The sequence below is a fragment of the Mercenaria mercenaria genome, chromosome 4, assembly GCF_021730395.1.
Source record: "Mercenaria mercenaria strain notata chromosome 4, MADL_Memer_1, whole genome shotgun sequence".
Classification (NCBI taxonomy): Eukaryota; Metazoa; Mollusca; class Bivalvia; order Venerida; family Veneridae; genus Mercenaria; species Mercenaria mercenaria.
In genome coordinates this window covers 96,262,971-96,328,397 of record NC_069364.1, presented here as the reverse complement: position 1 = coordinate 96,328,397, position 65,427 = coordinate 96,262,971, and the positions used below count along the sequence as shown (strand labels likewise).

At 34.4% G+C, this 65,427-nt stretch overlaps 1 protein-coding gene and 3 long non-coding RNA genes across 5 annotated transcripts; 3 read left to right on the top strand and 1 right to left on the bottom strand.

Moving 5' to 3' along the window:
- Window positions 1-4,714: 4,714 nt before the first annotated feature.
- On the bottom strand, window positions 4,715-9,456 carry LOC123553596 (uncharacterized). The gene is made up of 3 exons (XM_045343285.2): window positions 8,054-9,456; window positions 6,561-6,669; window positions 4,715-4,912 (listed from the first exon to the last, which is right to left on the bottom strand). The coding sequence occupies exons 1-3, from the start codon at window positions 8,142-8,144 to the stop codon at window positions 4,795-4,797; spliced, it is 318 nt and encodes a 105-aa protein (XP_045199220.2). The 5' UTR covers window positions 8,145-9,456; the 3' UTR covers window positions 4,715-4,794.
- A 380-nt stretch (window positions 9,457-9,836) lies between these two features.
- Window positions 9,837-19,504, top strand: LOC123553595 (uncharacterized). Of its 2 annotated transcripts, none has more exons than XR_006686796.2 (5): window positions 9,837-9,955; window positions 16,262-16,315; window positions 17,849-17,954; window positions 18,593-18,650; window positions 19,445-19,504. It is a non-coding gene; the product is annotated as an uncharacterized LOC123553595 (long non-coding RNA). The 2 variants fall into 2 exon arrangements; XR_006686795.2 differs by lacking the exon at window positions 9,837-9,955 and adding an exon at window positions 14,853-14,935.
- A 14,505-nt stretch (window positions 19,505-34,009) lies between these two features.
- On the top strand, window positions 34,010-40,485 carry LOC123553593 (uncharacterized). Its single transcript, XR_006686793.2, has 5 exons — window positions 34,010-34,112; window positions 35,274-35,327; window positions 38,837-38,942; window positions 39,596-39,660; window positions 40,417-40,485. It is a non-coding gene; the product is annotated as an uncharacterized LOC123553593 (long non-coding RNA).
- A 14,657-nt stretch (window positions 40,486-55,142) lies between these two features.
- LOC123553594 (uncharacterized) lies at window positions 55,143-59,623 on the top strand. Its single transcript, XR_006686794.1, has 5 exons — window positions 55,143-55,197; window positions 55,890-55,943; window positions 56,590-56,695; window positions 58,064-58,128; window positions 59,555-59,623. It is a non-coding gene; the product is annotated as an uncharacterized LOC123553594 (long non-coding RNA).
- The last annotated feature ends 5,804 nt before the right edge of the window (window positions 59,624-65,427 follow it).

Below are 65,427 nucleotides of genomic sequence, written 5' to 3'. Positions count from 1 at the left end.
CTTGAAACAAACATACATGTGCTCAATACCGTGGAAGAAAGCACAGCAGCAAGAACAAAAAACAAAAAACATTCAGGACACGATTGTGGTGAAGAACGACCTCACGTTGAAACTACATGGAATGTTTGTTTCGTAAGAAGTGCTAAGTTATGTTAGCTTGGTGTCCTTCAAATCACCACTTCAGCTTTCCCTACGTCTAACAGTTCATCCCACATCTAGGAGTAAATCATTATAGTATTTTTTGAATTGCTCTTGTAAGCCGTGGTACTGCAAACAAGTGCGTGTAATCTGGACAATTTATACTTTATTATTTAAATTTAAAGTGATTTCCTGCCCGAGAACAAACATTTAATTTCGTATTTTTTTGACGTGATTTCTTCAGTTAGTGAATATTTCCTACAAATGTCATTAGCCTTGGTTGAAATAGGATATACCAGTTAATATCTAAAAGGAGCCTTGAAACGTATATAGTATTTGATGCACCGACGAAAAGCAAATTTATTCTCAGGACAGGAGAGTGATTCCAGGCATACGGTACGTTGCACACGCTACCATGTGACATATAGGTAAACCAATACGTAACAAGTGGCTTCAGAAAGCCAAGGAGAGATCAGCTGCTTTGCACAATGTGTGTAACCTGCATTCTTATCACTGTCATCTGCTTCAACACGTGGAAATCATCAGCCACAATGACCTTTCTCAGTCAAGAGAAATTACCAACCTGCATGCATGGATTTTCATGGCCATCGAGAATGATCTTATCTTTACTCAAGAGAATGTCCGCTGGCCCCAGTTTTCCACCCATAAGAACATCATACTCTAACAGAGCGTCGTCTTCTATTTCTGCCACAATAGCATTATATACGACGCCTTTATATATATATGAACTGAATTCCTTTATATTAAGTACTGATATGATGCATTGCTGATATGAATTGACAACTGGAAGTAACTTAACATTATCATACTAATGCAAAAACCTTCATATTTTGTATGTCATGTTATTTTACCTACTGCCGAAAATAACATACAGGCTGCGATGAAAAGAATAAATATATGTAAACAAAAATTAAAAAAAAACCCCTTATCATACTGGGCCCGATTGATTCTGCCTTTGTGGCCAGTATAGATCATGATCAGCCTGCACATCTTTGTTGTTTTAAAAGTCAGAAATGATAGCCACAGTTTCATACTTTTAACCATTATCATGTTTGACACTATTGATTCTACCTTTGCAACCTGTGCAGATCATGATCAGCCTGCACATCCGTGCAATCTGATCATGACCTGTACTGTTCGCCATTTAGACAGTATCTTTTTGGTAAGCACCCCTTTTAACAGTTAATGGTACTGTCCAAATTGAAAGATAGACAATTTCGTTATAGAAATTTAGCCAGGGTTAAGATATGACAGCGTCAGCGTAAAGAAGACATTTTGTTTTTGTTATGATTTTCCTGCCTTTAAACAAAAATTGTGAATTTTAGATATTGATGTGAATATCTGTGAGTTTAGGTCGTTGAATGTATAAAATAAAACACTAGCATTATTGGATTTGTGTAGAAAGTATCAATATATTATTCATGACATGTGAATATACTATTTGTAAATTGGACGATATTGCTAGAAATACTGGAGTGGCATTAGAATTTCTTTTAGTGTTTAGTTGCAAAGACTGTTTGGTACCTGGTGTTCAGCGTCCTGATATAGTTTTTATATGTAAGATGGTATTTCAGAGAACCACTTGTGGGAATGGATTGAATCATCACACACTTGTTCACTGTATTTTTCTTATATGTAATACACATATTCCATACTCGTTTGATTTTTATTTTACAAAGTAACGCCTCTATTTGATTTGACATGTTTTTGTTGCTGTTGTTTTTCTTTTTTCTATCTAAATTGATACCTCAAAAACCACTTGTAGGGATGTATTTGAGCCGTGCCATGGGAAAACCAACATAGTGGGTGTGCGACCAGCATGGATCCAGACCAGTCTGCGCATCCGCGCAGTCTGGTCAGGATCCATGCTGTTCGCTAACAGTTTCTTCAATTCCAATAGGCTTTAAAAGCGAACAGCATGGAGCCTGACCAGACTGCGCGGATGCGCAGGCTGGTCTGGATCCATGCTGGTCGCACACCCACTATGTTGGTTTTCCCATGGCACGGCTCATTTAGTCTTTACATTCTTATACAATATCTGTGTAATAGAATTCCGCTTAAGCCGGTGCTAGGGGTGCATGATGGATGCTGCACTTTCCATTACCTCTCATGATTAGACTGAGTCAAACCGAATCTACTGTTATTTTGCTTGGTTGCATTCTATGCTTCCAAAGGCTGTTTTTACAGATCTAATTATGTACATTATGATGATCTGATATGCCACACACAGGGTCCATAAATCTTCATCTTTTTTTTATAAAGTTATGTCCCTTTAGGTTTGTGTTTGTATGTAAGCTGATATCTCAGAAACTAACTTTGAGAATGCATTGAAACACACTTGGTTCATGTAATGATCTGACATGCAATTATTAAAATTGTGCCCTTTTTTCGAGAACGCTTTTGGATAGTCGTTTGTTATTGTACCACGACGGCTCTTGTTTTTAAAGTTAAACATTTCAAGAAACGATAGGCACAATCATAATCTAAACGGATATGAATTTTTCATTTGAAGTCGTAGTAGGAAGAAAACTCTGTAAAGCATTAATCACGTTATAGCAATATTCAATCAGCTTAGTTAGAAATATCAACTGTAGGGTATTGTTTTTTAAATATCGAAACTTTCTTTTATGATTTTGAATTGAACGTTCGCGCCCCAAACAAACGTAATTTTACAGAAAACAATACGTTTATATGTGAACATGTGGTTATAAGATTTTATTTAAGAAATCCAAAACAGTGATTTCTCGTTGGCTGCGAACTCGCGATATTAGTCTTTTGCATTTGAACTCCAAACAATGATTTTATTCAGAGCAAATCACTTTCTGAGATATATCATTTCGCTTCTAACACGTCATCAAGAATTGTAATCTACATCTGTGCAGACATTCACCAAATGTTTGTCCGTTTTGTGTGCGCTCGGCTATGACGTTCGACGCTATGACGTAATAATTGTTACGTACAAACAGCGCCATGAGTTGCGTTGTAACACACAATTGTCTTCCCTGTTTAATAATGAAATAAATCGGGTCGTGCTTGAATGTGCCATAATATATGTAGCAGAAATTATTTTGCGTATCCGCATACTAACATATTTGCGGAATTTTTGTCACACTCATGTATACAATTCTTTTTTATTGAGCCATGTGAACAGTACGTTGTACAATCGCTTTCAATAGAAATCTATCTATTGTTTGTTATGGGTACACGTGTTTTTTTCATGCGTGACAATCTCATTACAAAATTTCTAGAATTATGTTTTTGTAATTTTAATAATTGAGTTATGCATTAAATTAAATACTTACCGATTTAATTTCGAAAAAAAAAAACTGGTTTAATGTAGACTTGAAGGCTGACTTGCAAATCTGCTGTTAGTAGAATTTTGAACATAGTTGAATGGGATATGTGCGTACGGTAAGGGTTTTTTGACAGTTTCTTGCCAGGAAGTTAATACTGATAGTCTGATAACGTACAAATATGATGGGGTATTTTTATTCTTTAATTTAAAGTGTTTTCGAATAATGAAAAAAAAAAATCAAAACAAAACATATTCTGCATTTTATTGATGTTTTATTACATTTACGAAGTCCGTGTGACAGCTATTTTAACCTCGTAAACGTTTTCTTAGATTCGCAACTGCGTACGACTGTCGCAAATTTCAGAAGTTTTGTGAAACAGCATTTTGATCGTACGAAACGCGTAAGAAGTTCGTACGATAAAAAACTTTTGTAGGAAGTTTTGTGAATAGGCCTCAGGATTGCAAACTCAAATTTAAAACAAAATACTTGGATTTAAGGTGTTACTGTGTGTTTATCGCTACCTGAACACAAGTAAGTGTAAATAAGCAGATTTTAAAGTGTCAAACAGATCCTTACTTGATAAAAATCTCTACAATCACCTAAGGCCATTAGCTCTGCCAGGACAAAAAAAAAATCGACTATACGGTCCTAATCTCGGCCCGTGTCTCGTGGTGCCTCCCTAAATTTAGTTCCAGATACCGACATACCACAAACGCAAATGGTCAGGCATAGATATTGACTTTTCCAAAGGTTTCCATTTTAAAATGACCTGTCACATACCAAAAATTGAGATGACCATTAATATGTGAGTTTTTCCATAAGATAACATGTCAGGCAAAAATACAATTTTATATGGACTTATCCATCCATTTTTTGTACATATTTTCTTTAAACACGCCTACCTCTTTGCTGAATGGGACAGCCCTTTTTGCATATATAGTTTAACTTCTAGATAGTCTGAAAGTGGCAATTCATTTCAAACTAGGAAAATTTTGTTCATAGCTGTTTCATGGCACTGATATTTGCTAGAGAACAAAGGTAGGGTCAGGTCCTATTCACAATTGTGTGGGAAGTGAATGTTGTCCCTACGGAAGCGTCAAAGAGCCTTATTTGTTATTACACATAAACGTCTACTTTGTGATGCTAGTGATTGGTCGTAATCGGTAGTCTAATACTGAAACCTCAAACATATAGTTAAGGCCTTTAGCATTATAATTATATAAAAACAATGTTTTTGGTACAAAACATACATGTACACATGAGTTTCAGATGTTTTATTCCATAATGCACAGAGGTTTTTCAAACTGAATTATTCGATTTTCAGACTCCGTTTCCATTCTCATGGGGCACAAGGTCGAGTTTCGTCCGTGCTGTCAACATATTGCAATTCGCACGTGCTGTCATCATCCACTAGCACACATCCGGCTATATTGGCCACACCAGCTTTCTTACCATATCTACAAAAGTATTTTCAAAACTCTGCACTAAATAATGGTCAGATATACGATTGGAATGATGTAATTTGATTGATTTGACTCCTATCACCGGCCTTCCATATGAAACAGCATTAAATGCCAAATACTTAATTGCTTAAAACTACTAAATGTTCGATGCCGATCATTTGAAAAATGCTGAATAACCAGAAACTTAAATCTTATTGACAAAATCCAAATAACAGAAGGAAATTCAAAACACTGAATTTGTCAAAGACTTTTACTTGTTTTGGGCAGGAATCTATATCACAATATTTCTAACTTTTAAGGTAAAATGGAGATAACCGTCAGTATTTGATACGTCTGATAAAACGTAGTGGCATGTTCTAACGGTCATGTGAATATAGTGTAACGTTTTAGTGCCATGTACTGGCATCCACACGGACCAACACACACAAATCCCGTCGGTGAAAAGCTAGCTCATCACCAAAGGTGATTTATAGCTCTTATACTGTCATCTTACTCCAATGACAATTGACAGGTTTACAAATTTGCATATTAATGGAATTACTTCCCTTTATGCATTCAGTAATCGTTACATTACTTTCCCCTCCGAGAAATCTCGTCCCGAGATTTGGCCTAGGATATGCATGGGTAAGGCAACTCCAGTCCGGCAGTTGACTTCATCCCACCGCTGCCACCATTTGTAACGTTTTAGTGCCACACAAATCCCGTCGGTGAAAAGCTAGCTCATCACCAAAGGTGATTTATCGCTCTTATACTGTCATCTTACTCCAATGACAATTGACAGGTTTACAAATTGCATATTAATGGAATTACTTCCCTTTATGCATTCAGTAATCGTTACAATAGGACCAAACGTTTTTATGTACCTACAGTCTAATAATCATTAGAAGGATGCATCCATCAAATTCCAATACATAAAATAAACACAAATGTGCGTTACATTAAAGTACTATTCACATAAAATGTATCTGTAAACACAATATGAATACCTCACGCCTCTAAAATGCTGGATTTTGTTACAAATGACAGTTAATTATGATTGCAGTTTTACATACTAAGTAGTATATTTAGCCAAGTAGAATATATCCTACATGGTTTCTCTCATTTAAGGTCAATATTGCAATCTTTTGCAATTAGCATTTGGCATTAGGTGTTTGACATATATCTTCTGGCAAGCGGCATTTGGTATGGCGCACCCATAGGTTTTACTATTCTGTGATAAGAATTCTGTGATCCTTTTTATCTTGTTTTCAGATATCTTGAGTAGTTTTTAGTTCTTCATCACAACTTACGATATCGACAACATTTTTGTAAAAACAAAATTTATAAGTCTCTAACCCAATCTTAGCTTTAAAGCAATTTAAAGGGCTCTGCCTAAGGTCATAAACAACTTAACCGGCAAAATAACTATCCAAATATTGAACTCACAAAGAATCAATAATAGTTGTAAACGAAATATCACTGTAGTAGTTTTTTCCAGCACGAGTCTTCAAATTCATATGGATATAAATGATCCATGGAATTCTGTTAATAGCAAGTGATTGCACCTTGGTGTTTACTTCTTTTACTACTATATAGAATTAAGGTCAGCAACTCTTGAAAGCTGATAAATATGGTGTCTCTAACTGAAGATTCACTAACTTACCCGTTGCAACTTATAATACCAGCCGTACATGTACATTCTACACAGTGTGGAGCTGGAGCTTTAAACGTGGCTCCCGGTCCAAATAGCCATCCCTCGTACCAACAATCATCTGAAAATGAAAGAGCAAGTTGTGTTCTTTTCCTTCAAACTATGTTTCATTTCCTATTACCTATTTTGAATTCGTAATGGAACAATTATATTGATAGTTGATCTAATACAATGGCATATGTTTTAATTATCTTTTATGTAAGCCGTGTTCATTTACGTCTAATGCAACATTTAAAGGTTTATCTTTTTTTTTCTTGAACAAGGAGCTCAATATATCGCCTAATAATGCCTCTCCTCAGTATTGCAGTTAGTTTACGTAATTTGTATTGATGTTTTATTTCATAACAGGAACTGCTGTTTGGTTACTTAACGTAAACTACTGTTTGATTTCATAACGTGAACACCTGTTTCACTACATACCGCGAACTACTATTTGATTACATAACGTGAACTACTATTTGATTGCATAACGTGAACTACTATTTGATTGCATAACGTGAACTACTATTTGATTACATAACGTGAACTGCTGTAAAAACAATTAACTTGCGCACTGAAAAAAAGGTGTGAATTGAAAAATCGCGTCAATATAGATTTCTGTTAATAATTTAAAAGCTATTTGCGTCAAGCTTTACCTAAGAAGTATTACTGTGTTACATCAAACGCGAATGAGAACTAGTAAAAAACATTACAATAGGATTAAATCTCTGACACATTCACTTTGGAGATTCTTTAGGTAGTAACTGTTAAGTGTTCTACACATTAATCTGTTACATATAATCGCAATAAAGTCTTGTTTTGATGAAGTATGATATAAAAGTAGTGTTAAAATATATTTGTTTGATACGGATAAAATGCAATTACGGTAACAATAATATGACGGCGGTTAGAGCTCCTATCTTCCATATTTTTCAGTAAAAAGGGATAAAATTTCATATAAGAGGTAAACGACTTCGCAGGTATTTTCTTTTGCCAAACCGTCAAATTCCTCAGAAACCACAAGCTCTGCCAATTCTCTTAACCAGCTGATAGAAATCGCGACCTCTGCCAAACCGTCAAAATCCTCACTTAGCCAAAAGAAAGAAATCAAAACCTCTGCCAACTCGCTTAGCCATGACATAGAAATAACGACCTCTGCCAACTCGCTTAACCAGGAGATATAAGCCGTGACTTCTGCCAAACAGACAAAGTCTTTATTTAACTTGGAGCAAAGAGCTATAAAATTGTATTTTATACGTCTTTGCTTGGAGTTAGAAGTCATAAACTCCAAACCGTTAGAGTGTTAGCTGGGCGATACAAGTTGCCACAACTGCCAAACCGTCAAAGTACAACTCGTTTAGCCAGGAGATGGAAGTCACGTCCCGTCAATTGTTAGCTTCTGAATTAACAGAGACGTAAACAAAAGATAAAAAGTGTAATTAGTGATTAAAATTAAAAGAACTTACTGTCACCTGGAGGATCCATACAGCATGACTCCACATCACAAAACAACAGCAACAGGTGAATGAAGACGACAAACAGTGCTTTGCTGCACATTGTTCAATCTTATGGCGCGTAGGAACTTTGCTATATTATGTCCGTAAAATCTTATATATATCACGCCACAGCTTCTCCAAATGTTAATCGGACTTAAATGATATGTAAAATGCGATTAAATGCTGCCATTAAAAAATGATTATTACAGTAATAGCACTTGACATATTCAGTAACGAATGTCAATTACATACAGAAAAAGCCTAAAGGGCAGGAATTTTTATAAGTGGAAGCCAGTGAGAACAGCGTGAAAGCATTTTCTCCGTTTCACTTGGTAAAGAAGAAAATACAATTTCTTAACAATGATTAAACAATAGCATCATATTGATATATAGTTTCTAACGTACCACTGACTTGCAATTTTGACGTCGAAATTTAAAGCCATTTATCCACCATATTTTACTCATCCTTTTATATAACTGAAACACCATGGTAGTTAAGTAAGACACAGTACAATTTGGGAAAACGAAGAATGCAACGTCATCATTAAAATACACACAAGAGCTGTCCAAACCAAAAAATAACATCGCTTTATGTAAGAACTTCCAAAATATTACATCTTTCGACATGAGATAAAGAACACCGTACACCTTTAGCAGCAGTGTTCCGTATTATACGCATCGTATAGCTTAGTTCTTTACTGAAAATACGACCAGTTGACAAACGTCAACATTTGCTTTAAAGATACTGCTTCTTGGACGTATTTTTGTCTGAACCCTTAAATGTAAGTGACTAGCATAATATACCACCATTGCTTTATTTTTGATTTTGTAGTGATAATAATTGATAATGGTGACCTTTATGAAATGAAAACACCCACACTTTTTATGTAAAACTCTCACACGGTATCAGCAGTATTAAATTTATAATTTGATGTTGATATGCAAAATAAGTTGATAAATGATTTATTAATTTATCAATACGTACATGTTATATACAGAACGTATATCTCTTAAAGTTTCCATTTGTAATATTATTTCTGACTACCACATTCGTTGTATTACGCCATCACTCTACATTTAAAACAAATTGATATTTTAAGATGTTATTATATGATGATGAGATGTATATCCAAGTTAATGGGCCTGGCGAAGGTGATAGGCCGAGGTGAATATCATGTTGGTGAGGTCCATAGACATAGATATTTACCGAAATTATCATACGGTAGGTGTTTTATTTTATGACAACACTCACAGAAATAGAAGTATGGCTTTTTCATGATAAACAATGTCAATATATTATTTTATCGGAACGTAATGAGGCTGCTGATTGCTTTTCAACCATTCATAAACTACGTTTGCTGGTAACCTATTAAAATACTGGTGTAAGTAATTCACCGGTTTCTACCGTTTACGGGATCTTCAGGAGTAAAACTGTACTGTTGACGTTAGTAACGTCGCTTGGTAACGACGTCGTTTCATCGTAATAAGGGACGTTACTCTTTTGAGCTTTTGTCAAGGGACGTCACTATGTATTTATTGTTGCATTATTTTAGGAGTTAGTTAAAAAATTCATGATAATGCCAATTTATAAAATACGAGAAACAGACATATCCAAAAGAAGGAGAAAAGAAACTTTATTAATTCACACTTTTTGTCCGGAACTGAATGCAAAATAATGCATCAATAAATACATAGTGACGTCCCTTAACAAAAACTCAAAAGAGTAACGTCCCTTATTACAATGAAGCGACGCCGTAACCAAGCGACGTTACTAACGTCAACAGTACAGGTTTACTCCTGAAGATCCCGTAAACGGGTGAAACCAGTCGAGTTACATTATTTTATACTAATTAATTGGATTAGAATAATTAAGTATGTAAAAAAAATATAGGCATCTTTATTCATCTTTTTTTCCGCTATATATATATGACTTCACATGCCTTTCCAACAGTATTTAATTATAAAAGTACAAACTAGTTTCGTCTGTCGGCTCATCATTGTACATATAATTAATTTGTGTTATAGAGTTCAAAGGATAGACAAAATATTACTAAATGTTAAATTTTATTGCAAAATGTCAAAACAGAAGTACAACATATTAAATCACTAGTTTTATAATCACAGACGTTTCATTTCAATCTCATAATTGGAAAGACAAACCTTTGGAAAATAAAACAAATATAATCACAAAATACACTGTGTAATTCGATTATATTTACAAATGGTTTTACGAATAGTTACATATGTTATATGACTAGAATTTTGTTGAAATACAGGCTATATCAAACCTATCCTAAGAGCTGTTTATTTTTTCTTATAAGTACGAGTGCTGTTAAGCTGTAGCGTCTTCTTAGAGACGACAGTGATGGATTGAAATGCAGATCTAAGCTGCCTTTGTTTTTCAATTTTATATTTTATGGCTTTATCAAGTGAAAAAAAAGATGAACTTAAATGCTAATGGAAATGTTCCCATATATCATTTTTAGAAACCGTTGCTTTTGTTTTTGGAGACAGTAACCTAACATGTATGCATTTTGAAATCGTGATTTTGCAAATTTCAAGGGTATCTGCACATCATTTGACCAAATAATAGTAATTCATACCCCGAGCTGAATAACATTGAATATATGATCTATAACTTTCAATACACAAAATAAATCTTTACTGTAAAATTAGAATTAAAGGACAAGAGGGCCATGAATGCCCTGTATCGCTCACCTTACCTATTGACCTACAGATCATCAAGATTAACATTCTGACCAAGTTTTATTAAGATATGGTCATAAATGTGGCATTTACAGTGTTAACTAGCGTTACCTTTTATTTGACCTGGTGACCTAGTTTTTAATTCCACATAACCCAGATTCAAAATGGACCTTAAGATCATCAAGATTAATATTCTGATCAAGTTTCATGAAGATACAGTTATAAATGTGGCCTCTACAGTGTTAAGAAGCTTTTCCTTTGATTTGACCTGGTGACCTAGTTTTTGACCTCAGATGACCTGATTTCAACCTTTTCCAAGATTTTATTGAGGGTAACATTTTGACCAAGTTTCATTAAGATTAGGCCAAAATTGTGACCTCTAGAGTGTTAACAGGCTTTTCCTTTGATTTAACCTGGTGACCTAGTTTTTGACTCCAGATAACCCAATATCAAAGTCGTCCAAGATTTTATTAAGGGTAACATTCTGACCAAGTTCCATTAAGATTGGGCCAAAATTGTTACCTCTACAGTGTTAACAAGTTTTTTCCTTTGATCTGACCTGGTGACCTAGTTTTTAACCCCAGATGACCCAATATCAAACTCATCCAAGATTTTATTGAGGATAACATTCTGACCAATTTCATTAAGACTAAACCAAAATTGCGACTTCTAGAGTGTTAACAAGCTTTTCCTTTGATTGACCTGGTGACCTAGTTTTTGACCTCAGATGACCAAATATCAAACTCATCCAAGATTTTATTGAGGGTAACATTCTGACCAAGTTTCATTAAGATTGTGACCTCCAGAGTGTTAACAGTCAAATTGTTGACGACGACATACGACGGACACTGGGCGATTACAAGAGCTCATCTTGAGCACTTCGTGCTCAGGTGAGCTAAAAAGTTCATTATGCATTGTTTCTGCACTAGAATTAAACAAAATATTCATAAATCAATGACTACACGGCCTTATAAATATGTCCTCACAATACCTTTGTGGCAGTCAAGACCAAGTAACAAATAGCGAAAACTAAAAATAAAACATGTAAAATATAGTTATGACAGTAAACAACGTATCCAGTACTTCTGGAGGTCAATATGAAATAACAATACTAATATCAACACAAACTCGTGGTGAAAATGTTACTTTTGAGTACTCAAACAGAATGTTAGACATTTCTGCGATTTCCAAACACATCAGGTTCGATAACATAAAATTATTATTATGTAATCTTGAAAAATTCCTAAAAAAGTGCAATTCTTAAATCCAACTGGCTATAAACTTATCATAGTGTCATTGGTGTGATTTCATATGTCTTGAAAAATTGCTCTGGTATCTTAACTTTTTACCACAAATGGTACATTCATGAAGCTTCTCGCCGCTATGACGACTTATTCCTGGCCTTGTAGCCGCAAATGTCACATGCTTTCATGTCTTCCCTTTTCTCCGTGCGTTCATGTCTCAGAAGATCGCAGTTCAAGGCGAAATCTTTTACACATGTTCCACAAACGTAAGGCTTTGGCCCATTATGATAGTTTGCCTCATGCCTTCTTAATGTAGTTGCATCTTTAAATGGTTTGTTACAGCACTTAAAACGACCCTTACCGTTATGCATTTTAATGTGTACCCTGAGGTTCCTGTCATACGCAAATATCACACACCTTGCATAGTCTGAAAATATAAATTGGGATAATGAAATATTTACATTCTCCTCGATTAGATTAGTACGAGACATTTAGTTTTCAAAGAAACATGAGAAACATACTGTTTTTGAAAGCTACAGTATAACCAGAACTTAATGCATTAAGCTGTGTTAACTTTCAGGTATTCAGTAAAAAAAATTCAACAATACTATTTAGATTATAGATATAGATTATAAAATACTACTGAAAGATATAGATTATAGAAACATGATGTGTGCAGCAGTAAACTGCTTTACTGTGAATAAAATTAACTGTTTCAGTTTTCATTCGAAGGTATGTAAATTGAATATATTCAAGTCGACAATTTAAAACACCAACAGAAAATTTCGCTTTAAAATAGTTTCTTCTTTTAAGTCATTGCTTTATGCTAGATTTTTTTAAGTAAAAACGTGCACAACAGATAAAGATTTGCAAAATTTAGAGCGATAATAGGCAGGGAGTATAGACATTGCTTCCCACCATATGAAAGACATTTTCAGCTTCCCGCCATGTCATAAAATGTTCTCGCAATCTGCCTAATTTTCACCTTATTACAATTAAAGAAAACAAACGGGAGTCAAGAAAAAACTACCGACACGCATCGAGGTGCACCTTATGCTTTCAAAAGCTTTAAAATAAAATGCCATCGCCGCAATTTTGGACGCCATCTTGACGAAAAACAATTTCGCAATTCGATATAGTGTAATGATCAATATCTTATCACACTATAGAGTTTTAGCTAGTCTAACAGCCGTTGTCTTCTTTATTCATTGCTGGGCACTAAATTTTGTTAACGGCGCGAAGGTCTTGACTATTAGGATTTTAAAGTTTTAAAAATATAACGCAAAAATTATATGCAAAGAATTTTTCAAACATACCTGTATACCGGTACCCTGGAGCTGCAAAACAATTTTTAGAACAAATTTGTTGTCGTAAAATAAATTGATATATTGCTGTGCCTTCGGCTAATGCAGCTGCATCAAACACAGTTTGAAAGTTCGTAATGAAAGCAACATCATAGGTGGGATATAAATTGCCGTATCCTGCTATAATTAACAAAAATGAGCCTATGCTACCTTGTAATTAGAACACATGCCTTACAGCATGAAACGTCAAAAAATATAATTATATGTCAACATATGTACCCTGTTTGATCTGTACACATTCAAGGTACTGATGATTTCCTCTTCAAAGACACTTACTGAAAAACAAAGAAGTCAAACAGAAAATGTCACATCTAAAGAACGGAGACATCCATACAGCATTCCACATGGAAGCAGATGTGTAGATATACGAGGTAGCCATCCAGCTGGCTTTCGGAAGACCGGTGGTTCTACTTAGGTGTCCACCCGTGCCTGAAATGATTTGTGAAGTGTCACCAGGGGTCCTCTTCTTCAATGAAAAGCCTATAATTTTGTCGGTGTAACGTTAAATACAACAAAAAAGTTGATTGGTGGGCACCGATGATTTTCTGACAAATCAAACTGAAGGAAAACATGTAAAAAATAGATTATTGTTTTCTCTTAAAATAATATTAAAGGGCAATGAATGCCTGACATAATGTTGAAGTGTATAGTATATGAAGCCACCCTTAGGTCTGTCATAACACTGAAATATGTTTTTAAATCGGACCATATTTGAAAAAGATATGGCAATTTGAAATTTAAAAAAATGGCTGATCATGTCTTTATTACGTTATTTATACACTGCTGAATTCATTCCTTATTTAGCAAATAACCTTTTAAATCATATGTAGATTATTTTTAAATTTTCTTGAGTGCAAGATGTAATACATAGTAAGTATCTCATTATAGTTGGAAAATTAGAGAAATTATTTGACAGAAATTAGTTAATAAATTTCAAATATATAGTTAGAAATTTCATATATCAGCCACTTTGTTAAATGTTGCCATGTAAACGAAATGGTCGCAATTTTCATCAAATATTGAAATGTTTATAACTTTCCTATTTTTAAGCCGATTTTGAAAATTGACTTCATTACGTAATTAAAGAAATCCTAGCAGACGGATTTAACGTAGAACAATGTTGCCTTTCCCTTTAAGCACATATCCTTACTTCTCCAGATTTAATATTGCGCGGAATTCAATAGTATGCCTGTTTGTTTTCTTACTTTATACCCATTACTAATAACGGATAACAGAAATGAAATGATAAGTTTTGTCATCTTTACATATCGGAGAAAGAAATTCAATATCTCTGTTAAACACACAGATAATAGGCAAAAATTGTTACTGGGATCTATGGAATCATTGTTGGTCTCTGTGCGAGAAAAAAGGCTTTGAAGGTTTTGAAACATCTGCGTGAATACTTTTTGCATGTTGCATAAATCAAAATGATTAATTCTATTTTATATGGTTTCTGGCTGTTAGTGTACAACTGGTATAAATACAAACATATCCCGTATATGTTGATAGTTTTCTACCAGAAGCGTCAAACTTGACTGGTAAGCGTTTTAATTTTTTTGTAGTTGTTTAGATTATTGATCTGTTATAGAGATCATTGGTTGGTGCAATAAACGATTCTAATATATAAATCTATAAACTAAGATTTAATACCTCAGTTAATGATATTTTCTTTCTTTCTTTTTTAAGTGTACAACTGGTATAAATACCACATATCCCGTATATGTTGATAGTTTTCTAACAGAAGCGTCAAACCTGTTTAGATTATTGATCTGTTATAGAGATCATTGGTTGGTGCAATAAGCAATTCTAATATGAAAATCTATAAACTAAGATTTAATACCTCAGTTATTGATATTTTCTTTCTTTTATTTTTTGATGTTGTTAATGTCAGTCTATATTTTGAAAATTTGCTGAGCAGCATTCAAATGTTCCATTTTTATTACTTTCTGATTTTAAGGTAGTTCTGCAATTTGTAATCGAAGGTTTTTGCACAATGTGGAATTTTATTAAATCATGATTTTGAAAGCTTCAGAATATGCAGAAATTCAGCAAATGAAAAAGATACGGCCGTGTGCTAGACTGATTTGAAAAATTTATACCTCACGAATTTTTCATTATGGGAGTCTATAGGAAGGTCACAACTTTCATAACATTTTCGTGAATAGAAATTTTACTGTAATGTAGATTTTAATGAAACTTCTCTTAGTTGTAAATAAAATATGGTCTATAATGTGGTGAAATAAAATGTATAGGTCCGTGTGCATATTTTTGAGATATTGACCATGATTTAATAGGAATTATTTTGATTTATTTAACGAGTCGGGTGATTCAATATCGTGTCTTTATTTTAGAGATAATAGTAACAGTGTCATTGTAATAAAGTTACTCACGGGCTGCCATTAATTATTAAAATGATTTTCGTTTCCGTACGTCGAATCCAGGCTTTATCTACCGTTTTCCGGATAAATGACAATATGACATCTCTTCCGGTTTATCAAGTGTGCAGAACTACCTTAAGTATTCATTGACAAAGAAACATGTTTTTGTACAACTAGGTCTTAACAGTCATACATCCACATATTATTATACATTTGTGGTTGAAACCTTTAATCAAAGTGTAACAATAGGTTCATGTTAGTTCGTTTTGAACTGGTTAGTTACCGGCTTCCGTAGTAGAGCTGTTGTGAGTTCAAAGCAGTCATTCCTCACCGCTGTTTGCTCGTCGTGCTAAATTTGTTGTTTGAACGAGCTATCCTAGCTACTGATCAGCAGCTTTCTGTCATTTTATGTCGTTGATAGACTATAAATCATGGAATGCATGGACATATGAAAAATAAAGTTGTACATTTCTTCCGTTTTTGCAGATAAAATGAAAGCTGTATTTCTGGTCTCCTGCATTTTGTTGCTGTCGGTAGCAGGTAATATTTAGTTTAATTGCAGTATCAATTCAAACTGAAACAATGCTAAAATATCACTACCATTCCCTATGTATGTATATATTGCTTTATCGAACCTGGTACTTAATATATTTCTAACTTTTCTTTTGTTCGACTAACGGTGCCTGGAAACCGCATATTTTCCATACACTGCAACCAGGTCAAATATTACTTCCGTATTAGGTTTTCAAAATGACATTTGTGACATGGTGTCGAGACGGTTTGTGGAAACAACAGAGTATAAAAAACAACCCACATGTCGTAAAAGACATGTATCATAAATAATAAAACATAACCGGAATTTGACATGAATGTCATCGAAATAGACATGTATCATAAATAATAAAACTTAAGCGGAACTCGATGTGAAACGTCATGACGCCTTTTCTGTGTAAATACGTTGATTTCCAGCATTTTAATTAAATGAATAGCATAACACACAGAATATGTATAATTACTTATTCATTCATACGAAACTCGTCATTGCTAAGCGAATAGTTTATAGTTTATACACTGTCAGTAAATCCTTCACTCTGTGTAAATAGTACTGAAATGTATACCATGACTTCTTATATAATTCGCAGGTCCATGGTTTGTGTTATCTTACCGGTCTATATTCATATCATGTTGACCTGGCCAATAAGAAGATGAAAATAAAATTGAAAGTTAATTTCTGATGTCACATTACAAAACATTTATTGAATTGCTTGCTGGTCAATATTAGAACTATTGGCCTTCAGGCCCCGTGTTCACAAACCTGAGATCAATTTTTCAATATCAATTTCAGTTGAGATTGATATTTTTCTCACTTGAGTTTGAGTTCAAAATTGGTGTTCATGAAACAATTCAAAATCATTATCAGTTGAGATTAAATATCAAACTCAGCTGAGACTGAAAGTCAATCTCAAGTAGTTTTGTGAACACGGGGCCTGAACCCGGACAATAATTTGGACTATTTCCCGGCAAATCGTTCAGGAAGTGTACAATATGGGCGGACATCATGATATCTATACGCTATGCCTGTTGTTTTAGGTGCACATGTAGTCAGTTTATTTTGAATTAGCAAACCAATGTAGCATTTGCCTGTGAATTCCATGAAACATGCATGCAATTATTTTTTATTATTGCCTACATATTTTTTACAAAACTACACGTTCAGAAATTCGGAATATGAAAACAGGTGGATCTTGATATTTATTCTAACTTGATTTAACTGTTTTGCCGTGTATAAATACATAGGAATAAAGGGACAATGTAACATGTTTTAATTTCGAAATCTTATTACAGTGCTCCATATAACTTGTATGGGCAGTTGCATTCTTTGAATGTTATTCCTGTTTGACTTTTGTTCTTGTCTTTTCATACATAATCTTTACTCACAGTACAGTCAGCTAAATAATATATCTTTGATGGGGAATAATTTTAAGTCAATGGTTTGAGGACACTTGCCGCGAGTAACAATGGTTTTGCATTATATTAATTTCCTATAACAGTTAATTTCATTTACTTTTTTAGCTGTTGTATATGCAGACGAGTGTACTGGTATGTGTACAGCGGATTGGACCCCAGTTTGTGGAGACAATGGCGTGACATATGGAAACAACTGTACCCGTATCTGCAGGTACGTGTGACCCGTCGTAATATTCACTAATGTTTTATTCAAATTGACTTCGAGATGACATATCCATGTGACGTCTTAAACGGATGCACATTTGTTACTTTGTTACTATTTAAGAATTGATTGAGGTAAGATTTTCAAAGTAAATTTTTCTTATTCTTTGATGGATCTTTAAAAGATTTGGCAAAAGGGATATAATGCTGTGCTTTTTCGCACATAACGCATATTTATATATGCACTTTTTATTCTTCTTATTCAAAGAATAAATGGTAGCAAAATTGGATTCGTTTCCGGATACTGTGAAATCATTCATATCCGCGAGAAAATAATTTCCGTGTTTTCGGCAATCCGCAGAATTATAGCCTGACGAAAAAAAAAATAAAGTGCCATCTATTTCATGTCTGATTTCAGAAATATGAAACGAATTCACATTCTTACGTGACAATCAATTTTGCTAAAATGACGAAATTTCATTCTCTTAAAATTAAATTTCACAGAAATATCACTTTGTATTGCCGTCGTGATATGTTATCTTAAAAAAGTAATCGCTTTTATTTTGTTACAATAGATTTATTCTAAAAAGAAATTGAGAGACCTATATTCTACATATTCAATATTGTTTACATGTAACCTACTTTCAGCGGCGCTGGTTTTGCAAAAAATGGCAATTGTTTGTAGATTATGATCAACTTATATTAAGTAAGTATAATCATGTGTAGATACTTATCGATGTATACCAGGTAGACGCCGTTGTGTTTAAACAACTAGTTAAATTGTAACCGTAAATGGTAATTTTACAGCATGAAGTATTTTAAATTTGTATAACGGAGTTCCGTTTTAAGCTGATGCTAAAGGGGTTTAATGAATTGCGATTCCGACTTTTTGGCTCAGTAGAGAGAGAGAGAGAGAGAGAGAGAGAGAGAGAGAGAGAGAGCACTAAACTACGGATTGCGCGATCACGCCTGGTATATGTTCTCCTTGATGATATGATAAAGACATTGTGTCTGTAATTATTTGTCTTCCATCTAAGTATTATGAGGAGAAGTTGGCAGTTACTTGCGGACAACAGTTAAATCTTGGCACAGAATCAAGAAATACTGGTTAGGTAACCTGCCCACCGTTACATAACTGAAACATTATTGTGAAACGGCGCTACATCAGAATCAAACATTGATTAAATGCACATTTCCTTACATTCTAGTGAACACAATTAAACCTTAGTGCGCTTTTCATTCTCTGTTACCACGCGGTACGATCAAACTTCATTCTTCAAGTCCGTTCGATTCAGTTTTTTTCCGTATGCGATGTCGGTTTTTCTCTATCAGGAACGGCAAAACGTTGAGCTCGTATGAGAGAATGCCTAAACGTCATTCAGAAATAAGTGCTGCGTAATACCGACTGATAATACCGACTGCCGCGACGAGTCCACTACCTTGAATACAGTGTTCATATACTTCGTGTCGTCTTAATTGCTGTTTTTCTTTTTCTTTCAGAAGAAAGACTCAAATTGAAGATGTAAACTGTAGTAAAGAAAAGATTAAAAAATAAATGGCTTCGTTCTTACTTAATAACTTGTCCCTATCTCATGTTTGAAAATGTGAACTATTACTACATAGTATTTATGTAAAAGTAAATTTTAACACGATTGTACATATTTTCTAATATTATGCACTAGGTTTAAAGAAGAACACACTTTTAATACATGTATAACTAAACACAGTATAAATGTGTACTACCACTAAAGAACTGGAAGCTGTTTAAACCAGCATTTTATTATGACTGATTCCTTACATATATAGTTAGTTTATATATCTAGTAAAAAATATTAAAATTTGTTGAGATTCGTTTTTACTTTTCAAATAAATAAATATCTAAAGATGAAATACAAAAATGTAGTAATAAAAAGAATAACTGCTAGTCATTGAAACCGTTGATAGAAATGCCAAAATGCCAAAACATAATTCCAAATTCCGCCAAAGTGTTCACAAAGACTTAATATGAATGGACAAAGTGTTTGTACTATCACCAAGAACCATTTGTTTCTATTTCTGTCCGCTATATAGCTTATTTCTTATTTCTTGTCCTATTATACGCAAATGTATAGCGGCCTCTTTGGCTAGGGATAAATAGTATTCACTTATTGATTTAAAAATCTGTAAGAAGTTCCATTGGAAGCATACTGTATAGGCAATATAACAGCAGACTGAGTCTTTTCATGAGTAGTTATTAAATGTGCAACACCCATTAAGCCTCTCTGGCACTAGCTAAAAGCAGAATTCTATTATTAATAACAAAATTGAATGGACTTTAATGTGCGAAGACTGGCCAGGCGGGCGACATCATGGTAACTGGCTTTTTTGGACAAAATGGTTTGATAATTACACCCCTGCTGTACTTCGTCGTGCCATTACTGGCGTTTCTCACCAAGTACATAAGTACACTGTTCTATGGATTTTTATATACATGTCTTTACTTGAGCATATTTTGTCATGTGGGTAACTTCATGTTTGTGAGGGATTCACATGGCGGGTACTCTGTTTTTAGAATTGTAATATAAGAAGAGTGAGAGCTTGCGCCAGAACACTAGTAAAGTCACCAGTGGTGGTTTTGCTACCGACCTACCAAGGTGGTACCATGTTGTGTTTGGGCGAAAAAAATGTGATTTATTTGCAAACAAAGTACTCAAAACTAAAATCTATTCCCATTCTAACAAGCTCGACTTACACCAAGAAGGGATACTAATCTAGAATCATTTTTAGGCGTAAATGGACGCGTTACTTCTCTCGGTGCTAAAAGTAAGCGTGTTCAAAGCGACAAGACAATACACGGTAAAATCCTTCTTTGTTTATAAATATATAAAAAGAAATCTTAAAAGTTTTAGAATTCTTCTTTATGTATGTTTGTGTCTGTTAGTTACTTCTATGCGTTATTGCACTCGATTTTATGCTCCATGAAAGGTAGGCATATAGTTTCCGCTTCGTCTGTCCGTCCCGCATCTCTTGTCCGGGATATTTCTCAACAACCACTGGAACTTGGAATTTAATGAAACTTCATAGGAGGCGTCACTACCAAGAAGATATGCACATATTATCCTTGTGTTTCGGTCGAATGATTCTCTTCATCATTCACTATTGGAACGAGTTTTCAGTGAGAAACAAAATATGTGCCCAGTCAGTAAAATCCACATCATATTCTTTTAATATGTAAAATTTGGGGAGCATCTTTCGGTTTTACCGATATTTCTTGTTGTTAATGTTTACGCGACTGAGTTCTTGAATGCGGCTTTTTATTTTCGAATTATGCCCTTGTTTTCCATTAACCCAAAACAAATTAAATTGTTGGTAAGAATTTCAGAAAGAAAGTACAGATGTTCTCAAAAAGCAGGTATTGAATATCAATTTTATGAAAAGATATTCGGTGTATTAAAACAAAAAGCATGCAGATGATTATTGATTTTGATAACGTTTCGGTTGTTTCCATTTTACAACAGTTACAATCCAAGAAAAGCTGTATGTCTTGAAAGTTACAATCTCTTTGCCAAGGACATAGTACTGCGACACTATATATGATTCAATCTGTAGCTTTCTATGAAAAAACAATCATAAAAAGCATTATTAAAGCAACAGGACCTACTTTCATTTAAATCAATTTGCCTGAAATTAAAAGTAAGTTTTCCGAATATTCCTTTATTTTAAGAACATAAAGACATATTCAGGTTGAAAGTTAGACAAAATACAGGTTCATTTAAGTTAAAAATACATATCTGTGGAAAGAATGAAACCCAGCAGCATATGCATGTCAGACAAAGTCAACATAAACTTCTGTTTTTATTTATTCAGTTATTCTGTTTTTAAAATTGCATAGAAATATATTTTGCTGCCGTCTGAACGTAAGTTTAGAATATGGATGAATTGTTTTCCCTACTGAAACATTTGCGAGATACTGAATTGTCTTGCTTTTAACTTAAGGTGGTCTCTTCCCCTTTCCGCATTAGGTTCGCTGTATATTTGTACGTGCTAACGATCTGAAACAAGATGCAGATGTTATGTTCATGAGTGACTATATCGGTTATTTCTAGGCTAATTTATTCTCCTTTGCGTCTGACCAGTTTCAGTATTGCAAAAAGAATTGTATATAATGACCTTCGTATGAAGATAATCAACTTTTATAAACAAAAGAATCGTAGCGCCTAACGCATGAATAATAATGTTACAGATCTCTTTGCCTAGTCGTTCTATTTTAATTCGTCTTTCAGCAATGACGTCGACAATGTAGGTAAGCAAGATCTTGTGCAATGTCCGTTTCTGATCGCCCAACAAGTTCGGGGCAGCGAAAGAACCTCTAAGTGTATGGTGATCAACTTACCTTAATATAATCACTGTCTGATATAGAAATGGATTTAGTCTGATTTCCTAAACATAAGGTGTTCGCTTAATAACTTTGATCAATATAGATTTGATCACATCATAAGGAATATTATTGAAATGTTTCTGTGAGGGGTGTTGTCCTTCCCATTACCTCCATAAACCGGCTCAGTCAAACTGAGTGTACTATTATTTTGCTTGGTTGCATTCTATGCTTCCGAAGGATCTTCTTATAGATGTTATAGGACTATGCGTGCTGTATTCAAATCGTGGAGATAATTCAAGGTAAGAGTAAAATTTTTAACTAAAAAGGAGAAAAATGCGTTATCTATATTTTCTGTCGTTAGGTTACAAAGTAAAATTTGCTGAATGTAGTCCCTGTATTTTGAAAGTTGCTCCGCATCTTTGAATGTGGTAGATCCAAGGTAGGCGGAACTCTGAATTCTGATTATTTTTTACCACGTCATGATTAAGTGGACTATTTTTTCTGTTGTGAAGTATGAAAGAATTAGCCATTTTAGTGACAATTCTTTGCTTGCCACTAGATACATAAATAATCATTAATAACAATTCAGTGAATTGACTTTAGTCTTGTGATATAGGTAGGAAGCAATGAGATGTATATGAACCAGGTTGGTTGGTGAACGGAAGAGACCAAAGCGAGTCTGCTTTTATTTAACTTTGATGCCTCCTAAGCTTTCAGAGGATTGTCTAACATATTTTGTCAACAACCATTCAAGATATTAACTGCGCCTGTCATAACTGCGAAGTGATTTCGAATCATTTTCCCCTCGCCGATGTGGTTTCGAGCCTCACTTGGGACAAAGAGTTGTTTACGTGAGGAAGCCATGCAGTTGAATTACGGAAGGTCGTCTGCTTTACCCAGGTGTCTGCCTGTGATAAAAAAAATGCCCATAGGGCCGCCAAGGGACTGCCAGCAAGCCCGCTAAGCTCAAAAGGGAGAGCGCAGATCTCCGGATTGTGGGGTCGTGTGTTCCCTGGCGAGGCGTGTGTTATCCGTGACGACTTGATGAAAGACATTGTGTTTGAAATAACTTGTCCTCCACCTCTAATTCTTGTGGAGAAGTTAACAGTTACTAACAGAGGACAGATAAGTATTTGTACAGAATCCAGGAACACTGGTTAGGTTTACTGCCCACCGTTACATAACTGAAATACTGTAAATAAATTTTTGCGCTTAACTCAAACAAAGAAAACAAACCAAGGGACTTCCTCCTAAAGCTGGAAAGTTGCTGTATGATCTATAATTTGTTTCGGTATGACGTTGAACCAAAAGTTGGTGTCTGCTAAAGTCCCAAATGACATTATATGCGTTATTAAATGCAATTTTCAATTAGTTTAGACGTTGTTTACATCCACCTCCCAATTTCGATTCCATACTTTCTGAGCATGTCGCCTGGACCTGTTTCTGTACTTTCGCGCATTTTAAATTAAACGAGTAGAATACGAATGTGAATGTAAGCGGTCGAATGATAAAAAAGCGACTGCACCGGTTACGCGTAGCTATCATATTACTGTTCATAGAAACGTTCTACGTGCATCGCCGTGCATTGCATATTAGAGAAAATATTACAAAACTGTATGACCACAATTATACAAACATCGCTAATTAAAATCATATATTTCACATTGAACAACAGGCGGCTTTTGGAAGCAAAAGTCTACGTTATTTTTGAACAGCCTGCGTACTCCTCCGTCTTGGCCTCCCAAAACATTTAGTTTATTGTGTCTTACCGTCGCTGCGCAAAGACTAAAAATGAAATATGCTTTGTTTGGAAATTGTAAACGCTAATGCTTTGTCTGGTTCTCAAGAGAAACGTTATTTAATCAGTCTGAACAGTATTATATTTTGAAAATTATTAACAGTTTCTGGTACAGTGACTTGCGAAAACCATACTAGGGTTGAAACTCTTACTAACATTATAAAAGTACATACGCAGTAAATTCGTAACGTATGTTCTCAAATCAAGTCTGCTATTATTTTTATTGGTTGGGTTCAATGCTGCCGAAGATTCGTCTTACAGTCAAACCATTTTCACTGTTGGCCTTGTTCTCAGTGCTTCCGAGGGATCTACTTTTCAGATTTTATTTACAGGTTATATTGCACATGTTGTATTTTTACTGATTCTTATTTTATCGAAATTGAATGAAAAATTATTTCTCGTTGATCTCTTTCTGCAAACCGCGATATGCTAGTGAACGAAAAGATAGAACTTGAAGAGAAGTTCACATTGACGTTTTATCTTTCACGATAATAAATGAACAAAACTGAATATGTATTAATACCTTTATTTGTCGAGAAGATGTGCACCAAGAAATGAAGGATACCTATCCAATTCCAATATTTCTCAATCTTTTTCACATCGGAGAAATCAAAATAACATTGTTACCATAAAACATAATATCATTGACATATCAGGTCGATTTGGGTTAACATATGATCAAGAGTTTGATTTAACATCTAAATATATTGGAACCTTAGATATTTTATGACAGTTCTATATCATTTCTGTCAGCTCTAAATGATTATTTTCTGACAAGAATTGCACATAAACAAAGAAAGAGAAAACAAGAAGGACAGTAGTGTACCAGAAAAGCAACATGAAGCACTACGTGTGAATTACTACTATTTGATAACGTAGTTTATATGCATTGCGACTTTATTGTGCGAATTCGTATATAACAAAGACCTCAGGAGCACACAAGCCAGGCCATTAGCTTAGAATTGTGTCCGCTCATATCTTCTAAACCGCTGAAATGAAAAAGTGTATGAACAAATGCGTGTTTGTTTGTGAAACATGTATGTTTTGCGCGTAAATAAATCGACAAGCCCTAAGTCGTGCATGTAACACTATCAATTTATATATTGAGACGTACTTAGTAGAAATGAGTAAATGTGTTTTTATTTCTCTTTATTACGTAAAGGTCTGGAATGTGTGTGTGTAAGTGAGTGTGTATGTGTGTGTGTGCGTCTTTGCTTCGTGCGTACGTGCATGTGTGCTTCTGTGTCTTTGTGTGCGTGTGCGTGTGTGTATGGCGGGTGCAGCTGTCTCTCTCTAACTCTCCACAATGTTATCTAAGTATGTTTTATTTTAATAGACGTTAATAGCAAATGACAACTATAGATTTTCCGATTTGCAAAGCTTGCATTATAACATCTTACGTATATGTAGCGCAATATTGTACATATATCGTTGATTAGGATGGCCTTTAGATTAAATAGTTAGTAACCTTCAGTGGTGGACACTGTATCGCATAGCAATGGTTTTCCTAAATCTTTTGAAATGATACAGTACGTCTAATAATCGAATAATACCGGAATAAATAATCATTTTTTGCCTGTGTAGTCAATTTAGTTTTAAGGTAGAAGGTAAGTTATGAGTTTGTGAAATCGTATTTTATTGTTAATTAGTACTTGAGTTTTCATTCTACGTAACTATCTTGCTAATTTTGGACTCAGAAATAACACCTAAAATTGTTTACAGACATGTCGAGAAAAAGAACCAATCGATCAGTGTAATATAGGTATCATAAGTCCATAATACAAAAGATAATAGGTTAGGGTAGATTTCTCGGAAGGACAGAGCACCAAAAACACAGCCTCAGAGCCACGCATTTGCAAAGTAGGCCCACAACAAAATGAAGATGTAATGGAAAAATTGCTTCAAATATCTAACAAGTACATATTAATTTATGTCAAATATAGATAGAGGGGGAGGAAGTGGTAAAATGGTGGGGTGGGGGAGGAATTTGAAGGGGAAGGATGAACAAGGATGAAAATACAAAGGGAATGCTACGTTCATTAATCACAGTCACACTACAACGTAAACCAAAAAAGCGCAGACACTCATGTACCAAAATCAAACACACAACCACACCCAACTACATAACATAGAAAACAGTAGGACGCCGTGTTAGACTCAAAATCGCACAAACGCACCCATATAAGCAGGACAAAACAAATGTGTACCGCCTTAGGATTCCGTCAGCCAGGATAAAATGGAGCCATGAAAACTAACTCAAAGTAAAGGGGGAGGGATGCAAAAAGTAGCACAAATGCAAAGGGAAAGGAGATGAGGGGGGGGGGGGGCAACAGGGGAAGCAAGGATGAGGAAACAACGCTTACAACAAACAAGATTACATACGCAACAGACAATACAAGACAGACAGAAAACCAGTTGAAAATAGGCACCGCCTTGGAACAGTCAATAACCTATATAAAGGAAAGTGGGGGTTTAAACGCGTTTAAGGCATGCCAACCTCGCACTTACCCTATTTTCAACAAGTTAGACATTACAGTATAAATAAAATCCCCGCTGAGAAAGGCTCTAATATTAGCACAAAAATAACAGATTAATAAAGTAAAACATAAAATTAAGGTAAATCTAAGGTATAATTACACCAATGTACTCAACAACATGTATAAAGTATGAAGTCAGAGCACTAAGAGCCTAACTTTTAAGGGCACGACTAAGAAAACTGCAAGACAAAAATCAACTCCCTCCATCCATTGTATGTAGGATTTAGGAGAAAAGCATCATGGAGTCTTACACTTTATCGCACCATCAAATAGGAAAGCGTAGCGATTAACTGTAGAGGGGTCAATCACTAAACATGCACTGTGCTTCACGATTTTCGCATTATATCCACTTTGAAATCCTAATGTCTTTTTCTTTGGTTTTTTGTTCAAGACCTAATGCCTCTGTTCAACATTGATTTTCAAGCGAGGACAAAGGAAATATGCCTACCAAAACTTTCAGTGATATCAAATTTGTGATTTAACGTTATTAGTCTGTTTGCATTTCAAGTTAATATTCACCCAATTTAAGAAAAGTTAGCTTGCAAAATAGGTAAATGGCAAGTGACGTTTAAGCGAGTGCAAAATATGAAAAGACATAGAATTGGACCGGATCACGCCACATGATGTTGCCATGGGGACTAGCATTTACTTATAAATAGTCCACAGAAAATATTATTTTGACATATCAATTAAGTATTCCTTAATGTAAATTATGTAACAGTTTCTTTGATTTTTGATCATATATGAAGAAATGACAGCCATTTCCGGGTATTATTGAACATTCCTCGTATATGAACGTACGTATATATTGAGGTTTACCTAAGTATGTATGTACGGATAACCCACTTTTCGTTTTTCATCAAACAAAAATGTGTTTCGGTATTCTATGACCACTCCACGCGTTGCCGAGTCAACTATAAACAATAAACCTGTCATTTCGAGCGCTGCGATATGATCCGATTGTGATAATTAGACTTAGAAATGAAAATAAATTTTATGCATTTATGTACATACTTATATTTGAATGCACGTACGTATGTAATTAAATAGACAAATGAATCGATGTCAAACTGGTTAATTTGAATACTATAAAACTATATAACTATATTAACTTTAAAATGACGGTCGTAGAGGCATGCTGAGTTTATAATGGAAATCATCTACAACAGAAATCTATCTATATCTATTTGATGATGGTTTTTTTCTTCTTTGAAGGACAACCAAACACCTTCATCCAGATGTGAATATGTTTGGACTTAGTACTTAAAGTATAATTATAACACATACAACATTGTTTATCATTATGTTAATAAAGACTAAGCTGTTGAAATGATCAATATTAGCATATCTGGATCTATCATTATTTAGTTTTAGTTAATAAAATGGAATACAGATTTGATATTTCCTGAAATAAAAATATTGCTGTTTATATATATTTTTACGCATGAGATCAACTTCATTTGTGCACAACAATCTTCTTTGACGAAATGCAATTTTGCAATTTGGTATAGTATAATGATCAATATTTTATCAAAATATAGAGTTTTAGCTAGTCTAACAGTCGTTGTCTTTTTTTTCTTCTAAATTCGTTATCCTGACTATATTTAGATTAATTTTCAAATTATATACAAGATTTTCAAAAACATGTATACAGTACTCGAAGTCCAAAGCAATTATAGAACAAATTGTCTGAAAACTAGAGTTGAATAAATTGTTTAATTCCGCTGCTTCGGCTGACCAGCTTGCATCAAACACCGTTTGAAAGTTCATGATTAAAATGCAATTTTGCAATTTGGTATAGTATAATGATCAATATTTTATCAAAATATAGAGTTTTAGCTAGTCTAACAGTCGTTGTCTTTTTTTTCTTCTAAATTTCGTTAGGTCCCTGACTATATTTAGGATTTAAAAGTTTTTCAAATTATATACAAAGCATTTTTCAAACAAACATGTATACAGGTACCCTCGAGCTCCAAAGCAATTTATAGAACAAAATTGTCTGAAAAACTAGAACGTTGAATAAATTGTTATAATTCCGTGCCTTCGGCTGACGCAGCTGCATCAAACACCGTTTGAAAGTTCATGATTAAAGAAACTTTATAGGTTGGATATAAATTGCCGTATCCTGCTTCAATCAAAATATTAAATCTAGATTATCTTGTAATTAGAACAAATGCCTTTTAGTATGAAACGTCAAAAATACATATATAATGATATGTCAACATATGTGCTCTGTTTGATCTGTAAACATTCAAGGTACTGATGATTTCCTCTTCAAAAACACCTACTGAAAAACAAAGAAGACAAACAGAAAATGCAACATTTAACGAACGTACATATTTATACAGCATTCTACATGGAAGCAGATGTTTGTCTAGATATAGGAAGTAGCCATCGGAAGATCGGTGGTTCTATTAAGGTGTCCACTCGTGCCTGAAATGATTTGTGGATTGTCACCACGGGTCCTCCACTTCAACGTAAAACTGGAACGTTGCCGTATGACCTATAATTTTGTCGGTAAAACGTTCAACCCATCAAAAAAGTTAATAGGTGGGCAAATGAAGTGCTTTAGTTTAGACCAGATTTTTTACCACCCTCTGTATATCACGTGGAAAATGGTGACCATAAATATCGGGGTAGTGATATGATCAGCTTACATGTTTTAGTGGACATGTGGCAGTTTGGCCGATATGGTGTTTTTATTTACTTCACAACAGCGGGTGTTAAGTGCTGTGTGGCGGCCGTAAAATGTCGCCCCGACTTCATCTCAGCGTTGTTATATTTTCTGGTCCTTCGGGATCATTGATTTAAACTAATTTAGATTTGAAGATTGAATACTGCTTAAGCCGGTGCTAGGGGGCGTGGGCAGTGTTGCATTTACCATTACTGCTCATGAACAGACTCAATCAAACCGAGTCTGCAATTTTCACTGTTTGCCTTGTTCTCGGTGCTTCCAAGGGATCTACTTTCCAGATTTTATTTACTTCACAACAGCGGGTGTTAAGTGCTGTGTGGCGGCCGTAAAAAGTCGCCCCGACTTCATCTCAGTGTTGTTATATTTTCTGGTCCTTCGGGACCATTGATTTCAACTCATTTAGATTTGAAGATTGAATACTGCTTAAGCCGGTGCTAAGGGGCGTGGGCAGTGTTGCATTTTCCATTACTGCTCATGAACAGACTCAATGAAACCGAGTCTGCAATTTTCACTGTTTGCCTTGTTCTCAGTGCTTCCGAGGGATCTACTTTCCAGATTTTATTTACAGATACCACTCAGCAACGCAATAGAACATCATTATTGTGAAGCATTCGATTCGCGTATCGCCAAGCCATAAACACGCCAAGCATGATGTAAATAGACTACATTTATATCAGGGTACTTTGAATTTACTTATGAAGAGTTTCCGACGATTTTCTGACAAATGAAATTATGTTCAAGATAGCTTCTTGTTTTCTCTTAAAATAATGCCACCTTTACCTGACATATTGTTTAAGTGTATATGAAAGCCATCCTCAAAAAAGAAACAAAGACAAATATCAAACAGTGAATGCCACGTACCAAAATCGCAGCCTCCCCAAAACGAAACCTACAGCACGCAGACGTCCACACCACAAACACACACACATACACGTGCACACACACAAAGCCAACACACGAGGACAAAACGAACAAACAAAGGAACACACACACATACACGCGCACACGCACAAAGCCTACACAAGAGGACAATACGAACAAACAAAGGAACACAGTGAGGCACCTCCTTGGAACGGTCAGTGGCAAAAACACCACTGGGGAGCTTAAACCGGTTTATGGTGCGCACCCAACCTCACTCTTACCCCCACCATGTTCCAAAGACACGGGACAGTGTAAATAAAAGTAATCCCCTCCAGGTGAATCTCTTACATACGTAATGGAAACAAAAAGGCATGGCATGTAAAACACAAAAATGCTCGTGTATAAAAATATAAAAAGCAAACCTTTAGAACCAAAAACGTATGTACTCAATGCCTTTTCAGAAGACAGAGCAACAAGAGAAACACCCTTAAGGGCCCGACGAAACAGGCCAGAAGACAGATATCAAAACAGTTCAGTCCTGGTAGGATTTAAAAACTGCTTATCATAGAGTCCTCCCCCTCTTCCGTCAGACACAGTCAAAGAGGGAAGCGTAGTGTCCAACTGTAAACGGGTTGAACACTAAACATGCGGTATGTCTCAAAACAGTTGGGTCGTAACCTCTTTTAATAAAACGTTTTATAATTTTACCAAATACATTTGGAAAATATCCATGACCCAAGATCTTACGAAGTTTGTAAATCACATCCCCATAAAAAACGGGTTTAGAAATACCTTCTCGCAGAAGTGTCTTTAAATTACTATTGAATTTTAAAACTAAATCAGAATTACGATTGTTAAATTTAGCAAAATATTTACGCAATTTGTAATAACGGTAGCCTTGCTGAAGAAGTTTACTTGTAATATATAGATTACGTTCATTGAAATGCTTGACATGACTACACGCTCTGGCAAACCGAATTAATTGAGAAATATATACCCCATAAGATGTAGCCTGAGGTACATCCCCATCCAAATGAGGAAAATTTACAATACTAAAGTTAAAATCATCCCTCTTGTCATAAATTTTGGTATGTATAATATTATCGTAAATAGAGAGATGTAAATCTAAAAGCGAACCATCAGTATCCGAATTGTTAGTTTTAATTAACTGAAGCTCCCTAGGATAAATAGTACCCACCAATTGACCAAAAAAAACGGATTATCCATATTAAGAATATCATCCAGATAGCGTGATGTATTATTAAATGCAGTTATAATATCTGCCTGCGTATCTGTAGAAAGGCTCAACATAAAGTCTCTTTCATAACAATATAAAAATAAATCTGCGACAAGGGGTGCACAATTTGTTCCCGTGGGAATACCAACTACTTGTCTAAAAACTGCATTCCCAAACCTGATGTAAATGTTGTTCAATGAAAAGGAAAGGGCTTTACAAACTTCGTCACAGGTCCACATTGTATAATGTTTAATAATATTGCTAGTAAAAAAAGCTTTATCAAAACTGCAAGCGGGAAATGTAGCACTCTGTCTGGCAAAAGTCTTTTGAATTAGGGCATTTAGTTTGTCATTTATTAAGTTATGTGGTAAAGTGGTATACAAAGTAGAAAAATCGTATGTACTGACTGTAGATACCTTGTAAGTATTAATTTTAAACTTATCCAGGATTTCGCCAGAATTTTTAATCGACCAAAATAAATGTTTACCAGAGTTTTCGTATACTTTATCGCAGTATCTTTCCACGTGGGCTTTCACAGCAGTTAGACATGATGTTAATAGTTTTGAAATATCTGTAGTTGTACAAGAGCTTGAATTAGTGATGAAGCGGGCTTTATATGGTTGTTTATGCAATTTAGGAATCCAGTACATAGTTGGTAGTTTAATTTGTTGATCGTCTATACGAACTTTTAAATTAGAAACTTCAGTGATGTGATCAGTGACCAAATTATTTTCAACAGAAGGACTCAATGTATAAGTTTTAGTGCTATTTAGTTCGTTTTGTAAAACATTAATATAATGTAGGCGTCAAATGATAATAATGTTGTTGGCCGCCTTGTCTGCTGGAACTAAGACATACTTAGAATGAAATTCTTGGATTTCCTTTTCAAAGTAAACTTGGGTTTTGTTGGAAGTAGGTGTTCATTAGTTTGATAAAATTTTATTCGAGAATCAACAATGTTAAAAATATTTCGTTTCGAGGACGTTAAAGCATTGGGATCAGCATTCTCACGACGACACCATTTAACACAAAAGTTTCGATGGATTCCGCAATCTGACCACGACAAGCATCAAAATCAATAGTTGAAGAAATTCTATATTTAGGTCCTTTAAAGAATAAATTACGAATACGTTTGTCTTTAATAATATCAAAATTACCAGTGATGACATGACCGGCATCTGAATAGCAAAATTTTGAGTTTTTAAATTCGCAGTAAGAAGGGGTATTTGTTTGAACATCTAAGTCGGAAACAATTTTATTGTAATTGAATATAAGATTTCTTACAGGTGTTTTATATTTATAACAGATAATAGGAATTTCGGAGTTTCTGAAATATTTAGGCACAGAATCAATGACACTTTTATCACGAAATATACTGGGTACATCGATGAAGTCAATACCTTTATTCATGAAATAAATTTTAAGAAAATGTCTCTCATGGTCAGATTTGGTGTCAATATGTGGACGGAGAACATGTTGTGTGTAACTTTGAATAAGATATGATACAGTGTAAAACGGATCTGTTTGAATAACATACTGGTCCGCTTCCTCGTCTAGCTTTTTAAGAGACTGAACAGATAAAGATGTGAGACGACAAAGCATTGAATGTCTACCAGAGTTTGAAAGAATTAAATCGAGGTCAGCAACAGATAAATTGACTTTAGATTTGCGCTTAACATTACCATTTCGTCTAATTCCATGAGACCTAGATTTACGTTTCATAATATTTAAAATAGAAAAGATATCGATATTAGGGTTTTTAGAGATATTACCTTCCTGATAAATATTATCATTTAAACCCAACGGAAACGGTGACTGTAAATTTTTAATCCATTTGAATTCTGCTACATGTCTGGCTTTAATTTTAAAACTAGATGTGGAATTTATATCATAGCCTTTTATAACACTGGAACAAATTTTAAAATCGGACCATAATTGAAAAAAGATATGGCAGTTTGAAATTTAAGCAAAAATGTCTGATCATGCTGGTAGCCATTTTAGTGTCTTTATGACGTCATCTATACCCTGCTCTGTTCCTTATTTAGCACATCTTTTTTTTAATTATAGATTATTTTTAAATTATCTTGAGTGTAAGATGTAATACAAGTCATTTCAGTCATTATAGTAGGAAAATTAGAGAAAATATTTTACAGAAATAAGTAAATAAAGATATAGTTAAAAATTTATATCCGCCATTTTGTTAAAAGTACCCATGGAAACAAAATGGCCGCAATTTTACCAAATATTGAAATTTTCATAACACTCTTATCTTTAAGCCGATTGTGAAACTTCGTTTACTTTTTTACATAATTTAAGAAATCCTAGCAGATGGATTCAAGAACAATGTTGCGGATAATAGAACGGATAACAGAAGTGAGAAGTTACGTTGTGTCATCTTTACTGAAGGCAATTACGATAGGAAATTTGATATCTCTGTTAAACACACAGACAATAGGCAAAAATTGTTACAGGGATATATGAACCATTTTTGGTGTCTGTGCGAGAATTACGCTTTAAGGTTTGGAAACATCTGCGTGAATACTTTAAGCATGTTGCATCAATCAAAATAATTAATTATGTTTACTATGGTTTCTGGCTAAAACACATAGTGAACAACTGGTATAAATAGAAATCTGTCCGATATATGTTGATAGTTTTCTATTAGAACCGTCAAACCTGCCTGGTAAGTGTTTTAAATATTTTTTTAGTTTTTTATTTTATTAATATGTTGTAGAGGTCATTGGTTTGTTGGACGAGAAATTCTAAATACATAATTCGATAAACTAAGATTTAATATCAAAGTTAATGACTTTTTCTGTGTTTTTTTTTATGTTATAAAGGTCAGTCTAAAATTTGAAAATTTGCTGAGCAGCATTCTAATGTCCCATTTTTAAGTTTTATTACTTTCTGATTTTAAGGTAGTTCTGCACGTTTGAATCGACGTTTTTGTACACTGTAGAATTTGATTAAATTCTGGTTTTCCAATACTTCAGAATATTCTTAGAAAATTCAGCAAATAAAATTTATGGTCGTGTGGTTGATTTTTGCTAGACTGATTTGAAAAATTTGGACCTCACGTAGTTTTTTTTAATGGGAGTCTATGGGAAGATCACAACTTCCATAACATATTCGCGGACAGAACTTTTTCTACAATGTAGATTTTAATGAAATTTATCACAGTCGTAAATAAAGATATGGTCTATAATGTAATGAAATAAAATGTATAGGTTATTTATGCTTATTTTTGAGATATTTGATTAATGTAAACCGCATATTTCAAGCTAATTGTAAGAAAATATTTGGATTTATTTAACGTGTTTTTACTTTAGAAAAATAGTAACACTGTCATTGTAATAAATTTACTCTCGGGTTGCCATTAATTCATAAAATGATTTTTCGTTTCCGTACGCCGAATCCAGGCATTATTCAACGTTTTCCGATAAATGAAGTTATTCCATCACTTACGGTTTAGTAAACGTGCAGAACTACCTGAAGTATTCAGTGACAACGGAAAATGTTTTTTTTTATATAATTAAGTCTTAACACTCATACATCTACATATGGTTATACATTTATGGTTAATACTTTTTAATCAGAGTGTAACAATATGTTTATTTTAGTTCGTTTTGAACTGGTAAGTTAGCGGCTTCCGTAGTAGAGATGTAGTGAGCTTGAATCAGTCGTTCCTCACCGCCGTTTTCTCGGGATTCTAGATTTGTGGCATGAGGAAGCAATCCGAGCTACAGATCAGCATCGTTCTATCTTTCTATGTCGTTGATAGACTATAGATGCTGGAATACATGGACATTTAAACAATAAAGTTGTACATTTCCTATATTTGCAGATAAAATGAAAGCTGTATTTCTAGTCTGCTGCATTTTGTTGCTGTCAGTGACAGGTATTATTTCTTTTAATTACCTCAAACAATGCTAAAATATCACTACCATTCCCTATATAACTCTTGGTATGTATAAATTGCTTTATCAAACCTATCTAACTATTTATTTGTTCACCTAACGTTACCTGAAAAACGTATATTTTCCATACACTGCAGACAGGTCATCAGTGAATTTCACCAAGTATGCATGCTATTATTTTTTAACCATTATTCAATTTTTTTTACAAAATTACATTTTCAGAAAACCAAATTATGAAATCAGGTGGATCTTAATATTTATTCTTACTTGCTTAGATTTGACTTTCACCCCGTGTATAAACAAATAGGAAAAGGGAAATGTAACAATGCATCAATTTCTTAAATCTTATGACATATTACTTGAATGGGAGTTGCATCGGATTGGTTCTTTTCTGTTTAACTTTTGATTTTGTCTGTTCATATATATTTTACTCACTGTACAGTCGGTAAAATAATACAACTATGATGGGGACAATTACAAGGCAGTCGTATGCGAACATTTGCCCCGAGTTATGATGGATTTGCATTATTCAAGGACTTCTCAAAGCAATAACACACAACAACATATTAGCAATATAACTCTTTATTCCAGGTCAACACTTTAGCATATAAACAAGGGTATCGAACAAACTTATTACTATTTCAGTAGCATTAATAAGTGGCAGAAAAGGCCGCGTGATCAAGGGCCGCAGACTGACGAGAAAGCAAGCGCATGTTTTCCTTAATAAATTGACTCAAATAGCAACTGCAGACTGGGGACTTAGGAAACTAGAAATTACGCTACGCAGTTATGGACAAAACCTTGTTCACGCTGTAAACGGACGTAGAGTTGACGACATAACGGTAACACACTGTAAACTGACCTAGCGGTTAACACACTTTAAACGGAGCTATCTGTTAACTGACTTTAAACAGATCTAGCGATTAATAGACTTAAAACCGACCTAGCGGTAAACACACTTCAAACCGACCTGGCGGTTAACCCACATTAAGCGATCTAGCGGTTAACACACTGAAATGTTAACAGAGCTAGCATTGTGACCAAAGCCACCCACGTTATCAAGGAATATTTTGACCATAGTCACCCGTAGTATAGCTAAAATCTAAGATTTCAAATATCACTGTCAAAACAGCTTTATCCACTCAAATGTTAATCGTAACTCGGGCAAATTTAATCTTAAACTACCCAAGGAGCATTGTGACCACAGCCACCCAAGTTACATGGAGCATTCTGACCATAGTCACCCATAGTATAGCAAGCTATAATATACATGATTTCAAATATCACTGAAATAAATTTAGAATCTAAGCGAATATGTGATGGCAAATGCACATACTTAATCTATGTCGACTGGAGACCATTTTCAACGCGACAGAATTATTAAATAGGTTATTTAACCTTAAGAGTGAAATGATTGCATATATCTTTTAATTTTCTACTCTATAACAACAGAATCATAAGAAATTATTTCTAACTATATAAATAAAATCTAGAAAGTAGATCCCTCGGAAGCGTCGAAAACAAGGCAAACAGTAAAATTGCAGACTCGGTTTGATTGAGTCTGTTCATGAGCAGTAATTGAAAATGCAACAATGCCCACGCCCCCTAGCACCGGCTTAAGCAGTATTCAATCTTTAAATCTAAATGACTTGAAATCAATGATCCCGAAGGACCAGAAAATATAACAACACTGAGATGAAGCCGGGGCGACAGTTTAAGGCCGCCACACAGCACTTCACACCCGCTGGGCTGAAGTAAATAAAATCTGGAAAGCATCGAGAACAAGGCAAACAGTGAAAATTGCAGACTCAGTTTCATTGAAAGAACTGAAACTTCTTAAAATCTTCTACGGAAAGGTTAATATCGGAATGATGACCTGGATGAGTACACGATTTATATAACATAAAAGATTGTATTTACGAAACATTGACAATGTGATTAAAATTTATATTGATTCAAGTTCATTGCACTATTCATGCAAGTTTGAACATGCAAAGACAACAATGGCTATTTCACAAAATAGGAAAGTGTCATTGCAACAGGACATGTTTCCAAAATGAGTCATGATGTATTATTTTCTCTCTATTGAAAAGGTGTTTTGTTTTCATGCTAAAACTATTGATGAGACATCCAGTACTTAATGTGTGTGTGTTCGGGCCTGACGTGTTTTTCAACAATTTTTCAGTCATATAAACGACGGTATCTTCTTGTAGCAGTGAGCACAATGCCCAACTTTATAGTGCTGCCTGTCTGGAATATCACGACATAGACACGTGGCATGGTACCCCACCCAGTCACATTATACTGACACCGGGCTGACCAGTCCTAGCACTATCCTCTTAATGCTGAGCGCCAAGCGAGGAAGCTACTAGTACCATTTTTACGTCTTTGGTATGACGCGGCCGGGGATCGAACCCACCATTACTTAATAACTAGTCTAACAGCTTCTTTTTGTTGTGGGCCTACTTTGCAAATACGTGGCTCTGTGGCTGTGTGTGTTGGAGAAATCTACCCTTACCTAATATCTTTCATTGTTAAGGAGTTTATCACTTGTTAGTTTCCATTTCGGCAAGTCTATTGATAAACTTGATTTTTGTACAACCGTGTTTTCAGGCTTAGTTGTTTCTGTTACGTATGTTAACAAAATTAAAGTAGTATATATAACTACCAGAGAGTATATTTATATTTCTCCTGTTTTAATTGGAATTTTGTTCACTGTCATGTCACGACATATTAAGCTAATGTCATGATAAGCGTCACTGCAAATGAACTTCTATGAATGATATCCTGTATGTATGTCTCCTAGTTTCGTTACAGATAATTATTGTTTGCCTGAGACAAAGCTTATCCAATATGTATGCTCTTTGCGATTTGAATATTGTTATCTTGTTCCCTCTCGTGTCACGACATATTAAGCTAATGTCATGATAAATGCCACTGCAATTGAACTTCTCTGAATGATTTCCTGTATGTATGTCTCCTAGTTTTATTGCAGACAATTATTGTTTGCCTGTAATAAAACTTATCCCATATGTATGTAAGTTCAAGTTTAACGATTCCCGAGTTTGTGAACTTTCTAATTTGTCCGTGAAACTAACAACTTCGCCTCTGCCCCCTACTGTACAGAGATATATACCTGCAAAATACCAGCAATCCAGGACGATATAAAACAGATCAATTTTGGATCCTTTTTAATATAGGTTACAAATGATGACTTACTAGATAATTACTGACAAATGTATCATTAACAACATGGCACCCTAAATGGGTGTGATGGTTTGAATTTTGAAACCATTTTCTTGTCTGTCGGTTGTGCACGCGCCGACCATCGAAAAACCACTATGTATCCAAATACCAATCCCTAATTGGTAACTTTGGATAAACACCAATTGCAAGCTTTGTGCGTCTAAATGAATATTGTCATTTATAGATAAAATAATGAGTCTTATATTCATATCATTTAATAGTTAATTTTATTCACGCCTTTTAGCTGTTGTAAATGCAGAAGTGTGTCAGCCTATATGTACAGCGGATTGGAACCCAGTTTGTGGAGACGATGGTGTGACACACGGAAACAACTGTTCCCGTATCTGCAGGTAAGTGTGACGTCATAATATTCACCGCTGTTTTATTCAAATTTAGGTCAAGATGACAGCCCCGTGTGACTTTTGCTTGAAAGGACTAATATTTGTCTAAAATTTGTTATTATTTTAGCGTCGATTCAGGTATATTATTAAAGAAAATCTTCCTTGCTCTTTGATGCACTTTTTAAAAGATTTACAATGCAATGCGTTTTCGAAAACAACATTTATTTATATACATGTATGTACTTTCATTCCTTTATTTTTCAAAGACTTAACGTAGAACCAAAAATGGGATCTTTTTCGGAAACTGTGAAATCATCAATATTGATGTGGGAGTAATAACTGTGGTTACGGCAATCCACAAAATTATATTCCTACGAACAAATAAAGTGCAATCTATTTCATGTCTGAATTCAGGAATGGGATACAAATTCATATCCTAACGGAACAGTCGAATTAGCTAGAATGACGAAATTTTATGCCCACAAGATTAAATTATTTCACAGAAATATTACTCTGTACAGCCACCGTGATATGTTACCTCCACAGAAAGTATTCGCTTTTATTTTGTTACAATGGAACTTATTCTATGTAGAAATTGAGAGACCCATGAATTCTACATATTCAGTATTATTAAATAAATTTTACATGTTATCTACTTCCAGTGGTGCTAGTTTTGTTAAAAATGGCGAGTGTTGACAGTCTGTAGATTCTGATCAACTAATGTAAAGTAAGTATAATCCTGTGTAGATACTTATCGATGAACACCAGTTAGACGCCGTTGTATTTAAACAACTATTTAAGTTTTGACCATAAACCGTAATTTTACAGCTCGAACAGTACAGTAAACCGTCTCTTCATTCATGAAGTATATAATTTATCAATGTTTCTATTTTAACCGATGCACTGTGGTTATGTAGTTCCATTTTATGTTCTGTGTAACGGAGGTCCGATTTAAGGTTTGATGAATTGCAATTCCGACCGCTTGACTCAATAGAGAGAGAATTAAACTACAGATTCGCGAGATCACCATGCCTGGTGAATATTCTCCTTGAAGATTTGATAACGACGTTATGTCTGTAATCATTTGTCGTCCATCTCTGAATTATGCGAAGTTGGCAGTTACTTGCGGACAACAGTTAAGTACTGGTACAGAATCAAGTAACACTGGTTATGTTAACTGCCCGCTGTTACATCAGAAGCCGGTGGTTCATCAGAAACAAACATTGATAAAATGTCTATTTCCTTACATCTCGTGAACACAATTAAACCTAGTGCATTTTGCATTCTTTTTTACAGGAACGGAAACCAATGTGCTCGTATGAGCTACAGTATCAACGAAGAATGCCGAAACGTCATGCATGAATAAGCGCAATGTAATACCGACTAATAATAGCGACTTTCATGCCGAGTCCACTATCTTGAATACAGTGCTCATACTCTTTGTGTCTTAAGACTTAATTGCTCTTTTTCTTTTTTCTTTCAGAAAAAGACTCAAGTTAAAGATGTGAACTGTTCATTACAGTTAACAGTAAAGAAAATATAAAAAAATAAATGGCTTCGTTCTTACTTGAATAACTAGTCCTATTCTCATGTTTGAAATTATGCGCTATTGCTACATATTGTTTATGTAAACGTAAAAAGTAGCATGTTTGTATATATTTCTAATACTATGCATTAGGTTTAACAAAAGAACACACTTTTAATACATGTATTGATGTGTACTACTACTACTAAAGAACTGGGAGCTGTTTAAACCAACATTTCATTATGACTGATTCTTTACACACACAATTAATTTATATACTTAGTAAAGTTATTAAAACTTGACGACAATTTTTTACGTTCAACTAAATATCTAGATACAAAATAAATAGTTATAAAAAGAATAACTCCTAACAGTTGAAACAGTTCATAGCAAGGCACAAACATAATTCCACCATCAGATTGTTCACAAAGTCTTTATATGAATGCATCAAGTGCTGCTATAAGTCTTCAACGAACTATTTGTTTCCACTTTGTACGCTATATAGATTATGTCTTATTTCTTGTCATAGTATACGCAAATGTATAGCGGGCTCTATGGTCAGGTATAAATAGTATTCACTAATTTAACAAAAGTATTATATATATTTAAAAAATCTGTAAGAAATTCCATTAGGAGCATATAAAATAGAGAAAAGTGGAAACTTCACAGGTCGCTCAGCACGACAAAAACGAAAATGTTGCAGACTCTGTTTGATTGAGCCTGTTCATCGACGGTAGTGGAAATGCATGCTATAAGTCAAATAACAGCATACTGAGTCTGTTCATGAGTAGTTATGAAATGTGCAACACCCCTTACGCCTCTCTGGCACTTGCTTAAAGCGAAATTCTATTATAACAAAATTGAATGGACGGGACAGGTGGACGACTTCATGGTAACTATCTTTTTAGAACGGACCGGTTTGATATTTGGCCTCTGTCCTACTTCGTCATGTCGTTAATGGTGTTTCATTTGGTGCTCTTGCACTGGTTCCATGGGTTTTACTGTACTGTACATACCTTTACTTCAGCGGTTACTCTTTAGTTTGTGAGAGATTCACTTACCTGGCAGGGAGTAATGTTCCTTACTCTGTTTTATGATATAAGGATATTTGAGGGCTTAGAGCGAGATCTTGCACTAGAACACTAGTGGTGTTTTTGCTACCATCGGTACCAAGGTCGCACCATGTTGTGTTTTGGGATTTTAGTTTTGTCTAAAATCTATTTCCATTTTAAAACGTTCGAAATATACCAGAGGAAGGGATACTAATCTAGAATCCTTTTGTAGGCGTAAATGGACGCATTACTTCCCTTGGTGCTAAATAGTAGGTCATTTGCGAGACAAGACAACACAGTAAAATAAAAATGTGGAAAACCACAGGTCGCCCAACACGACTTTAACGAAACTGTTGCGGGCTCGGTTTGATTGAGCCTGTTTGTGGACGTTGGTGGAAGCCTTCTTTGTTATACGAGGGGTGTTCAAATATGAATGCAACTAGGTCAGTTTTCCGAAGTGCTTAACAAACAATGCCAAAATAATTATCTCAATCCTTCAAAATACTCACTACCATGTGATATACAATGTTTCAGTCTTTTTATCCAATTTTTAAAGTCGTTTTCATAATCTTTTCGAGGTATACTGTGCAGACACTGGAAAATAGCCGAACCGAGATTTTTGCGCGTTTGATATTTTCTTCGAGCAAGGTGGTTTTTGAGCCTCGGAAATAGGAAAAAGTTACAAGGAGCAAGATCCGGCGAATAAGGAGGGTGGGAAGCTCGACAACCGTTTCCTGTTTCAGATATTCGCGTACAAAGGCCGCTTTGTGTGACGAAGCATTGTCATGCAACAACCTGACATCACGGAGACCAGTTGCTGGTCGACAGTTGGCGAAATATTTCTTTAATTTATGAAGGACCTTGCATTTGTAAAACTTGGCATTTACAGATTTACCCATTCGTAAGGCAATTTGAAAAGCAGGACCTTGATTTGTAAAGAAAATTACATACATTACATTTTTGACGCTCATGGTGCGTTTTGCTATGCAAGGTCTTTGGCTCCTTTTAGTTGTCCATATTTTGTTCTGTATCTTTCGTTTGGGCTCATAAAAGTGAACCCACGTCTCATCGCTAGTGATATATGCGAAAGATCGATTGTTGTATTTAGGGAACTGTTTCAACAATTGTTTGGCGATTCTTACCCGAGCAAGTGATTGCTCTTTTGTAAGGAGATGGGGTATCCATCTGGCACTTATCCTTCTCATTTTTAAATCACGTCTGAGAATTGTATGAGCAGCTCCTACTGAGATAACAACGCATTTAGCTATATGCCTAGTTGTAAATCTTGTATCGGTAGCAATCAAATCCTTTACTTTTTCAACTATTTTTGGCGAAGTTGCAGTTTTCGGACGGCGTGCATGAGGCGCATCTTTTACTGAATCTACACCACTTTTAAATTTCTTACACCGCCGTGTGACAGGTGAAAAAGAAAGTTCATTGTTCCCATAAACACGACATATTTCATTAGATATGTCTTTCGCCTGTATACAAAGAATACAGCGGTTCTTGATATAGGACCGTATTTGGTCATTGAAAGGAGACCTTTTCCAAACCATTTTAGCTTTAGTGTACACGAGTAGATAGTGTTAACAGAGCTATTGTCAAAGCTAGACTGAACGGATTTAAACATGCATTGTATCAACGGAGAGCTTACACAACCCTCTTTGCGATACATGTACCTATTTTGTGCAAATCGTGGTTAAAAGCGAGATATTGACCTAGTTGCATTCATATTTGAACACTCCTCGTATATAAAATAAAATCTTCAAAGTGTTAGAATGCTTGTATGTTTGTGTGGGTTAGTTACTTCTATATTTTAATGCATTCGTTTTTATGCTCCCCGAAGGGAAAGCATACAGCCGCCGCTTCGCCCGTCTTTCCGTCTGTCCCACATTTCTTGTCCGTGACATTTCTCTTCAACCACTGGTTTGAATTTAATGAAACTTCATACGAGGCTTTACTATCAAAGGACAGGCGCATATTATCTTCGTGTTTCGGTCGGATGATTTTTCAAATGAGTTATTGCTTTTGATTATTTAACAGTAATATGCTATAGATCAATTCTTGTCCGGAGTATTTCTCAGGAATCACTGATTGGAATTTAGCCATACTTCATAGGAAGATTTACTATCAAGAGGAGATGCGCATACGTATTATTTTCATGTTTCGTTTGCCCTTGGATTATTCAACATTAGTAAACTATAGCGCCATCATTGTCAAGAATATTTCTCAGCAACCGCTGCCCGGAATTCAGCAAAATTTCATAGGAAGCTTCACTCTCAAGTGGAAGGGTGCATATTTTCTTCATTATCCATTGAAATTAGTTTTCAGTGAAATATTGCCCTTTTAACTATATATTTATGCCCAGTTAGTAATTCCACTTTTGTTCTTTTGATATGCAAAATTCGGGGAGCATTAAATTAATCAATTAAATTGTTAGTATGAATTTCAGAAAAGAAGTACAGACGTTCTCAAAAAGCAGGTATTGAATATTAATTTTTCAAGAAGATATTCGTTGTATAAAAACAAAAAGCATGAAGATGATTATTGATCGTTGAAGTTCTTTCTAAGATCACGGATTTTGTTTGGCCAACTTGTAACGACAACAGCTTTCGAGGTCAGTTGCTCACTCAAGAGAAGGAACAATAATTTTCAGATTTTTAAGGATTCGATGAATATTTGAAGTCTTGAAATTGGAACATCATAAAATCATAGAAAGAAAACATTGTTTTACATGAAAATTGCACAGATTATTAAATATGTACATAATTCTGAAATTCCAATGTTAATTTAATTATAGAAGCTTGCATTCTCAAAAAGGGACCACGATAAAGGACCTCACTTTTGGACAGTTCAGTGCTTTTAAAATCTAACCATTTTCAAAGAAATGTTGCACATCTTCGTTTTGATGCATTAGCAACTATGTGCGAGTACTGAAATTTCGAATAATAAGATTGGTAATCTTTTTTAGAAATTTTGAAAATTGTTTTTTTCTTTATAAATGGAATTCTATTTTAAAGGGGAATAACTTCTTGTGAATATTTGATGTTTGGAGCTGTCTAGGACAATGCGTTTAAACATGTATTGGACCGAGGTTTTTTTTAGTAAAGATGTTGTCCATTTAAAGACAACTGAGAGGCGTACAATTTAGGGTTCATAATATGGAATAATCATGACTTTTTCATGAAAGTTATTATATGTTCAAAGTTTGTAAATGTCAAACAAAGAAGTATTGCATTTTACGCCCAAATAGAAAAACGAGTCCTAAAATTATAAGATATGTAAGTATGTCATTGATTTACTTATTTTTTCTATTTGACCACGATACATATTTTTGACAGATTGTCATTTGCAATCAAATCAAAGGGAAACAACTATTGTAAGCAAATGTGCATATTTACTTTCATGAAACAGAAATGATTAATCAATAAAAAGAGAATTACAAACCGTAAAAATGAGTTCTTACAATGTTTTACAAGGAACAACGCCTTTACCGACATTCTAGTAATTTAATACATGTTTTCCCGTTGTGTTCCGTACTGTCTCGTATTCATTCAAAAATGTTGCCCCCCTTTGAAAAACAATTCCATTTGTAAAGAAGTGAAAATAAACAATTTTCAAAATTCTTGAAAACGTTGTTTAAGGTTGTTTTTCGAAATTTCAGCACTCGCACCGTACTGCAAATGCATCAAAACGAAGATGTGCAACATTTATCTGATAATGGTGAGATTTTAAAGGCGCTACACTGTTCAGAAGTTTGACACTTTAATTTTGACCCTATTAGGTAAATCAAGCAACTATCAATCAATTGACAATTGGGTGTTCAAACAATATGCCTATTTTATAAGCTGTTCAATTTTCGTGTCTTACAATGTTTTCTTTCTATGATTTGATGATGTTCAAGTTTCAAGACATAAAATATCCATCGAACACTTAAGGCGACGCATAGTTTGAAATTAGAAAAAAGTGGGTGGGGTATTATAAAATTTACCTGCAAAAAAGTACAAGGTTTTGGTAAATGAAATGAATACTGTTTCAACTGTTATAAGTACACAAAGGATTGCTCACTAAAATAAAAATGAGAAAAACTGAAACAAGAAAGTTATTGTTGAATTACATAAGACTTCTTGTGTACATTCAAAGTCAACAATTAAGACTTTTTGGTGCGAAAATAATAGTACTTCACTTTGTCCAAACATTTATCAATGTCCTACAGATTCTAATTTAAAGAAAGAATGTGAAATAAGTTCACTGTCTTGCTTTTCATTTCGCATATGTGAGCTAAAACACATTATTTAGTTTGTTTACAAAGTAGTGCATAAGAAAAGATACGGTGGTCAAGGAATGCCACATTCCAAAACTAAAAGAGTATATTCCCCTTAATACATTCTACTCAATACATTTATCGTTACAGAAGTCTAGTGGCTTACAATAAAGGCCTAGAAATGTTGCCATTATTAATTTTTAACTTGGTATTCAAGAACTACAATGCACTTAAATATCAAAACTCATTCAACAAACTTTTGAAAATGTACTGTCTTAAAAATCCCTAAAAAAAGGTATGAAATTTGGTTGAGAGGTCCAATCAATGTGTATATGTGCAAAAGCAACATTCTAATCTTGTTCACAAAAGTTACTAACACACAGCAGGAATGTCAATGATTAAAACTGGACGTTATCTTCACTTTAATGTCATTTATAATTTGTCCTTGAATTCTCCACCATACTTTTCATAACTCTGTTTGCACGAGTTGCACGAGAATGCTGTCATTCACGTAAAAAACGGGGTCAAATAAGTTGTAAATGCAATATCATCTAAACGTAATTAATGGATTATGCAGTTCAAGATAAACTTTATCTCATAACGTAACGAACATGTATAATGTTGTAACAACAACTTTACTTACACTGATTTAAGTAGCAGTCGGTTTATAAGTGACTTTATTGATTCATTTTGTGTTTTGTTATTGTTGTCAAAAAGTATAACGGAAGTGCCTCACAACTGAAGCGGAAACCAGTTTGATGCGCAAAGTAGTCCACTGTAAGTAATATATTTTGACAAATGTCCACAGAAATTAATAATTTTCTAATATTAAAGACGAATATCTGAATAGGATTCATTATTTGATAAGAAATTATAATAATCGACATGTTTTTTTTTTTAAAAATCGTACACGTGCTGACACTTCAGTTGTCTCCCGTTGTTTATTAGAGTTACCTTTCGTCCGGCGCAGTAATACATTTGCAGTGAATCGCCGAGACGTCGTGGGAAAATTAAAAACCATGTAAACAAACTAAAATTAACCACCTTTTCAAGATGAATTTCAATGATCGACACTATGCATTTAACCCGCCTGACCTGTGTAGCATCTTAGATATATGTTCTAAGGTATTCATTGTGTAGAATGTCAAGTTATGCCCTTGCAATGCTAATCCCACTCTGATTTTTTTGTTTACATTTTTTATCAATGAGAAATATGGCGTCCATCCCGAGATGAACTGACGTGGCGTTAAATTTTTACATGTTTAAGCAAACCTGGTGTGTTAGAAAGAAAATCTCATCCCTTCAACATTATTTGGAACACTGTTATTGTAAAAAACCTGTTTTTTCCTTATACAAAAGCTTAATATTTTGTGTTGAATGTACTTTCACAAAGACCTCTGTTTTCCTATTACATTCATAGTACCACATCCTTATCCACAAAATACTGAATATTACAGGTGTCCATCAGTATTATTTCAGTTTAGGAATATGTTTTTTATTTTCCCACCATCGATTTCTTGAATATGCACCCCTTCCACATTGCTGTATGAACTGTGAATGTAGCAATATGCGTCCCCTTAAACAACATGTCGGGAAAAGAGAATTCGTACGTCAAATGTTTCTGCATATTGTTATTATCATAACAGTAGAATCTAATGATTTAGCCAGTCGTTTCAGATTACACTAAGTGTTTGGCTGATCAAATTTAAAAAAATTATCATGTCGTGAAAAAACAACCAGAAACTGTCTATTTTGTCTAATATTTAAGTACAGATTCGTCGTTCGTCATGTTTAGACTAATCTAACTGTTCAATTCCGTTTGAATTATATTTCAATCAATAGCTATATCCGAATGACTGCAAACTGACTCCAAATGTGCCATTTATTGTTAGAAAAAAGGAAGAGAAAGATTGCTAACTTAAAACACACGTATTTTTTTTCAATATTTCGCTTCAATCTGCGTAATTTAAACTTTGTAATGGCATCTGTATTATAGATAAAACTATATCTGTAAAATACAGGGCACAAAATCATTTGAAACAAAATTTGAAAAAAAAAAACAGGACAGATGCATATATGTTATGTTTCAACATTACAACTATTTAATGGAAATGCCTCCAGATCTATCTGAAAGTTTTTTCTTCAGCTTTGTTATGCTTTAAAAGATATAATCAACCAATTTTAAACAATAAAACCATCTCAGATTCAGACATATATAATGCTACAGACAGTTGTGATTGTAAAGAATTATTGTTATCAAACGGCCGATTATATCATAACAGCAACTTTTAAAACCATCGGTGACAGAAAATCCAGAACATTTTTAAAGGTTCGAAATAAAGAATGTATAAACTTCTGAAATAGTAAAATCTGGAAAGAAAATGTAGAACGTAACGCCCTCACTGAAAGGGGAAAAACAGAATATTTACAAAGTAAGGTGCACTCGCTTCAATTTCTATGAATCAAACCATTCCTTTTAACCTCCTTAGCGAAAAATTTAAGAAAGGTATATATAAGTTCGATGGAAATTTTATTTACCTCCTGTAGATAATGCATCAAACAATATTATCATAATATAATATGACGCATTTGCTACAAAGATACATTACAAAATAAATTGAAAAATATGAAAACTGAACTAAACAGTAAAAGATAATGTGTATCAATTTAAAGTCAGAATTGATGACTCTCTACTGTTGACTGGCTCGAAATTACACTAAAACCAGCATAAAGCTTGATACATTGCTAATTCAATGTTTCGTTCTTCAGAAAGTGTTCCCTCTTTTTTTACTTAGTTTCTAACTGCAATAAACCACCACGTATTGATGAATTACTCTCAAACGTGTTAATCTGTTTTGGGCCATTTTCTGAATTTCAAAACAAAATGACATAAATTTGGAGGCTTGCCGCTGAAACCCACTCGTAAAATGTATTGCAGTTTTTTTTCAAAATCATTGGATTGTGTTTTCTTCTACAATTAATTGGATAAGAGTAAGTCTTGTTCCATTTTATACGTAACAAGACTTCATTGCAACGACAATGATATGTCCTGAAGGACCAGAAATAAACATCAACACCCAAATACTGGGCACACTTACGTTCGCCGCATAATGTTGATGTGTGAAAGCTCAATTTAGATCAGGCAATGAGCAAGTATATCACGCGGCTCTAGCATAATAAGCGGAACTCTTATTGAAATGAACCTCCATGATCCAATTTTTCTTGACTTTTAGCATGCAAGAGTGTAGGTTTAAAAGGCTTTTAATTTTAGAGGTAATTACAAATTTGATAATTTCGAAGCACACACTACTGCCTGGTTACAGAATAACTACTTTTTGTCTGATTTAGACTGTTTTTTTATCTTCTGGTTCATATGATAATGGAGTTCATCCAATGTTTATTTATAAAAGAGGTCCGCATAACCAGATCCTAGCGTGGCTTGAGGGGTGTTGCACTTTCCAGTAGATCTCATGATCAGACACAGTCAAACCGAGTAAGCTGTTACTTTTGCTTGGTTGCGTTTTTTGCTTCCAAAGTATCGTCTTATATATTCATTTAATACAAAAATATATCTTTGAGTATCCGGGATGTTGCTCCGAATTACGAAAACTTTCTCTGCCCTGCCACTTGTAACAGTGCAAAATTTTAACTTGCTTACTGAGATATTGTCCGGAGGCTAAGACAGGAGTATGGGTTTCACTTTTTTGAAACATCAAATGCAAAAGCACGCGTCTCTTTGTAGGTTGATAGATTGAAAAAGTCAGCATTTTTAACACAAAACAAGATTATTTTCAAGATGACCTAAGCTCAGAATTGATCAAGGACTAAATAAATCAACTTCTTAAACAGTGTTTGTCCCCCATCAAACTTTTAAATGATGTAAAATTCTTAGCCTAAAAGTTCTAAGTTACATTAACTCAACCACTCCAATCCTTGCCAAATCTTCCATATTTCTAAACCCTCTCTTTAAACCGATCTGGTATTGTTTAATTATTCAATTCCATTTTTGTTAAACATTTCCTTTCCTCTAATTCTATCTTCCTGATTCCATCCCTTCTAAGCATATTTTTCCTGATTATTGATACATTTTTCAAGAACTGCATTGCAATAACATGTTAACAATTATTTCAAGATATTCATAGCACTTTCAGAATTGCTAATCAAAACGTCCATTATGCACTCATGTAACCGTAAACAACTGGTGTAGAATCAATCACTATTGGGTAATTTATTACATGTCTGGTACTGAAACAAACAAAATAATTTAATCAAAAGTAATAGAAAAAACATTCGACTTCGATTCATTTTGCTAAAATTTGAAGCAACTATATGCTAACCAGGTAAACAAAGTAATTAATATTTCTGAACAATTAATGAAAGGACAATCGAAAAAACCCCGAAATAATTAAGGTCAAATTAAACATTTTCTGTTGAGAACTTCGCAATTACTGACCAGTTATAATAGTAAACAAAGTCATTTAGATCAAACCTTAATGAATAAAACATTCCGTTGTTATGAAATTTGCTAGAGTAGTAAATACCAACAATGATATAGACATGTAAACAAAATAATTAGTTTTTTTCAGGAATCATTTGATTGTTATATCAAAAACTATAACAAATAGAATAGTAAAGAATTTGACTGCGAAAAGCAGATGTAGTTCATCTGCGAGTTATGTACGTTTGTATATGTGTATCCAGTATGTGAATTGTCATTGTACAAAAGTATTAAAATAGAAAAAGTGGAAACCCCAAACGTCAACCAACACGACAACAATAAAAATGTTGCAGACTCATTTTGATTGAGCGTGTTGGTGTTTGGCGAGAATCATTGAAGTGTAACTGTTAGCACTCAGTCTTGGTTTAAACATTTTTTATCAAATATTCTTCCTTTTCTTTGTAAAAATTTTCTTACAGTTTACTTTCATGAGACTTATTATCCCATAATTCTCTTTTCACACTGTGAATATGAACTTCGTTTGAATATACACATGTAATTATTTAAAAACGGCTATATTGGGACAATAAACACGAAGTTATGTTATTTGTATTCTATCCGTTTCACTTTAGTAGTGCTATGTTATTTGTAGATAAGGCGAAAAAGCACATTCATAATTTCTTACAGAAATATCAGTGTATATATGTATACACTAAAAACGACAATGGCCCACTAGGGACAGTGAGGTATATACGTACGTATTTATGTATGTATGTACGTATGTATGTATATATGTATGTATGTATGTGTGTGTGTGTGTGTGTGTGTGTGCGGGGTGGGGGGTGCGTGCATGCCTGTGTATGTATGTTTATTTCGGGTTTAAAGCCGTTTCTTTACATTATTTCAGTTATGTAACGGCGGGAAGTTAACTACTGTTCCTGGATTCTGCACCTTTTCATTACAAAGCTGTTCCCTGTGAGTAATAGCCAACTTCCCAACATGAAGCAGAGGCGGAGGACGAGCGATTTCAATTTCTTTTATAATAGCGTCGAACTCACGACCCATCGATATGCACCCTTCCTATTGAGCTAAGCAAGCGTAGGTATGTTCCTAGTAAGTGTGCATACGGAAATACAGATTAGCTCACGCGGATAAGCAACTTTTCGTTTTTCCTCGAAGAAAATACATTGACAACCAAGAATTCCTCCCGAGTAATACCCGATCCTGACAAGAAGTAGTAGTGCAGAATGTCGTCGAGTCACTTTGAGAAATTACTTGACGGAACTCCGATGCGAAACTATACAGGTTAAACTATAATGTGTTCCGGTATTTTATGACCACTCCAATAATAAACAATAAAAGCGGTCGAGTGCTACGAGATGATTTCACGAAACTTTGAATTTATGTATGTATTTACTACATTTGAATGGACGTACGTATGTTATTAAATGGACAAATGAAATTAATTATTTTGAATTATATATAAACTATATGAATTTAAAAATGACGGTCGTGAAAGCATGGTGGTTTTTATAATGAAAATCATAGGAGAAACGGTTATTTTTTTCATTATGAAAATGAATTTTTCTACAACTGAAATATATCTACGTCTATTTGAAATTGATTCCTCAAAGGATAATCAAACCCCAAGATCTAGATTGCATAGGTTTAAACTTGGTACTTAATGTATAATTATAACACATACACCATTGTTTATCATTATGTTAAGGTGTTAGGCCCATAAAAGAGTACCTCCTTTTTGGAGAGTAGTCAATTCCTACCATAAACCTACATTGACATATCCCTTATTTTCCTTTTTTTCTAGTAAGATTTTTCTTCTATCAAGACTTGTTATTGATTTATTGTACAAAAGTGGACAAATTTCATTTGATAAGCGATTTCTTGCTGTTCAAAGTGAATTTACCTCTGACACAGAAGGGGTAGAGTTAGACATCTTAAAAATACTGAGTTACATGCGGTAAAAGTTCTCTGTTTTGCCTTCATTCTTTAGATTACATATTGTGGAAGAAATGTAGGTAGGTTTTACTTCTGCTCCAAGGTTATTTTTGAATGAAGTGAGCAAAATTCAAAACAGACCCGCAATATTTAGCCTTAATTTTTCAACGTTGGAGTTAGAATTCTGTCTCATTAAATCCGGTTAATCTAGAAAAAATGATATTGACAGTTTTATTTTGTGTTTTATAATTGTTTACCAATAGTTTGCTGTTTCTTCTATGAACAATTATTGTATAATGAATTCTTTGCAAACGTTTTGGATAAAGGCCATCACTTTGAAATTTGTCTCTGCTTGAGCTTGAGGAAATAACATAAATTACACAAAATTTAAAAAAACGGCACGGTAAAAGTTGTTTAAATTTTGCAACACAGTGCGAAGCACGATCAGCTGTAAGAATATAACAAGCAAATGCCATTTTTTTAAAACATTACTATTAGGGGTCTTATACCTTAATAGAGACCAGACTGTTGAAATTAATGATATTATCTTATCTATCATTAAGTTAACAAAATGGAATACAGTATTTTTCTGCGATTTGAGTTTTTATTAAATCAAAATATTTTTCTTTATATATGTTTAAAAACGTCATATTTGCACAACAATTACTATGTTAAGGTGACGGCATACTTTTTAGTATTACTTTTAACATCAAGGACATGCATCGTCATGTGCCTTATGCTTTCAAAATATTCAAAGTAAATATCATCGCCACAATATTGGACGCCATCTTGACGAAATACAATTCTGCAATTAGATATAGTAAAATGATCACTATATTACCCAAATATAGAGTTTTAGCTAGACTCACAGTTGCTGTCTTCTTTATTGATTGTTGGACACTATGTTTCGTTAACGGCATGAAGGTGCTGACTATTAGGATTTTAAAGGTTTACAAATATAACGCGAAAATCATATGCAAAGGATTTTTCAAACATACATTGTAGCTGTATACAGTACCTTAGAGCTACAAAGCAATAAATAAACAAATTTGTTGTCTGAAATGCTAGAACGTAAAATAAATGTCATAACCATATACCTTCGGCTGATGCAGCTGCCTCAAACACATTTTGAAAGTTCATGAATCAACTTTATAGGTAGGATATAAATTGCCGTGTCCTGCTTTAATTAAAACAGTTAATCTAGGCTATCTTGTAATTAAACACATGCCTTATAGCATGAAACTTCAATATATATATAATGATATGTCAACTGAAACTGACACTGATTAATTTGATTAAAAGTCTATTTCTATACAATGACAAATTCAATGGCGTTGTACATTTAATTTAACAAAACTCACAAAAATAATAATGCTGTTATCGCAATATAAACAAGTATTAAAAAATTTAAAACAATGCCATGAGGTCCCTAAAGTACAGTGTCTGGAGATTTTTTTAATGTACCGAGTGATTTATTTTTGCGTAATTCTAACGGAAATTTATTTCACAGGTTTTGGACCAATGGTACAGAAAATTCTATCATTAAATGTTTTGCAGTTGTTGTATGTAAAAAAAAAGAATAAAGAAAATCATCAAAAACGTTTATTATGGTAAGATACAAGAGCAAAGGAAACACGTCTGCCTCATACGGGACAGTGTATATCACAGTCAACATATGTACTCTGTTTGATCTGTAAACATCAAGGTACAGATTATTTCCTCTTCAAAGACACCTACAGAAGATCAAAGAATTCAATCAGAAAATGTTGCATTTAAAGAACATAGATATCCATATAGCATTCTACATGGAAGCAGATGTTTATGTAGGAAAATGGTAACCATAAATACCGGTGTAGTGCTATAACTAGCTTACGTGTTTTAGTGGACATGCGGCATTTTGACAGCCTTATTATGAAGCAATCAATTCGCGTATTGCCAAGCCATAAACACGTCAAGCATAATGTAAATAGACTACATTCATATTAGGGTATTTAGAATTTACATGAAGAGTACACGACAATTTTGTGACAAATCAAACTTAAAGGAAACATGTAGCTTCTTGTTTTATCTTATAATAATGCCATATTAAAGGGCAATGAATGCCTGACATAATGTTTAAGTGTATATGAAAGCCATCCTCAAGTCGGCCATAATATAATCCGGAAAGTAGATCCCTTGGAAGCACCGAAAACAATGCAAACAGTGAAAATTGCAGACTCGGTTTGATTGAGTCTGTTCATGAGCAGTAATGGAAAATGCAACACTGCCCACGCCCCCTAGCACCGGCTTAAGCAGTATTCAATTTTCAAATCTAAATGAGTTGAAATCAATGATCCCGAAGGACCAGAAAATATAACAACACTGAGATGAACACTGAACGATTGTTTTTAAATCGAACCATAATTGAAAAAGATATGGCAGTTTGAAATTTAAAAAAATGGCTGATCATGGTGGTAGCCATTTTAGTGTCCTTATGACACATTTATACACCGTCCACGCCCTCTAGCCCCGGGTTGAGCAAAACTCATTACATAATTTAATAAATCCTAGCAAATGGATTTAACGTAAGAACAATGTTGCCTTTCCCTGTAAGCACATCTCCTTATTACTTTCGATGGAATATTGCGTGGAATTTAATTGTATGCCTGTTTCTTTCTTCTCTTATACTCATCACTAATTTTGGACTGATGTAACGGATAACAAAAGTTTTGTCATCTTTACATACTGAAGACAATCACGTTCAATGCTTCATAATAGGAAATTTGATATCTCTGTTTAACACACAGACCATAGGCAAATATTGCTACAGTAATATATGTGAGTTTTGGGTCTCGGTGCGAGAAAAAGGGCTTCAAGGTTTGGAAACATCTGCTTGAATACTTTAAGCATGTTGCATCAATCAGAATAATTAATTATATTTACCATGGTTTCTGGAAAATGAACACATGTTGTAAGTGTACAACTGGTATAAATACAAATCTGTCCGGTATATGTTAATAGTTTTCTACCAGAAGCGTCTAACCTGCATGGTAAATGTTTAAAATATTTTATAGTTGTTTAGATTATTGATCTGTTAAAGAGATCATGAGTTGGTTCAAAAATATAAATCTATAAAGTTTAACTAAGATTCAATACCTCAGTTAATGTTTTTTTATTTTTTATATTTTAAAGGTCAGTCTATATTTTGAAAATTTGCTGAGCAGTATTTCTCATTTTCAATTTTATTACTTTCTGACTTTACGGTAGTTCTGCACGTTCAAATCGAAGTTTTTATTTGTACACTGTAGAATTTGATTATACTCTAATTTTTCAAAACCTCAGAATATGCTTAGAAAATTCAGCAAATGAAAAAGATAGGGTTGTGTGCTTGATATCTTGCTAGACTGATTTGAAAAAGAAATGGGCATCACGTAATTTTTAGTGTTGTTACATATTCTGGTCCTTTAGATTTATATAACTGCCTTAACAGCCATACATCTATAAATGGTTATACATTTGCATCAAAGTGTAACAATACGTGCATTATAGTTTGTTTTGAACTGGGAAGTTAGCAGCTGCTGTGAGTTTGAGTCAGTCTTTCGTCAACGCTGTTTGCTCGGCGTGCTAAATTTGTGGTATGAGGAAATTACCGATCAGCAGCTTTCTGTTTTTTATGTTGTTGATCGACTATTGAATACATGGACATTTGAACAATAAAGTAGTACATTTCCATTTTTTGCAGATAAAATGAAAGCTGTATTTCTGGTCTGCTGCATTTTGTTGTTGTCGATGGCAGGTATTATTTCTTTTAATTACAGTGTCAATACAAACTCAAACGATGCTAAAATATCACTACCATTCCCTATATAACTCTTTGTATGTATATATTGCTTTATCAAACCTCTATTTATTTGTTCAACTAACATTACCTGTAAACCGTATATTTTCCATACACTGCAACCAGGCCAGTTTTTCATTTTGAATTAGCAAAGCAATGTAGAAATTTCCTGTAAATTCCATCAAACATGCATGCAATTATTTTAATCATTATTCAATTTTTAAGAAATTTTTAAAGTACACTTTCAGAAAATCTAATTATGAAATCAGGTGGATCTTAATAAAACAAAGCTTACTTGCTTAGATTGGACTGTTACATCATGTTTAAAGGAAAAGGAAAAGAAACAATTCTTTAATCTCTAAATCTGATGACTGTGCTTCATATTACTTGTATGGACAGTTGCGTTCTTTGAATGTTTTTTTTTCTGTTTAACTTTTGATTTTGTCTTTTCATGTTATTTCACTCACCATACAGTCAGTAAAATAACACAACTATGATAGAGACAATTTCAAGCCAATGGTATGCGAACATTTGCCCCAATTTACAATGAAATTGCATCATATTCATATATTCATATCATTTAATAGTTAATTTTGTCCTTTAGCTGCTGAAGATGCAGAAGTGTGTCCTGGTGGGTGTACATTTGATTGGACGCCAGTTTGTGGAGACGATGGCAAGACACACGGAAACAACTGTTCCCGTATCTGCAAGTAAGTGCGACGTCGTAATAGTCAATAATGCTTTATTCAAATTTAGTTCAGGATGACTAAGGGCGGCGGTAACCGCCAAAATTAGTAAATATACAATCCATTCGTAAACAAGTCAGTCAGTGCAGAGCATTTCAACGCCGTCTAATCTAAAACTCCGCCCGTCCAATATATTTGCATTCAACGCATTGCATTTTGAGACCATTTAATACAAAACTTTATTCCATGTATTTAAACATGGAACGATACATTGAAAAACTTGTTGCGATACACCGTAATATGAAATCATCCAACAAAACATGATACCATGCTGCTCAATGTGAGACCGTGTGACACAACATGAGTACGTGCAGTGTAAAGTGAAATGATTTATTACAACTTGACGCCGTCTAATGCATATTGAAACCGCTTAGTGTTAATTAAGGGCGGTGTTAACAAACCTGATGCCATACAGTCCAATGTGAAGACGTTTAACGCATCACGAATTTGTGCAGTAAAAATGCTTGGCGCCGTCTAATGCATACTGAAACCGTGTTGTCTAATTTAGAGCGGCGTATCAAAATTTGACGCCATGCAGCCAAATGTGAGCCGTTTAACGAAACACAAGTACGTGTATTGTAAAATGTTAATATGACTATCATTTCATAAGTTTGACCTGTTATAAATATAGATATTGGATCAGTTTTACATAAAAACGTCTTAAAACTTGTCCTAAAACCGACATTGTGGTAAAATGCTAGATTTGAGTTTTGTATTAAATGGTCTCAAAATGCAATGCGTTGAATGCAAATATATTGGATGGAATTTTAGACTAGACGGCGTTGATATGCACTGCACTGACTGACTTTTTTTATGAATGGATTGTATATTTACTAACCGCCGCCCATGGATGACAGTCCCGTGTGACTTGCTTGAACGGACTACATTTTTAGTGCCGATTCATAGACAATCTTCCTTACTCTTTGATGCATCTTCTAAAAGATTTGGTAGAAAGGGTATATTGCAATGCGTTTTCGCACAAAGGATTTATTTATATATGTACTTTTGTTCCTTTGGTTTTAAAGACTAAAAGCAACACTTTATGCGCGTTTCTGGATACTTTGAAGTCATTAATACTTGTGAGGGAATAATTTCTGTGGTTACGACAATCCACAAAAAATATCCCAACTAACAAATAAAGTTTTAAGAACCATATCTATATCATGTCTGAATTCAAAAATGGGAATGAATTAATATCCTAACGGATAAAATGACGAAATGTCATGTCCGAAACATTAAATTATTTCATTTTATCATTTTGTTACAATGAAGAAATTGAGAGACCTATTATACATACTCGGTTTCCTTCACATGTTACTTTCTTTCTTTCAGTGGTGCTAAATTTGTAAAGAATGGCGAGTGTTGACAGTTGGTAGATTCTGATCAACTAATGTAAAGTAAGTATAATCTTGTGTAGGCGCCGTTGGGTTTAAACAACTATTTAAGTTTTGGCCATTAAAGATTATTTTACAGCTGGAACAGTACAGTAAACCGTCTCTTAATTCATTAAGTAGACATAGTACTAGAGATGAATCAATTACCCAAATAATAATCCCACCTTGCATTTACATTTACACTTGTATGACGAAATTTAAAAAGCATAATGCAGTAACTGTATAGTTACAAACTTAGTGATAAATCATTTCATTTCAATGTCTATTTTCATGTTAAATACTGAAGAGTTTTTTCTTGTTTTTATATATGATGTGTGATATGATATAAATAACATTATATTTAAAGTTCTGCTTAAATAGTGGATCTGAATTAATTTTATGAGTCTTAAAACATTTTGTGATATCATACAAAAAGCATGTATTTGACAATTCTTTTGCATTCACATAAGTTTTTTCTGCAATAATCCAGTTATAATTGGGGATTAAATATTTATCAATGGCTAGATAGGTAAGACTATCTGCAAGAGCGAGTACATGGAAATTAAAAAAGAAGTTTCAGAAAATCATCAATAAAATGCTTGAAAATGATCAGATCAAGACTTAAGTAATTTTCCCGATCTTAATTTATATACGCAATCATCGGTAAATTTTTTAATGTTTTTTCATAATTTGAAATTTTAGGTACTATCTCTACATTAAGTATATAATTTGTCAATTTTGATATTTTAATTGATCAGCTGTGATCATGAAGTCAATTTTATGATCTATAAAACGAAATTCCCCTTTAAGCCGGTGCTAGTGGTGTTTGATGAAATGCGATTCCCACCACTTGGCTCAATAGAGAGAACATTAAAATCACCATGCCTGGCATATATGCTCTCCTTGATGATTTGGTAAAGTCATAGCGTCTGTAATCATTTATCCTCCATCTCTGAATTATGAGGAGAAGTTGGCAGTTACTTGCTGACAACAGTTAAATACTAGTACAGAATCAAGAATCAACTGGTTAGGTCAGGTTAACTGCCCGCCGTTACATCACTGAAACATTATTGTAAAACGGCACTTCATCAGAAACAAACATCGATGAAATGCATGTTAAAAGTTTCTTTACATCTCGTGACCACAGAACACAATTAACCCTAGTGTGTTTTGCATTCTTTGTTGCCACGCGTTACGATCAAACTTCATTCTTAAAGTTCATTCGATTACATATTTTCCGTATGCGATGCCGGTTTTCTCCAACTTGAACGGAAAACCACGTGCTTGTATGAACTACAGTATCGTGCGAAGAATGCCGAAACGTCATGCAGGAATGAGTGCAATGTAATACCCGACTGATAATACCGACTTCAATGTCGAGTCCACTACCTTGAATATAGTGCTTATATACTTCATGTCGTCTTAATCGCTGTTTTTCTTTTTCTTTCAGAAAAAAGACTCAAGTTAAATGTGTGAACTATTCATTACAGTTAACAGTAAATAAAAGATTAAAAAATAATGGCTTCGTTCTTACTAATAACTAGTCCCTATTCTCATGTTTGAAAATATGAGCTATTGCTACATATTGTTTATGTAAACATAAAAAATAACACGTTCGTATATATTACTTATACTATGCATTAGGTTTAAAAGACAACATATTTTAATACATAATATCAAAGCTAAACACAGTAAAGAACTAGAAGCTGTTTAAACAAACATTTCATTATGACTGATTCTTTACATACACAGTTAATTTATATATCTAATAAAGTTATTAAAATTTGATGAGAATATTCTACGTTTGAAATAAATAAAGATGATATACAAAAGGTAGTTAATAACTACTAATAATTGAAACCGTTCATAGCAAGGCAAAAACATAATTCCATTTTCAGTGTTAACAAAGTCTTTATGTTTATTATCGCCATTACGAACCATTTGTTTTTACTCTTGTCGGCTATATTGCTTATGTCTTAATGCTTGTCATATTATACGCAAATGTATAACGGGCTTTATGGTCAGGGATATTATTCATATTTATAAATTCTAAAAGAAGTTCCATTGAAAGCATATAAGCAGACAGAGTCTGTTCGTGAGAGGTTATGAAATGTGCAACACCCCTTACTAGCCGGGGAGCCAAGGCGTGAAAAAATGAATTTACCTGTCCGGGCATGCTATAGTAAGTTTCTATACATATTATGAAAGTACAAAGTCTCGCGGATCAGAAAAATTGGGCCTGCAAAACAAAAGCTTTTGCGAAATTTGAGAATATCAAGGAAAGATAACTCTGTATATTTGCAATTTTTGAAGATTCAAACGTTTTTTACTAACAAAACCTTGCATCATGTTTCTAAAATCAGTTCAAATATGTATATTTCAACATTGTTTTTACGCATAAGGCTTATGGTTGAAAATATGCAAAATATACTCATTTTATGTACATTTTATTATAAGATTTGGCACCTAAAATACGCCTCTCTGGCACTAGCTAAAAGCGGAATTCTATTATAACATAATTGAATGGACTTGAATCTGCGATGACGGGACAGGTGGTCGACTTCATGGTAACTAGCTTTTTTGGACGGACTGGTTTGATATTTGTCCCCTGTCCTACTTCGTCGTGCCATTAATGGTGTTTCCTTTGGTGCTCTGGCTTTTGCATTAGTCACTAAGTACATAAATACACGGTTACATAGGTTTTAATATACATATCGTTACTTGAGCATATTTTGTCCTGTGGTTACTCTTCAGTATGTGAGGTACCTGGCTGTGAACAATTTTCCTTACTCTGTTTTACAATATAAGAAGATTGTAGGGCTTAGAGTGAGATCATGCGCTAAAGCACTTGTAAAGTCACCAGTGGTGTTTTTGCTACCGACCGTACCAAGGTGGTACCATAATGTGTTTGGGAAATAGATTTTAGTTTTAGATCTACCTGATTTGAGTTCAGATGCGTAGTAATCTAATCTTGTCATATAGGTAGGAAGCAATGAGATGTACATGGACCGGGTCGGAAGGTGAACAGACTAAATCAAAGCGTGTCTGCTTTTATTTTACTGTGATGCCTTCTATGCTTGCAAAGGATCTTCTAACCGATTTTGGTAACAGAAATTCAAGATATTGACTGCGCCCGTCTCCATGGCCACGCGGTTAAGGTCGCTGACTTTGAATCACTTGCCCCTCGCCGATGTGGGCTCGAGCCTCACTTGGGGCATAGAATTGTTAATGTGAGGAAGCCATCCAATTGGCTTACGGAAGGTCGGTGGTTTTACCCGGGTATCTGCCTGTGTTGAAAAAAGGCCCGTATGGACACCGAGGGACTTACATCTCGCTCGCTTAGCTCAATAGGGAGAGCGCAAATTTACGGATCGTGGGGTCGTGAGTTCCCGGACGAGGCAAATGTCACCGTGACGATTTGATGAAAGACACAATGTCTGAAATCATTCGTTCTCCACCTCTGATCCTTGTGGAGAAGTGGGCAGTTACTTGCAGGGAAGTACTGGTAAAGAGTCCATGAACACCGGTTAGGTTAACTGCCCGCCGTTACATAACTGAAATTCTGTCGATAAATCGCGTTAAACACAAACAAACAAAACAAACCTTCTCCACCATCTAAAGCTGAAAAGTCTCTATATGATCTATAATTTGTTTCGGTACGAGGTCGAACCGAACAAACATAAAAGGCACACTTGGCATACAGGTAGGTGATAATAAGTCGATGTGCAAGGCGCAAGTTATTGTTCGGTATGTCAAAGGCCAAGGTCACAAAATGAATTCAAATGTCAAATCTTTCCTTTGTATTTCGTAGGTATTATCATTTAACTTGGAATATAGGTGGGTAGTGCTGAAACCAACCAACCATGTTACGAGGGAAATTAAATAACTATGTTTCTTGCTTTTATATATTTTAATTAAGGAAAGTAAGAAATACATAATATATCTTAATTCAAATCTTTCTACTGTATTCACCGCATATCTGACTTAGATATGATCATATAGACAGAAGTTATGCTTCCTCGAAAACAGTCACTTACAAGAACCCGGCGCACGCTGATCACATGTCACAGACGTTAGCAACAGTTAGTTAACATAATGAACTGTCATACCAAGCAGATAAGACAGGGTGTGCACCGTGAATAGTTGGTCTTTATCCAAGGCGTGATAGATAGACGTTAACGTCGGATCACGGAGTTTTTGTTTTTTCCTTAACCTTTGCTGCCCCTCTAGCAATTCTGGGCCATTTGCGAATCGTTTGTACCACTGAAAAAAAAAACAAGACACAGAGTATTGAACATTGTTGTGGCGTCTGCTTCATTAGTTGGTGTTTGCCAACAGCAATTTTTACTTAGTTTAAAGTTTGTATTCCGCCACCCAATTTTGAATGACGCCATACTATCTGTGCATGTCGCCTGGACGTGTTGCTATACTTTCGCGTATTTTAAATTCTAACACGACCAGCAAATAACCTATATACATGTTGAGCAAAATCCATCTCGGGTTATTCTGCAATATACCACTCGCGTGCAATGACGTCATCGGATCCAGGTGCGTAGTACGGTCGTAAAAAGTAGTTACCACTTTTTCCTAACATTTTTGATACTAGTATGTCGAGTTAGAATCGAAATAATAAGTTCCCAAGTGTCGAATGGAAATAATGACAGACGAAAAAGCGACTGCACCGGTTACGCGAAGCTATGATAATAATGACATTCTACGTGCATCGCCTATTAGAGAAAATATTATAAAAAAAGGCATGACCACAATTATACACACATCGCGAGTTACAATCAAATATTTCACATTGCACTATACGCAACAGGCGGCTTTTGGCAGCAAAAGTCTACGTTATTTTTGAACAGCCCGCGTACTCATTCCTCTGCCCATCAAAAACATTTAATTTTTTGTGTCTTAGGATCCCATTATCGTCGCTGCACAAAGACTAAAAATGAATGAATGGAAATATGCTTTGTTTGGAAATTATAAACGTTAATGCTTTGTCTGGTGTCTCAAGAAAACCGTTATTTAATCATTCTACAGCCCGCGTACTCATTCCTCTGCCCCTCAAAAACATTTAGTTTCTTGTGTCTTAGGATCCCATTATCGTCGCTGCACAAAGACTAAAAATGAATGAATGGAAATAGGCTTTGTTTGGAAATTATAAACGGTAATGCTTTGTCTGGTGTCTCAAGAAAAATGTTATTTAATCAGTCTTAACAGTATTATTTTGTTTTGAAAATATTAACAGTTTTTGGTAAACTTGCGAAACCGGAATATCCATGAAAACCATACAAGGGTTGAAAATCTTACTAATATTGTAAATTTTCAATTTCAGTCTGATATTATTTTGATTGATTGGGTTCTATGCTGCCAAAGATTCGTCTCACAGGTTTTTGCATATATTCTATTTGCACCGATTCTTATTGTATCGTCACTGAATGAAAAACTATTCCTCATCTATCATTGTCTGCAAACCCCGATATGCTTGTGAACGAAAATACAAAACTCAAAGCGAAGTTCACGATGACGTTTTATCTTTCACGCTAATAAATGAACAAAACTGTATTATCATAACCATTTTGTCAAGGAAATGTGCATCAAGAAATGAAGGATACCTATCCAATTCCAATATTTCTTAATCTTAGTCACATCGGAAAATCAAATAACATTGTTACCATAAAACATAATATCATTGACATATCAGGCCGATGTGGGTTAATATATGATCAAGTACTTGATTTAAAATCTTCATATATTGCGACTTTAGATATTTTATGACTGTTCTGTATCATTTCTGTGAGATCTAAATGTTTTTTTTCTGAAAAGAATTGCACATAAACAAAGAAAGAGAAAACAACAAGGACAATAGTGCAGCAGAAAAGCCACATGGAACACTATATGTGACTAGTGTTTGATAACGGAGTTTATATGATTTGCGGCGTTCTCGAGCGATATTAGGATATAATAGCCTCCGGTGGTACTAGTGGGATACTTTTCAGAAACCTCTGAAAATGAAAGTTTTATAACAATGAAGTATTTCTAGTTAGAGTAAACATTTTACTAGCGGCTACTAGATGAGGTAACAAGTTTAAAACGAAGCAAGTCTTTATGGTTCGTTAAGTGTTCTATTATTACATAATTTATAGCTTTATGTTTAATATTTCATACCGTCCCTTTGTTATCAGTGCGTATCTTAAGATATTTAAATTTTACATCATACCACTTGGGAGCTAATTGGAATCACATATTCCGTCCGTTGGTCCGTCCGTCCATATTTGTGTCCGACCCATATCATCGTACCTTACCTTCTAAACGGCTGGGACAATTTTTATAAGATTAGCACCAAATATTTATCTAATCAAAATGACATGCACAGCCAGGGTCATTAGTTTCAAGGTTAAGCTAACTGTTGGAGATCGAAGGTCAAGTAGCTTAACTCAATATCTGCTCCATTTCTTAACAGCTTGAATTTTTTTTCATAAAACTAGCATCAAATATTTTCCTTAACATGACGACGTGCAAAACATATAAGCCAGGCAATAGGTCCATGGTCAAGGTCTCACTTTGAGAGCTTAAAATTGCGACCGCTTCATATCTTCTAAACCACCGAAATGTAAAATCGTATTAACAAAGGCATGTTTGTATGTGAAACCTGTATTTTTACGCGTAAATAAACCCTCAGTTGTGCATGCAACTCTATAGATTTATAGATCGTGACGTGTTTAGTAGACATTAGTAAATGTGTTTTTACTTCTCTTTGTAACGTTAAGGTCTGGAACGTGTGTATGTGTGTGCGTGCGTGCGTGTATGCATGCGTTCGAGTGTATGTGTGGCGGGTGCAGATTAAAGCCTACATACACGCCCCTATATTATTTTCTTGGTAGCATGCTCAAATGAGTCTGTTTCTCTCTCGCTATCTCTTGCTCTCTCACCCACTTTAAAACTAAAATGTAATCAAAGTAAGTTAATTTTAATAGACGTTAAAAGCAAATGGCAACTAGTAGTGGGCTCTGTATCGCATGGCAATGGTTTTCCTCAATCTTTCCTCTACAATGAATTGGACAAGAGTAAGTTTGGTTCCATTTAATACTTAAAAGAGCTGATAGTTCAGTAATGAACACATGATGACTTTACAGCAACATCAATGTTATGCCCCGAACGACCAGAAATAAACATCAATACCCCAAATACAGGGCACACTTTTTCGGTCGCCGCCTAATGTTGATGTGCGAAAGCTAAATTCAGAACGGATAACAAAGAAAAACGATTGATCGAGTATGTTCAGAAGAGACAATGAGAAATATATCTCGTGGCTCTAGCATA

Excerpts from the sequence above, each read along its gene's own strand:
- LOC123553596 (XM_045343285.2), bottom strand. The coding sequence starts at position 8,144 with ATGTGCAGCAAAGCACTGTTTGTCGTCTTCATTCACCTGTTGCTGTTG. Across the intron at positions 6,670-8,053 it reads TATGGATCCTCCAGGTGACA|ATGATTGTTGGTACGAGGGA; the intron begins GTAAGTTCTTTT and ends TTTCATTTTCAG. Across the intron at positions 4,913-6,560 it reads GGTATTATAAGTTGCAACGG|ATATGGTAAGAAAGCTGGTG; the intron begins GTAAGTTAGTGA and ends ATACTTTTGTAG.